The sequence below is a fragment of the Quercus suber genome, unplaced genomic scaffold (genome assembly GCF_002906115.3).
Source record: "Quercus suber isolate HL8 unplaced genomic scaffold, Cork oak 2.0 scaffold_95, whole genome shotgun sequence".
Taxonomy (NCBI): Eukaryota; Viridiplantae; Streptophyta; class Magnoliopsida; order Fagales; family Fagaceae; genus Quercus; species Quercus suber.
Genome location: NW_027069560.1, coordinates 105167 through 177255, shown reverse-complemented (window position 1 = coordinate 177255; position 72089 = coordinate 105167). Strand labels below are relative to the sequence as shown.

Sequence of the window (72089 nt, the reverse complement as noted above, 5' to 3'; positions counted from 1 at the left end):
CGTCAGCTTTGCCTACGACCTCGTTAGGGTCGTCAGCTTTAGGGTCGTCAGCTTTGCCTACGACCTCGTTAGGGTCGTCAGCTTTAAGGTCGTCAGCTTTGCCTACGACCTCGTTAGGGTCGTCAGCTTTAGGGTCGTCAGCTTTGCCTACGACCTCGTTAGGGTCGTCAGCTTTAAGGTCGTCAGCTTTAAGGTCGTCAGCTTTGCCTACGACCTCGTTAGGGTCGTCAGCTTTAAGGTCGTCAGCTTTAAGGTCGTCAGCTTTAAGGTTGTCAGCTTTGCCTACGACCTCGTTAGGGTCGTCAGCTTTAGGGTCGTCAGCTTTATTATCTTCAGCTTACTGCCTTCAGCTTGCCTTTCAGCTTACTACCTTCAGCTAAAGCTGACGACCTTAACGAGGTCGTAGGCAAAGCTGACGACCCTGACGAGGCAGTAGGCGAAGCTGATGACCCTAATGAGGGAGTAGGCAAAGCTGACGGCTCTAAAGCTGACGGCTCCAATGTATTCTTGACTTGATCACCACGCATGAATGATAAAAAGATGACTTGCTTTCCACGTTCAATATTAGAGTCCTATAAGGAAAGGATTCCGTAATCTACGCTCATAAGGATTCCTATAAGGAAAAGACTTCTACTCCAAGGAAGAGAGGTCCACCCTCTACTACTATAAAAACCTCAATACCCTCACAAGCCAAGGTACGCATAATTGACCCCGCTCTAGCACTTTAGAGTTGTGAGAAGTTCTAACTTGACCTTCGGAGGGTATTTGGCCGGTACCATACCGGTACTCCTCTTAAGGCCTTCAGCTTTTGTGTTGTGCAGGTGCTGTTTCGAGTGTGCGAGGACCGTGTGGCTCACTGGTGGTTTTTTTGGCATCATCAATAATATTTTGCTAACTTTTAGAAAAACCTTGCAAAATTATTTTTTAGTAGGAAATGCAAATTGTTCACGCTTGTGTATTTTGTTTTAAAAATGAAATATATTATTTTACTTCTTAACTTAATTTTTGTTATTAGATGGAATCAATTTATTTTATGCGTACGTTTTTTAGATAAGATATGAGTAATTAACTTCCAGAACATTCAATACTTTTTCATTTAAATTTATATTTTAACTAATAAAATGTTTTGTAAGAAAATTTAGGCTTTATGTAGATTGGAAGTAATTTCAAATGGGACCTAAATAGAATGAGGTAGAAGCAGTTTTAGATCAAGTATAATTTTGGATTGACTTAAAAAAAATAAATAGATTGGAAGTATTATACATTCAAAATTTTACAAATGAGATTGAATAACACTTGGCACAAATTGATATTAATATTAAAAATGAGACTGAATAACACTTAGCACAAAATTTTAAATGATAGGGACACTTGATATCAAATTAGTCATCTACTATACTGTTGGCAACTCAGATTTAATATCACGTAGCTCTAACTCTAGCTACATGATAGTAGTCTATTAATAGGCCAAAATGTAAAATTTACCTTCTAAGTTTCACTACTTTTCGTTGAAGTCTTGTAAATATGCATTTTGTCATTTCAGTCATCTAAGTTTTAATCCTCCTCAATTTAGTCTTCTGTTAACGTTCCATCAAGGGCTCCACTGCTCCCGAATCAACAATGCATCCTTTAACCTTTTCCATCAGGTCTACGCTACCCTTCAAAATCTCCAGAATGGAAACATAGCTGCAAAAAAAAGGCAAACAACAATTAATAACGCCAACACCAGATCCTTCAAAACCAATAAAAGCTTAATTTTAAGTTTTAAGAGAGCAATCAACCTACACAAACCAACCGGTATGGCTGAGTGCGTGGAAAACCAAGCAGTGTTCTCTACCATCCTCTTCCTTATCCGAAACCTAGGAATCCTAGGCCAGGATACAAGCTCATTTGCCAATGCCGCAGTTCGATGCTCAATTCTTTGGCCTAAATCAAACCACAGCAGCTTGCTGACATCAATGACGAAAGTGAAGGCATGAAAGCCCCTAGAATTGTACCAACTACCAATCCATGTATTCCTTGGGGTTCTTGGTCTTGGAACCGAGCCAACCCAACAACACCACCGTCATTACTGGCTCTTTGTTGTTCAAGTATGTTCTGACAATTGAAAAAAGCGGGGTTCTTCAGGTGTGGGGATGGAGTGATGGACGACGTGGGTGAGGGTAAATTTCTGGGTTATTTATTTATTTATTTTTTTATTTTAATTAACGTTTTTTTTTAATTTAAGAAATAAATAATTAAATAAAAATTAAATATGATTAATGGCAGACATAGATGAAATGTTAATGGAAGATTGAAATTTGAATTGAGGATGATTGAATCTTAAAAGATTGAAATTACAGAATGCAAACTTATAGGACCAAAATAAAAAGTGACGCACTTTAAAGAGTGAGTTTTGCATTTTAGCTTAAAATTTTTTGTTTAAATTTTTAGCAATTTCGTTTAATTCGTCCTAAAATATAAATAACTAATTGACTTACAGCTATGGCCCCTACTCCTAAGCCCTGAACCTAATAAATACTTAAACTTAAGTGATGCTACCAAATTGAAGCTATTAACTACCTCAAAAAATATTACCAACTTGTCCACAGATCATGAGTACCTCTAGGTCTTCAATAGAATCAATACTATTGGCAATTTTGGATGGGATAAAGGCTCTTAAGTCTCACCCTTGTCCTTCCTCTCTTTCTTTAGAATAATTATTTTTTGGATCAATCTTATTAATGATTTACAAAATACTTAAACTTTAGGTTTAAAAAAAAAAATTGAAGGTTAGGTCCATATGTTTGGGTGATGATAAAACTAAGAGAATGGGAAAAAATATATTTTTGGAAAATAATTTTTTTTTTTAATGCAATTTGGTGAACATAACATAATGCTGAGTATTCTCAATAGCATCAAATTAAATGCACTACTTTCATATCAAATTCTTTGGTTTTTGTATATATTCAAAGTTAGATGTTTATATAATCCTCATACTCAAAGCTTGTTACTTTTTTTTTTTCTTTTTCTTTTTCTAATGGTTCTCAAAGTTGATTTTTCTTTTTTCTTTCTTTTTCATTTTTTTTTTTGTTCTCAAAACTATTTTTTAATCTTTTATATATACATATGTATTGGTTTGGAGTTAGATGCCATATAGTATTTTTTTTTTTTTTTTTTTTTACAATCCACATCATAAGACTTTTATTCAACTAAGGCTATTAAATCAGCCTGAAGTACATCTGCAATCTCTGGTGGTACATCTTCCATCCAGACTTGTAATGAAGAAAAAGAAAGTGCTCGTCTCGCAATGGAGTGAGCTACACTATTACAATGCCTCCTTACATGAGAAAAAGAAATCATGGGGAACTGAGAGGCTAGGTAATGTATATCATTGACAATATAACCAAACTGTGCAAGGCTGTGGGAGTTTGACTTCAAAGCGTTCATGAGGATCAGTGAATCACCCTCCAAAACTCCCTTATTGAGGCCAGTTTCCAATGCCAACTCCAAAGCCCGCCGAGGTGCCAAGGCCTCAACTTCAATGGCAGCCCCCAGCGCACCAACAGTACAAGATTAACTTTGACGGGGCACTTTTCAAGGATGAAAACCAGGCGGGTTTAGGGGTGGTGATTAGAGATAGCAAGGGACAGGTGATGGTCTCCTTGGCCATATAGTATATTATATGAACAACATAATTTTATTTATATAAAAGAAATTTTATGGTAACCTCGAACATTAGGGTAAGCGAAATTGTTACCAAATTTAGTAAACTTGATATAACTTGAAATGTATTAAAAAATAATTACTCTTTTGAACAACAATGGGTGGTTCATTTAATAAAAATGTATTGTGTGTGTGTTTATATATATATATATATATATTAAAAAAAAAAAAAAAAAACTATATGTTTCACAATGCAAACCTCTTATTCCTTACCTTTTATACTAAAGTAGCATGCAACTCATACAAACACATTTAAAATTAAACACAATATTTATTATAAAAATATAAATAATTAGTGAAATTAATTAAAAAAAAAAACATGTAACACATACATATGTATAGATACATTTAAAATTAAACACAATTTTTATCATAAAAATATAAATAATTAGTCATTTTTTTAAAAGTAAACGTAATTAGTCACATATTAAAATTCTTACTTAAATTTAACACTACTTATGATCTTTTTTTTTTTTTTTTTTTAAATTTTAATAAGATAGAATGTGTGGTGATTTTTGTTGTGTAATGATTTTTATTGAGTATATGTGATTGGTTTTTTTATTTTATTTTATTTTTTTATAATTTGATAGTTCATTAATATTATGTTAGGACATATGTGTTTCACTTATTAAGAACATATGTCATTCTTTTATGTAATTGACTAATCCTTTGACAAAACGCACTCAACTTGTAATTGGGTAGTTCTAGGTGTTTTTAATACTTTAAGAAACAAGGTTTCAAGATCAAGTATTAAAGTTATCAAGTTTGTCCAAGAAACAAGCTGAAGAAGTGCACAGTCATTAAATCTCAACATTTTTATCATAAAAATATAAATAATTAGTCAATTTTTTTTAAAGTAAACATAATTAGTCACATATTAAAATTCTTACTTAAATTTAATACTACTTATGATCATTTTTTTTTAATTTTATTAAGATAGAACGTGTGGTGATCTTTGTTGTGTAATGATTTTTATTGAGTATATGTGATTGGTTTTTTATTTTATTTTATTTTATTTTTATAATTTGATAGTTCATTAATATTATGTTAGGATATATGTGTTTCACTTGTTAAGAACATATGTCATTCTTTTATGTAATTGGCTAATCGTTTGACAAAACACACTCAACTTGTAATTGGGTAGTTCTAGGTGTTTTTAATATTTCAAGAAATAAGGTTTCAAGATCAAGTATTGAAGTCATCAAGTCTGTCTAAGAAACAAGCTGAGGAAGTGCACAATCATTAAATCTCGACACCTGTTCGACACCTTCTAACTATCGAGGTTTATAAAATCAGAATTTCTGATCTGATTTCTTGGGATCCGTGGATATGTCTTTAGGCCTTATTTTCTTCTAACCCTAGGCATATAAAAGGATTGTATTAAGAGCCGTCAAAGTGTACACAAGTTGCACAAGTATTGAGCAAACTCTATTTAAGAAAATTATGACCGGAGACAAAGTTATGCCCTAGTTCATCTCTTCTGAAGAAGTTGCTGTGTATGTGTACGTTTGGGTTTTGCGACCAAGTATCTTCTTGATCTTCATCGTGGATGAACTGAAGAATTTTGCAGCCAACAACTCTTTCTAGTTGGTATTTGAAGTCGCGTACTGGGATCCATGCAATTGGTTAGTCACGTACTTGGGAGCTATGCATCAAAAGGGAGAACTGTCACTACAGAATAAGTCCAATTGGATATTGGGGTAAGGGTTCAATTGTAGGTTAGTAAGGTACTTGGCCCTTTGCTTGTAACCGTTTGTTGTGATAATAGTGGAGTTTCCGGAGTGATGACCTGAAAATCACCTAGGTGGGGTTTTTGCCGTCAGGTTTTCCCCATTCATAAACAAATCACCGTGTTATTTATTTTCCGCTGCATAATTAGTTTATTGGTGATTTGTTTATGCTACCACGCGTTTGCATGTTAAATTGATTAATTAATAACTTGGCTAATTAATTAATTAATTTAATCATAAGGGGTCAATACGTTTTTGGCCTATCATATTAGATTCTTTGTATTTTGCACTTATTAACTCACTTGACATAAAAATTTAAAAACTTAAGTGTATAATTATGGTGTAGCCCCCACATAAATTTAGACATATGGCACAAAATTATATTCTAATTTCAAATTCTAATTTAACTTTCTCTAAACTTTACCTATTACTATATATATATATATATATATTAGTCATTAATTTGTGCAATGCACCAGATAGTTAAATAAAATCACATATATTTATTTTGATTGAAGCTACAATGATCAGTATTCCAAATAATATTGTGAAATTTGTGGTGAGACTTTCAATTATCTACTATGTGTATTTCATATAAATATGTGATACTAAGTGAGGGATACCAAAAAAAAAAAAAGAAAAAAAAAAATCTTTGCATCTAGATACTTTTCATGCACAAACAGTTGAGTGAGTGAGAGTATTGTGGATTTTTTTTTGGTATTATAGCAATCCTCCCCAAACTCCTAAATGGAGAAAATTGGCATATAACACCAAATTTTAAATATATTTGTTAGTTAGCATGTTTTTAAACTTATTAGCAAACTAAGATCTTGAGTCTTTAAAACTTGAATTCATTGTAGCAACTCGAGTATTGGAAAGTCGATTTCCATGCGTTGGCAAGTGGAAATCGAGTATTAAAAACTCGAGTTCTTCAAAACAAAACTAAAAGAACAAAATTCACGAACAACTTCAACTCCTCACACGTGAGCTTTAAGGAAGCATCCTTCTAGATCTCACCTTCAAATCATTCACAAGTCTTCACCAGCAAGAGCAAACCCAAACCCAACAAACGCACTAATCAGAACCTACAAAACCAAACACAACAAACACACCGATCGGAACCTGGAAAACCAAACCCAATAAACGCACCACAACCTCATCCTGATCCCAATTGCCACCTGGGTTCAGACCTCATCCCGATCCTGACTGCCGCTTGGTTTTGCCTCTTAGGTTCAGTTCAAGTAGCCGCCTAGAGCCTAGGTTTGTTGCTTCGTGGTATTGTTTTGATTTCACTGGGTTTGTTGCTTTGTGATTTTGTGGGTTTAGTCCAAGCAACCGCCTAGAGCCTAGGTTTGTTGCTTCGTGTTACTGTTTTGATTTCACTAGGTTTGTTGCTTTGTGATTCTGTTTTGTTTTATGGAAATCAAGTTTTAAAGAGTCGAGTTCGCATGGAACTCAAGTTTGTGAGATTCGAGTTGCTACAGTGAAATTGAGTCTAGCAAACTCAAGATGTTGTTTGCTAATTAGTTTGAAAACGATGCTAACTAACGAATGTGTTTGAAAATGGGTGTTATATGCCAATTTTCTCCACTCCTAAACTAACAGTGACTCGGTAAGTGTCTGTTTGGCATGGATTATTTTTACCCATTTATTTTAGGCGAAAAGCACATTTTCGTCCCTACATTTTCACACGATTTCCATTTTGGTCCCTAAATTTTTTTTTTACCGCTTTTAGTCCCTATCCTGGAAAACGCCTATTGTTTTAGTCCCTGCCGTTACATCAGAGACGGAAAATGCTGACGTGGCAAACGGATGGCACTGTTAGCTGACGTGGCCATTAAAATAATAATAAAAAAATGTTATTTGGTATTAAAAAAATTAAAAAATTAAAAAATTAATTTTAACTAAGTAAAAAATTAAAAACAAAAATAAAAACAAAAAATTATTTAGTTAAAATTAATTTTTTAATTTTTTAATTTTTTTAATACCAAATAACATTTTTTTATTATTATTTTAATGGCCACGTCAGCTAACAGTGCCATCCGTTTGCCACGTCAGCATTTTCCGTCTCTGATGTAACGGCAGGGACTAAAACAATAGGCGTTTTCCAAGATAAGGACTAAAAGCGGTAAAAAAAAAATTTAGGGACCAAAATGGAAATCGTGTGAAAATGTAGGGACGAAAATGTGCTTTTCGCCTTTATTTTATTATTCAGCTTATTTTTGCTAATATTCATGGGTCTTACTACACTTTTAAGTACTATTCATAGGTCTCATTGTACTATTTTAGTTAACTTTTATCTTTATTTACAGTACTTTCAGCAAAAAATTTTCAATTTTAGCATAATAAGCGGATCCTAAACGAACATTAAGAAGGAGCAATATTGAAGACTGCATTTTCAGGAATAGGATCTTTGCGGATTGTGGTTTCTTGGAGTCTTTGTGTTTTTAAGAAAAATTTTAAAAACCAAATTATAAACCAAATTTGAAATAATAATGATATGAAAAATTATGGGAGCTTCAAACCTTATGTGACAAACACTCATGAAATCAAAAAATAGTCAACAGGCTTCGGTTTTATAGTATATATATAGGGCGAGTTTGGCATCAGATTTAAGTTTTAATTTTTAATTAGCTTTTATGTATAATTTTTTAAAACCTCACATTTTCTTGCTTTTTCTCACTTTTCCAAATCTTTTCAAGTACAAGTATACTTTAACACACTTTCAGCAAAAAGCTTTCAATAAAAAACTAAATAAATTGTTTCTGTAGGGTCAGTTTTCGTAGCCCAAGCCTAAAAGGTATGGGTTAAAGGCCCAATGGACCCAGGACAATGAATTTGTAGAGAGTGGGCAAAAGAGCTGGGCAGGTTATGAATTAAACAATGGTTGGCTAAGGTACTTAAGATGGTGATAACATGAAATAATGCTTGAACAACTCCATGAGTGAATGTCCGAAGAGATGTTTTATTGAGTGAACAGTAATTACAACGTTCAGAACTACAGTAAAGCTTTTCTTTTTTCTTTCCTCCCTCTTTCCTCCTTTTTTATCAGAGACCCTTCTTTATATAGCACCATTTCCCATCATCTCCATCGTCCACCTGTTCTTCATCTATGTATCTACTTAAGTACATGTCACATCATATGTCTACTTTAGTTCTTTGGGAGTGGTGGTAGCTGAGATTACACTGTTCAGGGGTCTTCTCCACATAAATGCGGCCAAAAAAGCTGTTGCAGTGCATTAAATACGGTGGTAGCAGCTTTTCCTTTAGATATTTCTTCGTTCTAATCATCTCCAGACTTACCCAGAACTTATCATTATCATTGGGATTGCTAGAAAGATCATTCGGACCTTCCATACGTCTGATTGATCAAGGCTATTTGTAACCGAGGAGCAAGACATCTTCGGACCAGTAGTGACCTCTTCGGACGGTACTCCCCCTCTACTTCTGGGCTTCCTGCCTTCAGATGGACTGTCCCAACCAATTATTACTCTTTGGAAATATAATACTCCTCAACATGGTGCCCCGGGCCCATTAAGTAGCTTTGGGTTTTTACCCCCCATAGTTTCTAAATGGACTCATAGATAACTACTTCTAGCTACCTATATTAAAAAAAAAAAAAAAAAAAAAATAAAAATCTCTACTATACTTTTTTGACAAAAGAAAAAAAAAAAAAAAAAAAAAATCTCTACACATGCATAGTGCCTATTAATTAAAATGCTAGTAATTAATGATTATTGTTTATTTATGGAACTATTTATCTACTATTTAGAGGGAAAAAAAATGATGTGTCGAGATTCTAATAAATGGTTAAATATAAAAGGTTTTATAAAGAATCATTATAAAATTTAAACATAATATAAATATATGTGTGTGCATATATATATATATATATATTTGAACAACTCAAGTTTTTAAAAGCTTAAAGTAACATTAGAAGAAGGTGGCAAAAAGTAAAACTCTTTTATTTGGTTAAGTGTAAAACACACCCTTCAAATTTTGGGCTTTTTTTATTATAAAATTTTTCTCCTATTATATCAAAATTTTGAGCTGCTCTCAGGGGGTAATTTTGATTGGCAACCTCTTTGTCCATTTTTTGTTGGTGTGTTTGATAATTGTCATATAAGCTTGTTACCTATACTAATTGGTCCAATGAAATGATGCCATATAAACCATGTAATTAAATAAATCATAAAAAAATTTAAAATTTTTTTAATTTATTTTCCTTTCTTTTCTTTTTAACATTTTCTTGGATAAACATAATGAACAATTGTTCTTTCTCAAAATCTTTTCCACAATCAATTATCAATCAACCAAAGTTTTCTAAAGATTCAGGATCAAAATTTTTTTTTGAATCTCATATCAAAAATTTGACAAAACCAAAACAACAACAAAAATTACAAAACTTAAAAGCTTTTCTCTTCTTTATTTTCAAATTTGGGTTTGGATTGATATATATATATATATATAAAAAAAAGGATTTGGATACAATTAGATTTGTTTTGACTTTTCTCGTGCTTGATGGTGTGAGGGGTATGTCGAGCTTATCGTGGAAGAATCTAAGAGCTTTGGATCAATGCTTGAATCAATTGGCTGTGAGAGTGAGTCTCGGTGGGGAATCTAATGTGAAATCCAACAAGTAGGAGGCGGCAGCGATAGAGGAGGCTGCAGAAGCATGCCCGATTTTCTCCACCACTGGTGGTGGTTGCGCTCACGCCTACATATAACTTTTGTTGTTGTTGTTTTAGTTTTGTCAAATTCTTAATATAAGATTCAAATTTTAATTTTTTGGTTCCAATTCTTTACAACTATTTGGTAGATCAATAATAAAATGTGTAAAAGATTTTGAGAAAAAATAATTGTTCATACAATAATAATGTTAAAAAGAAAAGAATAGAAATTATTTTTTATTAGATTTTAGGATTTAATTTAATTTATTTAATTACATGGTTTACGCAACATCATTTTATTGGACTAATTAGTTAATGTAAAAAGTTTATGTGACCTTTAACGAACATATTAACAAAAAATAAACAGAGAGCTACCAATCAAAATGACCTCCTAATGTTAGGATAGCATATCTTGAAACTTTAAGAGAACAATATCAAAAGACTTCCAAACTTTTTTTTATTTTATTTTATATGTATATAAAAAAGACTTCCAATCCAAACTTTAGAAGAATGTTTTGCACTTTAGTCATTTTTTTATATTATATATACATGAAATATATGTTTTACTCTTACCTTTAAAATCTGCTCCACATTCTTCTCAGAAAGGAAAAAAAAAAAAAAAATTCTGCTATAAGCTTTTGCTTATAACAAAATTCCATCGCTATAGTCTCCATACATAATATATACAATGGAAGAGGATATTCTTGGAAAAATGACACCTTTAAGGGTGCGTTTGTTTCAGTGGAAAATATTTTCTGGGTGTCAAATATTTTTAGGTGAAAATATTTTCGGGAAAGGAAAATATTTTCAAATGTTTGGTTGCATTTCAAAAAATGCTTTGGAAAATATTTTCTAGTGTTTGGTTGTGTTCTGAAAATGCTATTTTTCTACTAGTTTCTCACATTTTCTCCACCATTTTCTCAACTTTCAAACAAATTTCATAATACAAAATTTCAATATATAAACTTAAAACAAACAAAAATCAAAACAAAACCAAACAAAAATCAGAACAAAATATTTGTTAACACTAAAAGCTCGGTCAGACAGAGAGAAGGAGGAAGAGAGAGTGATCGACAATTGAGGGAAAGGGAGAGGTAGATCGAGAAAGAGAGAGATCGGGAATGGGTGGGTCATGTGGATCGGAGCTCATGAAGGAGGGATTGGAGCTCTTGGATGTGGATCGATCTCGCTGGTGCTGGGGTGTTGGTGTGCGATCTCGATGGTGCTTGGATGAACAGAGCACTCACTGTCGCGTGGAGGGGACGAGGACGGCGATTTGACCAGCGCGATTGTGGGCTCTCTCTCTCTCTCTCTCTCTCTCTCTCTCTCTCTCTCTCTCTCTCTCTCTCTCTCTCTCTCTCTCTCTCTCTCTCTCTCTCTCTCTCTCTGTGTTTGCATGTCTGTGAGTCCTTCTTTCTCTCCCTCTTTCTCTTTTTGCACGTCTCTGAAAATGGTTTAAAGTGAAAAAACAACGGAAAATATTTTACGCTTCTTTGCCCTTATTTTATAGTCAACACTGAAAACATTTTCAGTTTGACTAATTTTCAGTAACAACCAAACATCCACTTTTACGAAAAAGTATTTCTGAAAGTGGTTTGAAACCAAAACAAACACACCCTAAATGTATTTATTTTTTCATACAGATTTATTCAGAGTTTAATGACACCTTTATATGTATTTATGTTTCATACAGACTTATTCTGACAGAAAAACTACTTCAATGACACCTTTATATGTATTTATTTTTTCATACAGATTTATTCTGGCAGAAAAACCGCTTCCGCGGTAATTTTCCCACTTCATGTTGATAAGATCGGAATCCAAGGCTTATCCAGTATCCACCACACATGCACCCACACAAGACACAACGCTTAAAAATAAAAGCCAAAGGCATCAGGAAGGTTCAAGCTCAAATAGTCTTGAGCATTTTCTATAAACATATATGGCTCTCTCTCTCTCCAGCTGTTTAACTGAGTATTACTCTTCTCAAAACACCATCCAAGGAGAAGATGCAGATGATGATGATGATGATGGTACATTGAAATTCCTGTGGAAGATCACAAAGCAGGTAATTAATCTTTCTCCAAGAGCTGCTTCTGTAGCATATATGTGGGAGTAGAAATATATGATGCAGAGAAAAAAAAAATGTTTCAATTTTTGTGGTAAAAATTATGGATGCGGGAACCATTTGCAGTTATTAAACCTGTTGTTCTTAATCTTTGTGAAACTGATAACAGCTTGGCATTTTAATCCAAAAACGTTTATGCTATACGCCTATACCAATATCATCTGAAGAAGTTTTACTTTTAGCCGAAGAACCATATATCGTACATCCGTTCCAAGAGAAAACATCGTGCGTATATACATATGGTTCAATTTTTATTTCGTTATAATTAAGAAAATTTTGAGATAATTATATGAAGAGGAGGAGGGCGTTGCAGCATTTTCACCAACAGAGGGCAAACTTCCACACACTCTCTTTCTATGTTTGGAATGGTAGGAGAGGAGAAGCTCCATCCAAATATAGGGTTAACTATTTGCTTGTTTTCTGTCAAAAATCTTATAATTCAATTGATATATTATAGTGTTTTCAATGAAAATATCTATAATTCAAAATATTCCATTGACGAGTCTCCACTGAACTCTCACAAGAGATGGAGAAGGCTCTCTCACTTGAATTGACGAGTGCCCTCCAGTTCTCTTGATCTCAAAAAGGACCTATCAGGAAAATAAGAAGAAGAAGAAGTGTGAAAAGTCCCACTTATATCTATAACATGTTTGGAAGAATTGATCCCAAAAGCATCCCAGCCAGAGTGAAGGAAGGGAGAGAAGATGAGTCCATTACATTCTCATGTTGTTAGGGTTCTTCAAGGGCAAGATAAAAGATGATTAAGAAAAAAGCAAAATTTTTTTTTTCAAAATTTTGATTGATAAGTCAATAATAACAACGGAAAGTTAAGTTTCTCTACTTTTCGATCTATGAAATTTACATGAAATTATATATATATATATATATATTCTTTATATATATATATATATATTCTTTAAACAAATAACCGAGTACAGGTATATTAATCTTTAAGGCTCTCTAAAGCAATATTTATTACCCATACGACTTTATAATCTTCTTACCATATACTTTGATTACCTTGGGAAAAGATTTATTGATATTACGGCCTCACAAAACCAAAAATTTATATCACTTTACTCATCTATAAAATGTCATTGCAACCGCTCTGAGTATTGATTTTATGTGTATAGGAGTCTGTATTTTGTGCCAAACCTGTACAGATTCTTTTCTTCTAATTTCCCTCCAACCAAACTCAGTCTAGGGATTCCAAACATTGAATCTATCCCATGCCTAACGAGAAATCCATCCCACATCTGTACCTAACGTTTGAGACAAACCTGTTATATATAAATTAATTATTTCAATATTATTGCGCGGAAGTAATGTAAGAATTATGCAGGAAGATTCATATATGGAACACTCATTTGAGCAAGATGCTACATGTAACTTCTGTTTCTAGTGGAGGAAGAGGCTATATGATTAAAGAGCCACAACTAGGACCTTCAGCAAGCTGGTCCGGTAGAAGTATAATTAGTGGTTTACTCGTGGCTCTATAGAACACAAGTGGTTTGGTCAAAGATAATTAAAGGCTTCCTCGTGACTCTGATAGAACACAAGTGGTTTGGTCAAAGATAATTAGAGGCTTCTCTTGCGGTTATTGAACATAAGCCGGAATTACATCACCTGTAGACATTTTTTTTATGATCATTACATTGTGATCTATACTTTTTGCTACTCTACTTTCTTTCCAAACAAGATATTGTTTTAAGTGACATGTGAAGCAACAATGCAAAACCGTTTCAATGGTCAGTTAGTAGTTCTTTTGTCAATTTATTCGTAAATCTCTCTCTTTCTCTCTCTCAAAGCCTAGATTAGGTTTAAAACATACATGTTTATGGATGTTGTGATCCAGATTAATAAACTGTTGTACGAAGTTGATAGTAAGTAAAACTATGGGTCACATCCTTTGCAGTTTTACAATAAAATTGTGCTCATATGCAACTTTAATTTGGTTGGTGCCTATAACTTTGCAAAATCTTGGTTTTGACAACTTATGTATTATTTAAATTTGGATCAATTATATTTTAGAGAAGAAGCCTGATTAATTTTGTTGGAAGGTAAAACTGATGGCATTCTTTCTATCACACAACAACATAGCGAAAGGGAGGGGGGGGGGGTGGGTGGTGGAAAAGAAAAAAGAAAAAAAAGGACATAGTACTACATATAGTAGAAAATACGCACATATATATCATGTGTAGGTGTTTGGAAAATGGTGGAACCGATCTTTTTTCTATTGAACAATGTTTTGAAGATATATAATTGCTTTTTTTTTTTTTTTTTTTTGAGAGAATTTCAACCTATGACGTCCGTTCTTGATAAATTTTTATCATTAGAGACCTTACCAATTGAGCTAATTGAAACCCACATATATAATTGCATAATTTAAGCACTAAATAAGAAAAGTTGGCGATAGCGCAATGTTATGATACCTATTTTTTACTTTTAATTTATATGGAAGTTAAGAGACATAAGTTCTAAATATTAGAGTGACAATTTGGATCGAATCCTGGTCACACTAGATGGAGGATGAGCTATCCCCTTTAGATCTTTCAAAGGAGTTTTAGCTAAATTTTTTCGAAAACTCACTTTAAAAATTAATTTAAATTTATTTTAGTTAGTCCATTTTTCAATTTTCAGTAGTTACTCTACTACTAACTAGTATGTGACAACTCATGATTATGTATAGGAATGATAAATTGTAGTGGTACTATCGATGTTAATTTAGGTTATTAAATATATAAGACATTAGTTCAATCAGGACATTTAAAGGTACTACTTTTACATCTTATATATAAAAGGTAGTGTTAACAGGCACTTTACGGTGCCTGTGCTAAAAAACAACTTTATGTCACATTTTTTACCAATTTTATATGATGTAGAGTCAATAGAGTTAATTTTTTTAGTTTCACTTATCACTCAATTTATATTTTCAGTTACCTTATTTACTTATACCAATTTTTTATTAGATAAATTCCACATGTGCCTCAGTCCTTTTCTCATATCGAACTAATAATTTTGGACCTGTTTAGTAACATTGTTTAAATAATAGTTTTCATTATTTAAATAGCAAAACACATATTTTCCCAATACTTTTTCATCCACACTTATTTTTACAATACTTAGGATCTGTTTGGATATAGCTTATTTTGCTAAAAACTGAAAATTGAAAACACTGTAGCAAAATAATTTTTAAATGTGTGAATAGTGTCGTGAGACCCGTGAACAATGTATGAACAGTGCACTTTGTCTCTTGTACAGTAAATCCATGTGCATGAACAGTGCGGTTATTGTTTATACGCGCTGGGGGAAAAAAAAAACACAAAAGTGAGGAAAAAACGTGAATCCAAACACTCCCTTAAACAACGTTACTAAAACAACATTACAATCTCTCCATCTCCAATGATTAAATCCGAAAAAGAAAGTATGTGAATACGATGACTTCCGTTGTTAATCAATTGCCATAACTGTCCCCAACTCAAAATCACCTTATCTGTCACAAACTCACAAGTCACAATCACTCAGGCATCCAAGAAGTACGGAGTCCGACAAGGGGAAAGTTCTAAATGACCTCATCATTTCTTTTTTCTTTTATCTTTAAGAGTTATTTTAGGATAATAATTTTTTTTTTCACAGTTTATCACTCTAATCTAATCACCTCGCCAATCTTTTTTCCTTTTTCTTAACTAACTCTAATGAATGTTTATCACTCTCGCTGATGATACTAAAAATATCACCAGTTAGTCACATGATGCTTGCACACTCGAAACGACACCTGCACAAAGAAAAGAGAAGACCTAACAGAGAGCACCGGTGTGGTGCCGGTTAAATACCCTCCAAAGGTCAAGTTAGAACCTTTTACAACTCTAGAGTGCTAGAGAGGGCGTAATTATGCGTACCTCGATTTATGGGGGTATTGGGGCTTTTATAGTGGTAAAGGACTGACTCTCTCTTCCTTGGACCAGAAGTCCTCTCCTTGTAGGAAACCTCATGAGCGTATATTACAGGATCCTTTCCTTATAGGAGACTAACATTGAGCATGGGATGCAAGTATTTTTCTTATATATTCATGCGCGAAGGTCAAGCAAAGGTTTTATTCGGAGCCGTCAACATCAGGACCGTCATCACATGCTATCCCCGTCAGCTATCAATGCCAACCGATGATGGCGTCGGCCCCCCAATGCTCCCTGAAGAACTACATGCTTCCTCCACATTTATGTCCGTCGACTTCAAGATCTTCAGTCTCCTAATGTAACTCATCCCGTCAGCCCAAGCTGTAGATTCTATCTCATGATCAAGGCTGACGGGTTTAGCCTAGATACTGACTATAATTTTGCTCATCAATTGCCCCCTATTCTATATCTCCGTCAGTTAAAACTGACGGGTTATGGAGTTATGTTTTTTTTTTTTTCGTCGCTAGCTTTCATTTTGGCTAGGAAAATAATTCAGGGGTGACTCCTTGAGCAGTCATTATGAAATGCTCGGACACATGGCATACTTTGGTTGGCTCCGCTTTTGGTCGAGGGCGTCGCTTCGTCTTCTGTGCCTTTTTCTCTTATATATACGACCCACCTCTTCCCTCATTTTTCCCATTTCATCTTTATTGATTCTTGGAGAGAAGATCCATCGCCTTTATTCCGTCAATCTCTCTAACATCGTCACTTGAGTTGCTGTCGTTGCTTTCAAAGATCGTCACCCGCTTTAAGAAACTTGTAAGCCCTTTTTCTTCCCTTGTACAAGTTCCATTTCAATCAATTTTTCTATGGCAAGGTCGTCATCCTAGGTGCTTAGAATAAATTTGTCACTTGTAGGTAGTTAGATGTCAAGTGACGCGTCGAGTGATCAGTCGTCGGTTCGTGATGGAGCGGGCTACGATGAGGTATTTGGTTCATGTGATGAGTCCGGGAGCTTTTCCTGGTCATTAGAGAGAGAGAGTCGTCTACCCGATCTCCTGACGAGGAGGTAGGGAGCCACGATAATGAAGGTCAGGAGGAGGTAGTTGATGAGGGGGGTGATGTTAAGAAGGAGGAAGAGAGGGATACTGACGGAGATGAAGGTGACGAGGAGTCCTGTGAGGGAACTTCAGGAAGTCCTGGAGGTAGCCGTCCCTTCATCCTTCCCGAGGAATGGGCCGTCAATAAATTTTTACCAAAAATGGATGAGAAGGTTTTCAAAGAGTTGCGCACTCGTTTCCAAATCCCAAGCCACATCCTTATCCGTCTCCCCAGAGAGAATGAAAAGTGCTATATGGGAGAATCGCAGACGTTGGTATGTATGATGCCATGTTTGCTACCGGGCTCAAATTGCCCCTAACGGCCTTACACCGTTAGCTGGCTAATTTTTTAGGGTTATCCATTAGCCAGATTGCCCCAAACTCATGGAGGATCTTCATAAGTGCTGAGATACTATGGGGTCGTCTAAGTGGAGGACATCGTCAACTTACTTTAGACGAATTCTTCTATTGCTATAAATCCCAGCACCTTTCTTCTTCCAAGGGGATGTACCATTTTGCCGTCAGGGAGAGGGAGTTAAGGTTAGTGTCTGAGATGCCAGATTCCAATAGAATGTGGAAGAGTAGGTACTTTTTTGTTAAGGGGACAGACTGGGTATGTCATCAGGAAGAATAGGAAACGATTCCCCATGGTTATTTTTGATGAGTCCTTGGAAATCAGTGGGCTGAAAGGTCTTCGGGTGTTGATGATCTTGAAGGGTGAGTCCTGAAAAACCAAAGAAGATCAGAGAAGACCGGTAGAGGCCGGTCTTGAATCCTCCGATGGTAAAGTTAGTGGATTGAAGTAGAAAAGAAAGCACTTCAAAGACTTCATCAATTTTTCTCAAGAATAAAAAAAAGTGTTCATACCTCTGCGTCGAAGGGTCTTTATATAGTGTTAGCCTGATAGTTATTTTTCCTATCGTCGTAGATTTTGGAGGATTTAGAGGTAACTTCCATAACTGTCATGGAAGTTACCTCATCGGGACTTGTGTTTAACAGTTAACAGAAGGCTTGGTTCGCAACAATGTGACTCTTGGCTTTTGGAAGAGTGCCATGACTCTTGGTAAACCCCGTCCGTCCATCATTAAGGACGGATGAGGTTCGTTGCTAGTATGTCCCCCATTGGACGAGTGAATGAAGGACAAGTGGAAAAGGACGGTAAGAAAGGGACGAGCGTAAGAGCCACTCATTCTCTACTTTGTACGTTGTCATGGACAGCCATATGGACGAGAAATCAGCTAAGCACTTTCCTTACACCATCAGTTGCCCCCTCGTCCATGGGTCGTCCAAGAAAATATAGTAATTTAATTCTCTGGACGAACGAGCTTCTTTCAACAATCAGAGATGCCATGTGTTACAACTTAAATGGTGGTTCATTTCGTCGATTCATTTTTTCGAGACGAAGACCACGTGTCATCATCTAGTTGGTTGCGTCATTTCATGTGCTTAGGTTAGCCAACTATAAATAGTGGAATGTCTCCACTACCGTCCACACTTCTGAGATTTTCCTTCCTTGACATTCATCATCTAGAGCCTCGTCTAAGAGTTTCCTCACGTCCATAGTTTCAGTTCGTCCTAGAGCCAGGTATTCCCTCTCTTCTCGTCTTTTAGGTTTTCAAAATTTTCTTTTCAGAAAATGTCAGAAATAACTATCTCCTCGTCTAGCGATAGTACAGAAAAAGCTATAGACGAGTATTACAATGAGAGTAGTGATAACTCTAGTGATACCAGTAGTAGTAGAGGAAACACCACTGACGAGGAGTATGTCTCAGGGGTCCCTGGGCTTCCCTTAAAAGTAGTACAGAAACAACTTAGAAAAACTTTAGGGTCCCAGGTAGGCACCTCATCTTCCATCCCTCCGTCTAGTCCTTTGGACGAGACGGAGATAACTGTATATAGTTGTGCTGTAGATATTCCTTCCAAGACGGACGAGGAAAGATTAAATAACCTTAGGGAATGGTACCAAATTTCAGACGAGTTTAATCCTAGATTACCCGTCCGTGGAGAGTGGTATTGTAATCCCCATTTTGGGATAGGTGTATATGAAGCCTACCTTCTTGGAGGTCTTAGGTTTCCTTTAAATGCTTTTACCAGAGAGCTATTAGTTAGGTTAGGTTTAGGAGTGTGTCAATTCAACCCAAATGCATGGAGATTAATTATCTCTATGCAAATTTTGTGGAGGGAAGTGTTTGGAGGGGATCGTCCTATTACTGTGGACGAGTTCCTCTACTGCTATAAATCCTCAGAGATTCATCAATCTCCTGGCTTTTATCAATTCACAGCCAGAGCTAAATATTGTAGATTGGTGAAATCCTTGGCCTCATCTGACAAAAAATGGAAGACGGGGTTTTCTTCGTCTCTGGATTTTGTGCTGGAAATCCTTTAGACATTGGCTAGGATAGGTTTGGTCGTTTTACCGGGGACTTAGGGAACCTTCGTCCTGAGGGTAAGTCCCTTAACTTTCCCCTCTTCTCTCTCTTTCCTTTTATTTATTATTATCATCATTTAACTTCAATTTATTCCATTACAACCGTTGGACGACCTGCCTTGAGCAAGTTGCACCATTACCGCGTCCACAAGGCTCATCTACACACAGCAGGGATTTCCATTCCTTGGTCAATCTCAGACGACTAGCCAAGTGGGGGTTAGGCCATAATCCATCTGACATAGCACTTGCACACGAGATTACTGTAAGAAAAAGTAAGTTTTAAATTTCAACATTCCTTGTTTCTTTTATTTTCATTTTCCTGTGTGTCGAAGTGAATTCTCTTCGTCTCTTTACAGGAATGGCAACCATGAGAGGCAATAAGGGAAATGAGGTAAGTGCTGAGGGGACTCGTCTTGAGCCTGATCGTCAAGCTCGTCCTGTAACTGGAGATAAGAGGAAGACCATATCCAAAAACTTGGATTTGGAAAACCTCCCTAGCAGACGTGGCAAGAAGGTCAAGCATGGCTCGTCCCAAGTAGTCAAGCCTACTCCATCGTCCCATCAGCCAGCCAAAGTCTTTGATATTGACTCGTCTACTCCTATTGAGTCCACCCCATCCAAAACCACCGTCCAAAACTGTGTCAACCTCGTCTCAACCGTCCCAAAAAGCCCTTCAAATATTATTGAAAAAAAGACCTGGCCTGGGAACGTTTCAAGAACGCTGTTTCGGACGAGGATATAAACATCTGTTACGACATGTCCCTCAAGGACTTGAACACTTTGGTGTCCATGACCTTTTCAAGGTAACATTTATCTTCGTCTTGACCAAATGTTCATTTCCCTTTTTTTTTTTTTTTTTTTTTTTTAACTTTTATTTGTTGTTGACTTTTATAGGGCATGTCCAAGTTTATAGCAGCGTCCAGACAGGCCACAGGGTTGGACAAGACGAGGATCTTGTTAGAGACGAAGATACAGGAGTTGAAAGAAGAAGCTAAACAATGGGTTGAGGTGGCTGTTAAGACGACGGACGAGGTGAAAGATCTGAAAGTTTTGGTTGAGGATTTGAAGGCTAGTCTGCGGAAAAAGATGCTCGTCTTGAAGACTTGCAGAAAAAGAGCGACGAGCACAGCATTCTCCTCTCCAAGGCTAAGGAAGATGCAGTGGCTGAATTTAAAGCATCTAAACAATATACTGATGCTTTGGATACCAACTATGCAGCAGGGTTTGAAGATTTTAGGATGGACGCTGTTGAAAAGTTTCCTGATGTGGACTTCAGCTCCATTGTACTCAATTTGAATGCTGCCACCACTAGCTCTCTCCTTCACCTCGACTCTGAGGACACCAATATAGAGGACGATGCCACGACCCAACCTCAGGACGACCCCAACATATATGCCTCAGCTTAAAAAATATCTTGATAACTTAGGTTTTTTTTTCTTTTTTTTTTTTATAATTTTTTTTATGTAATTCGAGTACATTTAGCTCGTCCATGTTTAAGGATGAGTTTTGATAAAACATTTTAATTTTGTAAGGGTTTTTGGAGGTTTCTCGTCCGCCCTTGAAACAATCAAATGAATGCTGTTTCTCTTATATATACATGGACGAAAGTGTTTATTTTCATATACAGGATTTCTTGTTTTGCTCATCTACATTTCATATATATATATATATATATATATACTTAAACCATTTTTATTGGAATTCCACTTGAGTGTGATTTGTCCATGTGAAATGGTAAGTAAAAGCATTACTCGTCCTTAGAGTTGTCTTTGCATTTTGCTCGTCCTTAGACTTATCTCTGCATTTTGCTCGTCTGTGGACAGTTTTTTAACAGGTGACTTAAACAAGTTCAAAACGCTCATGCTTTTCTTCATCCATGGTATAGTTAGGTATTATGTTTTACCTTGCCCATTTTATGGACGAGCATGCCTTGGACTTGTTTGTAATTTGATCTTAGGAATGGGCTTCATCTCGTCCTTTTCTTTGGACGAGCATGCCTTGATTTCACTTTCTAGGAAACTTTGAGATTACATCTCTGCGTCCAAAGAATTTTCTTGTTTTGAGCTTTTTAGCTTTTTTCAAGTCAATATGAACAAAAAGTGGTATTGAAATCATGGATTCACACAACATTATGTACATTCCACAAATATTGTTCACAACATAGATATTGCTCATAGACAAGGCATGTTCTTAAGAAACTAATGTCTGCCTTTAAAGAAAAACAAACACAAGCCAAACCATAATTTTGTCCTTAGCTCAACATAATAATAAGACAAATATAAATAAACAAGTTTTTTATGTAGATAGACAGCCTCCAAACTCGTCCAAAGTTATGGTCATCTAGGCTGGCATTTTACTGGTAGTACCTCCTCAAGTGCTCAACATTTCAAGGATGCTCCAACTTCCTCCCATCTAAGGCCTCCAAGTAATAGGATCCTTGTCTCTTGCAGTTGACAACTCTGTAGGGGCCTTCCCAATTAGGTCCCAACTTCCCATGAGCTGGGTTCTTTGTGGCTAAGGAGACCTTTTTTAGGACGAGGTCACCTATGTCAAACCGCCTTGGCTTTACCATTGCATCATATTGCCTAGCCATAAGGTTTTTGTATCTTGCCATCCTCTGTTCAGCGTCCATCCTCACCTCGTTTATTAGATCGAGGTTCAAACGGAGTTGCTCCTTGTTATCTTTGTCCTAATAGGCTGCCAACCTATGATTGGCCATGTGCACTTTTGCAAGTATGACTGCTTCAGTCCCATAGGCTAGCTTGAAAGGAGTTTCTCTTGTAGGAGTTCTCACTGTCGTCCTATATACCCACAGAACACCTGGTACTTCATCTGGCCATACTCCCTTTGCTCCCTCAAGCTGAGTCTTGATTATTTTTAACAAAGATCGGTTTGCAACTTCAAATTGTCCATTTGCTTGTGGGTGGGCGGGTGAGGAGTAGTGATTCTGAATCCCAAAGTGTATGCAAAAATCTCTAAAAAGTGCATTGTCAAATTGTCGTCCGTTATCGGATACCAGCACCCTGGGCACGCCAAACCTGCACACAATGTTCTTCCACACAAAGTTCTTGACATTTTGTTGTGTGATATTAGCTAAAGGTTCTGCTTCTACCCACTTGATGAAATAATCGATACCAATCACAAGAAACTTCATTTGCCTTACACCTATTGGAAAAGGACCCAGGATGTCTAGTCCCTATTGCGCGAAAGGCCATGGGGCCGTCATTGGGGTTAGGTACTCTGATGGTTGTCTGGGGACATTACGGAACCGTTGGCTTTGATCGTAGACTTTGACATAGGCATTAGCATCAGCTTGCATGTTTGGCCAGTAATATCTTGCACGGACGACCTTATGGACGAGTGATTTGGCTCCTGAGTAATTGCCACACGCTCCCTCATGAATTTCTCTGAGTATATAGTTCGCTTCATCCGGAGCTAGACATCGGAGATAAGGCTGGGAAAAGCCTCTTTTGTACAGAACCTCGTCCATAAGAATGTACCTAGCTGACCTTACCCTTAGCTTTCTTGCTTCGTCTTTTTCTTCTGGAAGTTGTCCCTCTTTCAAGTATGATACAATGAGAGCCATCCAATTTCCTTTGCTTTGCACCTGTTGCATTTCTGGGATGTCTATACTCGGCATGTACTGAATCTCATCAAACTTGTCGACGACTTCACTCGTCGAAGCTTCTTTCGCTAAAGTATCTGCTTCCATGTTCTCTTCCCTTGGAATTTGAACGAAGTTAGTTTCCTCAAATTTTTTCATAAGTCGCATAATCCTGCTAAGATACTTCCTCATTTGTTCTTCCTTAGCCTTATACACCCCATTCACCTGGCCCATGATTAGCTGAGAATCTCCCAAGATGAGTATTGACTTAGCTTCCACGGACTTGGCTAATTCCAGCCCTTTGAGAAGAGCTTCATACTCAACTTCATTATTGGTTGCTTGGTACTGCAAGCGAACTTTGTGTTTCAGTTTATCCCCTTCTGGAGATTGCAAAACCACACCTATTCCTCCGACGTGCTGCGTAGATGATCCATCTACATGGACGATCCATTTCTGGTTGCCTTCCATCTTACATACATCGTCATAACTTGGAGTGAACTCTGTAATGAAGTCTGCCAGTGCTTGAGCTTTTATAGAATGTCTAGGTTGGTACTTTATGTCGAATTCACTGAGCTCGACAACCCATTGAATCAATTGTCCTGCAGCCTCCAATTTGTTCATTACTTTCTTGAGTGGGTGGTCGGTTATGACGTTGGTGACATGAGCCTGGAAGTATGCCTTATTTTTCTAGAGGCCGTTATTCGTGCAAAAGCCAACTTCTCCATTAGAGGATATCACCCTTCCGCTCCCCTCAGTGCTCTGCTCGTATAATACACTGGCTTTTGTACTTTCCCTTCCTCTCTTATCAATGTCGAACTCACGGCATGCGGGGTTACTGCCAAGTATAAAAAACAGCTCTTCTCCTGTCACGGATGGACTCAACAACGGGGCCGTAACGAGGTACATTTTTAAGTCCTGGAAGACTCTTTGGCACTCATCCGTCCACTCAAATGCTTTCTTTAGAACCTTGAAAAATGGTAAGCACTTGTCAGTAGATTTAGAAACAAACTTGTTAAGGGCAGCAACTCGTCCGGTAAGAGACTAGACTTCTTTGATACTCTGTGGAGGCTTTATATCTAGAATTGCTTTTATTTTTTCCGGGTTTGCCTCAATCCCTCTGTGTGAAACCATGAAACCAAGAAATTTCCCTGACGACACTCCAAAAGCACATTTGCTAGGGTTCAACTTCATGTGATACTGCCTTAGTGTGTCAAACGTCTCCTACAGGTCATCTAGATGCCTTCCCTCGTCCTGAGTTTTCACCAGCATGTCATCCACATAAACTTCGACATTCCGCCCGATCTATGGACGAAACATATGGTTAACTAGTCGTTGGTATGTCACTCGAGCATTTTTCAAACCGAAGGGCATTACTTCATAACAGAATAATCCCTGACTAATGACGAAGGATGTCTTCTTTTAGTTGGCCTCATTCATCCTTATTTGGTTGTATCCTGAAAAAGCATCCATAAAGCTGAGTAATCTGTGGCCTGTGGTAGAATCCACCAGTTGGTCAATGCGCGGCAATGGATAACTATCCTTGGGACAGGCTTTGTTAAGATCAGTAAAATTTACACACATCCTCCATTTGCCGTTCGCCTTTTTGACCATTACCACATTGGCCAACCAATCTGGATAGTATACTTCCCTTATAAATTTTGCCGTCATCAACTTCTGAACCTTGTCTCTAATAGCATCATCTCTCTGGGGCAAACACCCTTTTCTTTTGTCTAACTGGCTTTGAGGAAGGACACATGTTTAGACAGTGAGTGATGACACTAGGATCTATACCCGGCATATCCTCATGAGTCTAAGCAAATACATCAGTGTTTTTCCTTAAAAACTGAATGAGGTCCTCCTTAATTTTTCCTTCTAGATCTGCCTCAATTCTGGTGCACCTTTCCGGGTTTGTCTCGTCTAAAGAAACATCTTCTAACACTTCAGCAGGTTCTGCCACACCTCTCTTTTCTTTAATATTCATGGCCTGGACTTGTTCGTCGATCGCCAACATTGCTAAGTAACACTCTCTTGCTGCTAGTTGGTCTCCATGCACTTGTCCTACTCCTTGCTCTGTTGGAAACTTAACCGATAGGTGATAAGTGGATGTTACAGCCTTCCTACTATTTAAAGTCGGCCTTCCAATTATAGCATTGTAGAAGGATGAACAATCTACCACAAGGAAGTTCACCTCTTTGGTAACTTGCAGCGGGTATGCCCCCACTGTCACTGGTAATGAAATACTACCCACATGTTGTATCTTTATTCCACCAAAACCTGCTAGGGGGGAGCACACTTGTCAGAGCCGATCTCATCCTAACCTCATCTGCTGAAAAGCTGGATAATACAAAATATCAGCGGAGCTTCCGTTATCTATCAACACCCTTCTAGTCTTGTAGTCAGCAATAAGAAGGGTGATGACAATAGCATCGTCATGAGGGTGATGAATTCTCTCAGCATCCTCATCCGTGAAGGTGATCGCTTGCTCGTCTGTAGTCCTCTCGCTCGGTGATCGTCCAGAGAGTTGAACGTTCTGCACTGCTTTCAAGTATGCTTTCTTTGACTTGGACGACTGTCCTGTAGAACTTCCCCCTAGGATGATCCTTATTTCTCCGAGCGGTGGTCGTGATGATTCCTCTACCTTCCCTTTCAATTTCTCGTCCTTGTGGTCTCGTCCAAGGAAATTTCTCAGCTTCCCTTGCCTGATAAGATTCTCAATCTGCTGCTTTAAATCAAAGTATTCGTCTGTATCATGCCCATGATCTCTATGGAAGTGATAATACTTATTCCTATTGCGCTTGTTGGGATCTCCCTTCATCTTCTCTGGCCACTTCAAAGAAGGCTCGTCTTTGGTTTGCATAAGGACTTACTCGAGTGGCGCGTTCAAAGGGGTGTACTGTTGATTCCGCGCTGAAGGACCTGCTTTCTTCTCTCGATCCTTCTTATCTTCTATTCATCCCTTCTTAGGACGAGGGCCTTGTTCCAACTGACGCATTGGGTTGGCTTCAACTCTCTCAACTCTCTTCCTCTTCTTGGCTATGATAGCATCCTCTGCATTCATAAAGTTCTCGACTGAATGAACTAGTTCAGCCATGGTTTGAGGCGCCTGTTCATATAACTTGTGGATAAACAAATCAGAATGAATCCCATTATAGAATGCCGCCAGAAGGAGCTTATCATCCACTTTGTCCACCGCTAAGGCATCCCTGTTGAACCTCGTGATGAAGGACCGCAAACTTTCATTCTCCCCTTGCTCTATAGTTAGCAAGCTAGACGAAGAACGTTTGTGCCTCTGCCCTCCAATAAAATTATTAACGAACAACTTGCTTAACTCTTCGAAGGATGTCATTGTGTTAGGAGGTATTTTGCTTAACCACACTCGTGCAGGTCCTTTGAGGATAGTAGGAAAAGTTCTGCACATTATTTCATCTGGAACTCCTTAAAGGTGCATAGTAGTTTTGAATGTGGCAATATGGTCAAAAGGATCTCGCGTCCCATCATACGAATCTAACGGAGACATCTTGAACTTAGGTGGCAAAGGGTGAGCATTGATGGAAGCCACAAAGGGGGAATCAGTCCTGTGAACTAAGTATTCTACAGGGTTTGTTTTTCTCATATTCTCCCTCATCTCATCCATAACTCTTCTCATTTGATCCATTTCCCTTTCCAAATAAGGTACCCTCCGTGAAGCTGTACCCCTTGATTGGTTTTCAGGTTCAACATTCCTTTCCTTTTCTTGACTTTGGGCCTGTTCTTCGGTGTGCCATTCATGACGTTGCTTCCTTAACTCAAGTTGTCTGACCAACTCCTGGTTTTGGCGAGTTAACTCTGCCATAGCAGTGGCTATGGATTGCATGTGTTGGAATGAAGATGGTTGCATGGTGGATGCTGATTGACGGACCCGATAAGGGTTACTGGAAGCGTTCCTACTTTGTTGAGGGCCTGGACTAGTAGCCCTAGATCTTGTCCGAACTATTTCAACCCTTTATTGGAGAAAGAAATCACAGAACTTAACAAACTAAGTTCAAAGGGCAACAAATATCTTTTCCCACAGACGACGCCTACTGATGAGTCCTTGGAAATCAGTGCGCTGAAAGGTCTTCAGGTGTTGATGATCTCGAAGGGTGAGTCCTGAAAAACCAAAGAAGATCAGAGAAGACCGATGGAGGCCGGTCTTGAATCCTCTGATGGTAAAGTTAGTGGATTGAAGTAAAAAAGAAAGCACTTCAAAGACTTCACCAATTTTTCTCAAGAATCAATAAAAGTGTCCATACCTATGCGTAGAAGGGTCTTTATATAGTGTTAGCCTGACAGTTATTTTTCCTATCGTCATAGAGTTTGGAGAATTCAAAGGTAACTTCCATAACTGTCATGGAAGTTACCTCAACGGGACTTGTGTTCAATAGTTAACAGAAGGCTTGGTTCACAACAACGTAACTCTTGGCTTTTGGAAAAGTGCCATGACTCTTGGTAAACCCCGTCCGTCCATCATTAAGGACGGACGAGGTTCACTGCTAGTACGTCCCCCATTGGACGAGTGAATGAAGGACAAGTGGAAAAGGACGGTAAGAGAGGGATGAGTGTAAGAGCCACTCATTCTCTACTTTGTACATTGTCATGGATCGCCATATGGACGAGAAATCAGCTAAGCACTTTCCTTACACCCTATTAATTTTGATAATACATGGGCCTTCATCAGGGATTTAGGTTTTAACGAACAGCTTTTAACCCCATCAGTTTTTTACATATACTTTATTTATATATTTTTTTATAGCGTCTTAACACCGTCAGCTTATTTCTCTTTTTAGCCAACATTCGCCCTCTTATAACTGACAAGCAAAGAGACTTTATCCGTCGGGTTCTTGAGATTCCTCTGGAAGAGAAAGTGCCGGAATTTAATCACTCTTGATGCTCTTTACGCATACTGTGGGGGTTCAGAACCGACGCCAGAAGCTTTTAAGTTAGAAGAACTTTCTTGCCGTCGTAAGTAGTCTTTTCTGTAGTTCTGTCACTCTCAGCTCTTGTCGTCAGTTTTTCTCATGCATCCTACTTTTGCAGAAATGGAGATAGCAAAGCAACAAATAAGGGCCGTAGCCCCCCGTCAGAAGGAAGAGATGAGGGTAAAGGGGGGGCTGACGTCTTTGTCAGCCCCCAAGACCTTCACCAAGGGTTCACAGAAAAGGAAACTCGACAGGAAGGACAGTCGTCCCCTTAAAAAGGTGGCCGTCACTTAGAGAAATGAACCCCCAGAGAAGTCGCCCCCCAAATCTAGTCATGGAGCTGGGAAGTGGGTGATGACCTCTTCCGGTCTTGTTCTTGAGGGTCCCTGTTGCCTATTGACGCATAAAGACTACGTTGTCCAAGAGGTGGAATCGTTCATAAAGCCGATGGACGTAGATCCTTGTACTTTGTTGGGGACAGAGGACCTGGGAGCATCAGCTTTGTTTGACCTAACATGGGTAGACCATTTCTCCTAGCAAGATCCTTTTTTTTTTTTTTTTTTTGACTGACGGTTATGTCCTTTTTAGGCCTTGGTACGTGTAAAAGCACTTTTGGACCATTGTGTGGCCAAGGAAGGGGTCGTCACCCACATCAACAACCGCAATACCAACTTCCTGAACCAGCAAGCGTAATACAAAGAGGTCGTCCGTCTCTTGAACATGGAGCTGAAAGAGACAAAGCAGAAGCTAGAGGAGGCGGACCGTCAGAGGGATAAATTAGAGCAGGAACAGACGGCCCTACGTGATCAAGTGGAGACTGCTGGGATTGACGCAATCGAGAAATTCAAGGCGTCAGATTCCTTCATTGACTTTTATGGTGCGTACTATGGCACAGGGTTTGACGACTGCCTTAAGCAGGTCACGTCAGTTTTTCCTAAGTTGGATCTCTCTAGGATTTCTATAGATGATGCCCCGCCGGCTACGCTTGCGAATAATACCGTCGTGATTAAGGGTGACGACCTTGAGGATGCCTCCCCTCCTGACGATATTGGCATTGTTTTGGCTCAGACTACTGCGAACCTTCCTGTCACTGCTTCCAACCCTTCCGTGGAGGATTTATGCGCTGAAGACCTTAAAAGTAAAAAATCTTCAAGCGACACTCCTTCTGCCTAGCCATAATTTAATTTTTTGTAACTGCCGTATTTTGTTCTATTTACAAACAATTTTTTAAATGCCCCTTTGTTTCTTGGGCTGTTATTTGTAAGTACTTTATTTTTGTTGGTGATACTTAGCACTCGTTGCTATTGAGCATGCATGTAGGGCTACTTGTCTGTGTGCTTCTTTTTCTTGTTTAGCAGACTAAGTCTATTTCTTGGTTGGGGTCGTCAGCCTAACCAGGAGTTGATTTGATGGAGTTGGTTTGTTATCTTTAAGAATGATTATGGACTTGCTTATTTTTATGCTGTCATCTTAATGAGGCCGTTAGTTTTTCGAATTGAATATTCTAGTCGAGTCGTTGGTTTAGTAATTCCGTCGGCCTTTGGCTTACTCGAATGTTGCATTCTAGTTGTGCCGTCAGCTTGGTGGAGCCGTCAGCTATGTTTTCAAAGGGTTTTTATTGTCTTTCATTAGAGGTGAAGTCACCCATAGGCTTCTTGGATTTTTCTTTTTATATTATTCTTTGGACGAGACCGTCACTTTTTTTAGACTATAATATAGACTTGGTGAGCTCATGTTTTCATAATCTCGTCACCTTAATGAGACCGTCATCTTTGAGGGCTAACGTCATCCCTTTGGGACAATTTGTGGAGCCTGTCAACCTTGATGGCTGAAGCTTTTTATCCCTTTGTGATATTCATAGAGCCCTTCAGCTTTTGGTGACTGTCTATTCTATTAAGTGTTGGGTTCGTCCACTTTATGGACCTACAGACTTGTCTTCTTTATAGAATTTTTAGTTTGTTACTTCTAGGGGTTTTAACAACATTCTATCATCTTGGGACAAGGTTGTCTACCTCATGGACTTACCTTATTTTGGTAATTTATTTGAGATGAGGTCCCTCATGTGAGACTGTCAACTTCGTCCATATTATGGACTTAACCAACTCGCCAATCTTCTATTAGACTGTCAGCCTTATTGCCTCATCCGTTTTGTGGACTTGACCAATACGTCAGTCTTTTATTAGACTGTCAACTATATAGCTTCGTCCACTTTGTGGACTTGCCCAACTTGTCAGTCTTTTATTAGGCTGTCAGCTATATAGATTCGTCCACTATATGGACTTGGGCAACTTGCTAGTCTTTTATTAGACCGTCAACTATATAACTTCGTCCATTCTGTGGACTTGCCCAACTTGTTAGTCTTTCATTAGATCGTCAGCTATATAGATTCATCCACTATGTTATGTGGACTTGGCCAACTCGCTAGTCTTTTATTAGACCGTCAGTTATATAGATTCGTCTACTTTTTGTGAATTTGAACTTATAAGTAGAAACTTTAGTTGTTCTGAATAAACTCCTCTTATTGCCATACATTTATATAAAAAGTAGTTTCGAAAAAGAAAACCTGCCCTTTGGACTTATTGTAGCAGAAACCAAAGTAAAAAAATCTGCCCTTTAGTCTTATGCAAAACCAAAGTAAAAAATCTGCCTTTTAGACTTATTGTAGTAAAAACTAAAGTATATGATAAATCTGAGAAGTATAACTGAAATTTGCTGCGGTAAACTATGAATAAAGGGGGGTGTTGTCCTTCACGTCGTCATCTCTACTGGTAGTATTTTCGCAAGTGTTTAGCATTCCAAGGATGTGGCAACTCCCGTCCGTCTAGCATCTCTAGATGGTAGGTGCCCTTCCTTTGCCACACCGTGACTCGATAAGGTCCTTCCCAATTTGGGCCGAGTTTTCCTTAGGTCGGGTCTCTTGCTGCACCCATAACTTTCCTTAGAACGAGGTCTCTAACCTGGAAGTCTCTGTGTCTTACCTAGGAGTTATAGTGCTTGGCCATGCAGTCCTGGTACCGTGCGAGCCTTTGTTCTGCTGCTACCCTAACTTCGTCCACAAGATCGAATTGTAGACGTATGGCCTCGTTGTTTTTTTTTTCGTCATGGTTATGCACCTTGTAGCTTGTGAGTCTGACTTCAGCTGGAATGACTGCTTCGCTCCTGTATGTTAGTCGAAATGGTGTCTCTCCTATTGGTGTTCCTGCTGTAGTCCTGTAGGCCCAAAGTACGCTTGGCAACTCTTCTGCCCATATACCCTTTGCCCACTTGAGCCGAGTCTTAATAATCTTCAGTAAGGATTGGTTCGTGACTTCGACCTGTCCGTTGGCTTGAGGGTGGGCGGGGGAGGAGTAGTGGTTCCATACCCCTAACTGCGAGCAAAAGTCCCAAAAAGAGTCGTTGTCAAATTGCTTCCCGTTATTCGAGACTAAGACTCTAAGGATGCCAAACCTACATACGATACATCGCCAGACGAAATTCCGTACGTTTTTCTTCGTAATGGTGGCCAAGGCTTCAGCTTCCGCCCACTTCGTAAAGTAGTCGATACCCACTACCAGAAACTTCAGCTATCATATTGCCGTAGGGAATGGCCCCATAATGTCTAGTCCCTATTGAGTGAATAGCCATGGTGCCATCATCGGGGTAAGTTCTTCGGGTGGTTGTCTGATAACATTACTGAACCTTTGGCACTTGTCGCAGCTCTTTACATAAACCTTGGCATCTTTCTACATGGTTGGCTAAAAGTACCCCGTTCTCACTAGTTTATGCACTAATGATCTAGACCCTAAATGGTTTTTGCAGATTCCTTCGTGCACCTCTCTCATGACATAGTCCATTTCCTGAGGACTTAAACATCTCAGGAATGGCCGGGAGAAACCCCTTTTGTACAGGACGTCTCTTATTAAGACGAATCTCGCTGCTTGGACCTTCAGCTTTCTAGTGGCCTCCTTTCCGTCTGGTAATGCGCCATCCTTCAAGTAGGAGACTAACGGTGTGGTCCAATTGCTTTTGAAGCCTATCTCCTGTACATCGATGGAATCTATTAGTGGTGAAAGTTGAACAAAAGAGAGTACATTACCTAGGGTGGTCATATGTTCGGCTGAGGCAGCCTTGGCCAAGCGGTCAGCTTGCTCATTATCTCCCCTCGGGATTTGTACGATTTTGGCCTTCAGCTTTTTTACCCTTTCCCTTGCTTGGTTTAGATATCTTTTCATTCTTTCGCCTCGACACTCTTAGTCCCCGTTTATCTGGTTGGTGACGACTTGAGAGTCGTAATAAATGACCACGTTTGTAGCTCCTGCAGCTTTGGCAAGGTCAAGCCTTGCTATTAAAGCCTCATACTCTGCTTTATTGTTCGTGGTGGGGAAATCAAGGCGGCCCATGCACTCAACCATGTCTCCTTCGGGTGTCAGTAGTACAATGCTGGCTCCCCCAGCCTGCCTGTTAGATGATCCATTTACATGTATGCTCCACTGCAGAGATTCCTCTGCCCCCCTGTCTTCATCATTTGTGAACTCTGCTATAAAATCTGCAACAATCTGTCCTTTAATAGCGATTCATGGGCGATATTGGATATCAAACTCGCTCAATTCTATGGCCCATAGTGCTTACCAGCCAGCAGCTTTTGGGTTGCTTATTGCCCGCCATAAAGGCTTGTCAGTTAAGACGATCACCGTATGGGCTTGAAAATATGACTTGAGTTTGCGTACTGCCGTAATCAGTGCAAAGACGAGTTTCTCCATGGGTGGGTATCTTTCTTCGGCACCATGAAGTGCCCGACTGGCGTAGTAAACGGGCTTTTGCACTTTTTCTTCTTCTCTGATCAGAGCAGCATTGACGGCAACAAGGGAAACGGCTAGATAGAGAAAAAGTTCCTCACCAGCCTGCGAGGGACTTAGTAACGGTGGAGAAGAGAGATAAGCTTTTAACTCCTCAAATGCTTGTTGGCACTCCGTAGTCCATTCAAAGGATTTCTTCAGCGTGCGAAAGAAGGGTAAGCATTTGTCTGTCACCCTTGATACGAATCTATTTAGTGCTGCTACTTTGCCATTAAGGCTTTGCACTTCCTTCACATTTTTTTGGGGTGCTATCTCCATTAGGCCTGGATCTTGTCTGGGTTTACTTTGATGCCTCTCTGCGACACCATGAATCCTAGGAATTTTTCCGCTGTCACTCCGAAGGCGCACATTCCTGGATTAAGCTTCATGTTGTAGGAGCGAAGAGTGTCAAATGTTTCTTTGAGGTCTTCCAAGTGGTCTTCCTTTCTTCGGCTTTTCACCAACATATCGTCGACATAGACTTGGACATTTCTCCTAATCTACTGCGCGAACATCTTGTTCATAAGCCTCTGATATGTTGCGCTTGCATTTTTTAAGACGAATGGCATCACTTTATAACAAAAGATGCCTTGACTAGTAACGAACGAAGTTTTCTCTTGATCGGCTTCGTGCATCTTGATCTGGTTGTAAGCAGAGAAAGCATCCATAAAACTTAATAGCTGGCGTCGAGCTGTAGAGTCTACTAGAACGTCAACCCCTGGGAGGGGGTAGCTATCATTGGGGCATGCTTTGTTCAAGTTGGTGAAGTCCATGCACATCCTCCACTGCCCGCTGGCTTTCTTAACCATTACAACGTTCACTAGCCAGTTGGGGTAGTAAACTTCTCTAACAAAGTTCACCTCCTGTAGTTTGCGGACTTCTTCAACTATGGCTTGATCTCGTTCCGGGGCGAACACCCGCTTCTTTTGTCGAATGAGTGGAAAGGAAGGTGACACATTCAGCCTATGCACCATGACTGAAGGGTCTATTCCTGGCATGTCTTCGTGGCTCCAGGCGAACATGTCCCAATTTTCTTTAAGGAAGGTTATGAGTTCTGAGTGAACCGTCAGGTTCGTGAGAGTACCGATTCTTGTAGTCCTGTCCGGCCGAGAGTTATTAAGGACTATCTTTTCGAGCTTCTCTACGGGTTCTGCCCCTGTCTGGTTCTCTTCTATGCTCATGGTTTGTAAATGATCATCCATTTCCAGCATTGCAATATAGCATTTCCGCGTGGCCACTTAGTCCCCTCGCAATTCCCTTACTCCGTACTTAGTGGAGAATTTGATCATCAGGTGATAAGTCGAGGTTACGGCCTTCCAGGAGTTAAGGATAGGCCGCCCTATGATGGCGTTGTAGGCAGAAGAGCAATCAATCACAAGGAATGTGATGTTCCTAGTGGTTTGTTGAGGATAATCTCCAATGGTAATTGGTAACGTGACCATGCCTAGGAGGTACACTTTTGTTCCGTCGAACTCGATGAGTGAAGCATTGGTTGGAACTAGTCGCTCTCTGCTAATCTGCATCTATTGGAATGCTGGGTAATAGAGAATATCTGCAGAGCTTCCGTTGTCGACCAAGACTCAGTACATGTTGTAGTCTCCTACCTGAAAGCTAACGACCAATGCATCATCATGCGAATGGTGGAGATGTCGAGCATCTTCTTCCGAGAATCCAATAAGAGGATTGTCGACTCGCGGCATCTTCGGGATAACACCTGTGAGTTGGACATTCGAGACCGCTCTGAGATATGTCATACGAGCCTTGTTTAATAGGCCGTTGGCGGCCGTTCCCCCTACGATCATCCTTATGTCTCCCAAGGATTGCCTTGGTCATTCGTTGTCTCGTCAGAGAGCTTGCTCTTGAGGAGGCGGATCTGCTCTTTCCTTGCTGATGAACTTCTGTAACTTCCCTTGTCTGATGAGGGCTTTAATCTACTATTTCAAGTCATAGCACTCAGTTGTGTCATGTCCGTGGTCGCAGTGGAAGCGGCAATATTTGTCTCCAGACTACTTGTTGGGATCCCCCTTCAGCTTTCTGGGAGAGGTCAGAGCCCCTTCGTCCTTGATTTGCATTAGGACTTAATCTATCAGGGTGGTCAACGGGGTGAAGCTTGTAAACCTCCTTCCCGAGGGTTTAGAACGCCTTTAATCCCTTTGGTCTCCAGTCCTTGGCTTCTTTCGCCCTTAGTCTTGTTGTGCATCCTCTTGCCTCTCCCTTTTTCTTGGCTTTTCCTCCCGAGCCTGCAGCGTGTCTTCAACATCCATGTACTTAGTGGCCATATAGAGTACTTTCGACATGGTCTTGGGGTCGTTTTTGTATAGTGAGAACAAGAACTTACCCTTTCGCAACCCATTTATGAAGGCTGCTACAAGTATTTTGTCGTCGGCTTCGTCGATCGATAGCGCTTCCTTATTGAAGCGCGTTATGTAGGATCTCAGCATCTCGTCCTCTCGTTGCTTGATACTCATCGAGCACGTCGTGGACTTCTTATACTTGTGTGCCCCAATAAAGTGTGCAGTGAACTGATCGCTTAGTTCCTTGAAAGTGCTGATAGAGTTCGACATCAGTCAACTGAACCATACCTTTGCAGGGCCCTTCAGCGTTATAGGAAAGGCCCTACACATGATTTCGTCCACTACCCCTTGAAGGTGTATCAAGGTCTTGAAGGTCTCTAGGTGATCTAGAGGGTCCTTCATTCCATCGTAACTGTCTATATGCGGCATGCGAAGTTTATGTGACAGGGAGAAGAAATTGACAGCTGTAGTGAACAGCGAGTTGGTGTGATTTACCAGATCGTCAAAGTCGTTGGATACCTGTCCTTTAAGGGCATTCATCATGACCTCTATTTTGTTCCTTTATTGCCTGTATCTCTATGGCAATATGTGGTTGAGTTGCATCCACGAGGGATGGCATGCTCAAATTTTGACGCTCCGGTCTACTCGGAGCATTACTGCCCTCCGGCCCTTCTTGTTCTCTTCTATCGACACTGGTGCCTTCTTGGTCCTGCTCTTGAGTGTCGTGACCTGCATTTTTCTGGCATAACTGTTCCTCCAGATCGTGGTTCTGCTTAGTAAGGCGCTCTACGGCGGTGGCTAAGGTCTGCACCTGCCTTTCGAGGGCCGCGGGTTTCGTCTCCTTAAACGTTGTTCGTTGTTGCCATCGAGCGAGTCAGCACCATGCAACTTTTTTGTCCGAAAAGCATTTGCTATGGCTTACAAACCAAAAAAATGTTATTTCGTTTTCCACAAAAGGCGCCAACTGATGATGCTGAAAATATCACCAGTGAGTCACAAGATACTTGCACACTTGAAACGACACCTGTACAAAGAAAAGAGAAGACCTAATAGAGAGCATCAGTGTGGTGTCAACCAAATACCCTCCGAAGGTCAAGTTAGAACCTTTTACAACTCTAGAGTGCTAGAGAGGGCGTAATTATGCATACCTCGATTTATGGAGGTATTGGGGTTTTTATAGTGGTAAAGGACTGACTCTCTCTTACTTGGACCAGAGGTCCTCTCCTTGTAGGAAACCTCATGAGCGTATATTATGGGATCCTTTCCTTATAGGAGACTAACATTGAGCATGGGATGCAAGTCTTTTCCTTATATATTCATGCGCGAAGGTCAAGCAAAGGTTTTATTCAGAGCTGTCAACATCAGGACTGTCATCATATGCTATCCCCGTCAGCTATCAGTGCCAACTAATGATGGCGTCGGCCCCCCAATGCTCCCTAAAGAACTACATGCTACCTCCACATTTATGTCCGTCGGCTTCAAGATCTTTAGTCTCTTAATGTAACTCATCCCTTCAGCCCAAGTTGTAGATTCTGTCTCACAATCAAGGCTGATGGGTTTAGCCTATATACTAACTATAATTTTGCTCATCACTAGCGATCCACCATTTCTTGTTTTTCCCTTCTTCTATTCTCTGGGACTTTTTAATGCACTATTTATTGCACCTTTACAACTTCATAAAGTTTTTTGTTTTTTGTTTGGTTAAATCAACTTCATAAAGTTGTTTACATGTTTCTGGCTTCCTTACAAAAAAAATATATTTAAATGATGGAATCATTCAACCAAAAATATTTTAGAAAAAATTTAAGTGTAGTATTTAGATGCTATTCTATAAGTTCTCTTTTTAAAATTTAGTTATATAACTGTACTTAATTAAAAATACATTTTTTTTTTCATAAGAAAAAAGCTACATAACTGAATTTTAAGAGTAGAACTTAAGGTACAACTTCTAAGTTATCATACCTAAAATCGGATGAAATGTTTTACCATCTGTAACATGTCATTACAAGGGCTCTTTAGGCCTTAAACTTAGACTAGAGTGCCCAAACATTGAATCTAGAGTCAATCAAACCCATACCTACGAGAAATCCATCCAATGTTTGTGCTTAATGACGTTTGAGATAAATTTGTTATACATCTAATTATTATTATTATTTTTTTTTTGCGGGAAGATTGGTACCTGGAATACTCACTTGAGCAAGAAAGTACAAATAACTAGTGTTTTAGAGGATGACAATGCTAAAATGGTTAGACAGCCACGACCTAGGACCTTAAGCATGGTTGGTCCGGTTAAAGGATAATTAGTCACTTCCTCTTAGACACTTCGCTTGGGGTATAGATCACAAGTAAAATATCAGAACTTCTATATTGAGCGTAATGCATTAATGAAGTATTTTTGTGGATTCTAGCTAACTCAATTGATAAAATCTCTTGTTGTCGAATAAGAAATTTGAAATTTTAATATTGCCTAAATTAAAAACTAATTATTACTTTGATATGATGATAAAGAGCAATTATCAAGAAGTGAGCGTCATAAATTTAAATTATATTGCATTTATATAAAAAAAAATTATAAAAATTATAAACATTTTCAATGATCTTTAAATTGCGATATGCTGTCTTTTACTCGACTTTATTTCCAAATAAAATATTACTTTTAGTGGCATGTGAAGTAACCAGGCAAACAATTTTTAACAGTATTCGGGAAAGTACTTTTTTTTTTTTTTTTATATATTATAAATTGGAGATTGACAATGATGTGATTTAAACTTCAGACATTTTTAAAACACAAAATTGTGTTAATTGGGCTACAATACAAAGTTTAGAGAAGTACGTTTTCACTGTTTATTAATAAGACTAGCCAAATTACATTTGAAACTCTTTATAATGACTTTTATAATGTAATTTGACTTAATAATTTGTGGCCAATTCAGAAGTAATTTAGTCACTTCCATCATGACTATAGAGCATAAGTAAAATCTCTAAAGTTCCATATTAAAAAAGGCCAATGCATCAAATATAAACATTTCAATAATCTTTGTATTGCGATTATGTTGTTTTCTACTCCATTTTCTATTTAAACAGAACATTGTTTGTACTTTGTAGTAACATATGAAGCAACCGTGTGAAAACTATTTTCATAACAACAAGAGGAAGCGCTAACTACATTTGTACACGACTTTAAAAGGATTATTCAAATTAAAATTAAGACTTTTCATAATCACTTATATAGCTTATTCATCCAAGTCAATAGTTAATGTAGAAATCAGCACACACCTACTCAACATACATTTACCCAATTGAATTTTCATAATTTGAGGTATCGCAATCTTCCCCACTTAAATTCCTAACATCCACGTTAGGTCCCACATTGTGTTGTAGTAGTATTGATCCACATGACTTTACCAAGTTGGTTTCGATACCATTTCTAACAACTTAAGGAAATGCTAGCTACATATGCATTATACCTGAAAGGGACTAGTTAAATTACAATTGAATTAAGGCTCTTGTACTCACTTACATAGCTCAGTTCAACTTTGTAAACAATCAATGCCTACACAACATTCACATTTATCCAATCCAATCCAATACAATCCACATAATCTGAGGTATCACAATTTCAATGGTTGGGGTGGTGCTTCTTTTGTCAAGTTCTCTCTCTCTCTCTCTCTCTCTCTCTCTCTCTCTCTCTCTCTCTCTCTCTCTCTCTCCACATGTCCATACGCATTGCAGAACTCATTGATGCTCTTACTAAGGGTGAGAATCTAGTTCCGATGATTCTTGTAGAGACTTTCCAAGGGTTGGATGCTTTGTCTAAGAAGAAAACCCACTCGTTTCATGGTAGTTTATGGGCGCAAGCACCTGCGGTGAGTGGTTTCCCTGTGGGAATGACTGATCTTTACTAGAGCATGTGTTTGGAGTTTAGGTATGGGGATGGGAAAGTGTTAGACACCCAACCTCACCCAACACGTAGGTTGGCCTCCACTCATTGTATTCCAAATCCTAATCCCATCAAAGAGTCTTCTAATAGGTTATTCTATACACACACATACACTAAGCCTACCCTAACATGCATCTAACACACAACTTGGCATCTCAATCATATCACATTCATGGCACAAAATCCTATCATTCATCTAGCACATATATATCCAAAGGCAGTAAGCATATCACAAGGCAGTAGCATTAACAAGGCATTAACATCAAGCATACCCAAACATCCAAGCATAGCATCATGGCATTAACCAAGCATATTCATCATGTTCATCAACCAAATCAAATGCATGCTCATGTAATTATGCATAACTTACTTCACTGCATCCAATGGTAGTGCTAGGAATTTATCTTTGGGGGGAGGGGGGGTGCAAATATATATATATATATATATGGTGTGTATATGAAATCTAAAATAGTAATATACAATACTTCATAACTCAAAATGTGCTATAAACAACAACTAAATACATGTTAATATAGTAGTATATATTGTATATTTTAATCAAACTAATCAAGTACATTTATAAATTATAATGCCATACGGTATATAATATATTGATTATTATAATAACAAATACTATATTACAAGGAAAATAAAAAAGAAAGTAAATGAAAAGTAAAGTAAAGAAATCAAAACAAAGCAAAAGAAAAATAAACTAACACAAGAGCACTACACATGAGTGAAAGGCCTAGGAAGCTTCAAGCTTGTCTTTTACTCTTTCTTGTCTAGTCTAGTCACACAAAAATTTCACCTTTTATATTGTAAACACAAAACTGCAGCAACAGTGGGAAAAGGAAATAGCTGGAAAAAAAGAAAAAAAGAAAAGAAAAAAGAAGGCAAATGCCAACGTAGATAGACACGGAGAGAAAGAGAGAGAGAGTCACTTGTGAGAGCACTATGAGCTAAATTTTCTACAATTGTGTGGGGGACTTGGCAATATGGCGAATCAACAAAGCTTTTGACCTTTCAATTTTTCTACTGTTGTGGTACAAGTAAGGTCTAAATGTGGTGGGATGAAAATTAGAATTTTTCCCTTTTTATTTGCTGAGGTATTGTTAAAATACCTATATGTTCATTTTAAAGATGCTAAATGTTTAATTATTGTAATTTTTTGACACACACACACACACACACATATTTATGGATTGGGTTCTATTTAAATGAAAGCTAAGTTTATTTTAGACTTTCTTATATTTATATATATATATATATTATCGAGTATAGGGGGCTTGAGAGAGAGAGAGAGAGAGAGAGAGAGAGCACTATGAGCAAAATGTTCTGCAACTGTATGGGGGACTTGGTGGTGCAGCGAATCAACAGAACTTCTAACATTTTAATTTTTCTATTGTTGTGGTACAAGTAAGCCCTACATGTGTTGGGATAAAAATTAGAATTTTTCCCTTTTTATTTGCTGAAGTAATTGTTAAAATATCTATGTGTTCATTTTAAAGATGCTAAGAGCCCGTTTGGTAATGTTATTCTAGTAACGTTGTTTGTATTTTTAAAAAATACATGTGATTGAAAAAATGTGTGAAAATACGTGTAATGTTATTTAAATACTGAAAACCGTTGTTTAAACAACAGTTTACATATATATTTATGGTTGTATTCTATTTAAATGAAAGTTATGTTTTTTTTTTTTAATACTTTCTTAAATATATATGTGTGTGTGTGTGTATGTGTATATATATATATATATATATGTATGTATGTATGTATGTATGTATGTATATTATTGAAAATGGGGGGCCAAAATGATATGGTTCATCTAAAAATTTTCAAATTATATAGGATAATTTCAACAAAAAAAAAAAATTCTTTAATTTTTTTCAAAATTGGGGGATCAGTCCACTGCGATAAATAACATTATAAGAAGGGCTAAATAAAATTTATATATATATATATATATTAGTACATCATTTGACCAAAAAGTTTAAGCTTATACGTTTAAATTTAGTTATGTTATAGTAAGTAGTAACCACGCAATATTGTCATTAATATGTAATATAGAACCTCACTATTTAGTTATTCACAATTTCACACCACTCACACACGTTAATATTCCAAATCTTCTTTTTTATTTTCTTTTTTCACCCGTCTATGATAGCATTCCTCAAGTTAACTTGAATCAAGGATTTATAGATGCTACAATTTCAAGTTTGGTAAATTGAAGTATTGAACTAGTACCCTCTCTCTAAACTTTTATGTTGTTACGTTAAGACCCCTTAAACTTTCATGTTGTTAAGCTAAGATCCTTTTAACTTTTTTTTTTTTGGTGAATTTGGTACTAGAACTTTGACATTATATAAAATAAGCCCCTCATATGACTATTCAATCATGTTTGTGGTTTGTGTTAAACATTAGCACACCTACTATCAAGGATTGGTGCTTCCAGATAAGGCAAGGACTAGTGCTAGCTACCAGCATTTCTACATTTTCAAGTGCATGCATTATGATTCAACTTGATTTGCTCTAAGTAATTGGAGGATGTCTCTGGTCTCTAAACTACATAAGAATTTACAATATTTATGCAATTGTAGAAATGATACTACCCAATCATGCCCGTTATATTTTATCAAAATGTAAAAATGATGCTACCCAATCATGCATGTATGGTTGCTTTTCATTTTAGTTCTTTTACAAGTTTGGACTACGCATGTCTATCTGTCTGTCTTGGAAGCACGTGAGTCAGACACGTGGATCGAGGCCGTGGGTCCAATTCTTCAGCTCAACGCTCGTGACTAGCTCAAACTTGAAAAAAAGCCTAACTTCCTTGCCTTCTCGTTAGGTCATGATGGTCCTAGAGTGGGGTCTTGGTCTTGGATATATATGGTCCTAAATGATTTCAGGTTTTGTTTGGGCTCATTGGCTTATTCGTAGCAATTTTGGGCCCTATAATCGGGCACAAGCCTCACAACTCTGCACTAAGCTTCCTGACAAGGTATATTTTGTACTCGCTCGGTACTCCAGATGAACCCCACACACCGATAAGACCGACATGTTATGAGAAATCTATTGCATGCAATAGATACATTATATATCCTCTCTATTGCATTTATTGGTTTATTTTATAGAGTAAATTTCATTCACAGTTCTTGAGTTTTTAGTTAATACTAATCAAATCTAAGACTTTTCAAAACTAACTAGTTTGGTCCTTAAAACCAATTTAGTCTTTAAAATAGTTAAGAAAAAATAAATAAATGTTTATAGACTAAGTTGAATTTAGGGACCAACTTGACTAGTTTTGAAAAGTTTTGAATTTGGTTGGCATTAATTCAAACCTCAGGGTATATTAGTAGAATTTACCCTATATTATATAATTTTTTTCTCATAAACCCAGCTAATAACCACTTAACGTACCAAATTTATGATTAATCCGAGTTTTCCTCTCTTGACCCATGTCCCGAAGAAAGATTATAGGGTAAGCAAGAAGCCAAGGAGTGCTTTGGACAAACTAAATTGACAAGAAATGAAGCCCAATCCTTTTGCTTCTGACTTCCACTAATGCCCAAGTTTAAGCATTATGTTATATGGACATTGCAACATGCAGAACACAATAATTAATAATTGACAAATTAAACTCATAACTTAATTTTAAGGGATCTATATATAGCTGTCCACCTTTCTCACTCATGATAACGTTGTAGTAGTTTATATATATTTTAGAATCTGAACAAGATATGCACGGCAATATTTTTATTTTTTTCAACTGCTACAGTACGTTCCAGATAATTTTAATTATCATACTCTATTATTTTACCTAAAACAGAAGGAACACGAGATAGGCATTTCTCTGTATATTTTACGTAGTCTTATAGTTATCAAATACAAGACTAAAACATCATATATTTTTGTTGTAAAATATAGGCAAACGTAACAGTATAACACAAGAAATTAAAAGAAGTGATTTTGCTTAGAACTAATTACAAGTTTGGGAGTACAGTTCAAAACTGCATTTGTTAAATGACATAATTATTAATTTTTCATCATTTTGAAATTTTACAAAGCATAAAATGTATATATAAAAAATATATAATTTAATGGTAAATTTGTTAAAATTACTATCTAATAAAAAATATATTAAATAATGTAACATTACTTATATTCATATTAGATATAACTTCAACCTAATTCATTTTAAATGGATTGTTTTTTAAAGTTTTGAAAAAAGAACTATACCAAACATTGCACTAACTTTGAAAAAGGGATTTGTTAAGCATGGCAAAAGACGGTAGATATTTGATACCAGCATTTATTCTCAACCTCACGAATTTAATAAAAATAATTTATTGAAGGTTTATTGGACGTGTGAATTTTTTTTCCTTAATTTGTCTTATTTAGTGTAAGTATAATTCAATCTCAGGTTTCTCATTTTCCTCAACCACACAATTCTCAGATTTCTCATGCAACAACAAAAAAAACTTTTGTACAACACTTACAACAAGTTTACGGCATCATCGGTTTGCTAGACACAGACAAATACACGGGTGAAATTATGGTTTATATGAGACTTTTTATATATATATATATATATAAAACAAACTGAGATTCTGGTCCAAACACGTTTGCCATTCCACACCAATCAGATAGATCATGTCCCAAGAATCAACGGTTTGAAATGCCTTAGTGTAAAGTGGCAAAAACTAAAAACTTTAGGAGTGATAGTAATATTTTATAAATAGGCATACTCTTTATATAGAAAAGTTTGCAATTATTCAGCAAAAAGTGAAAAAGAAAAGGCCGGATGGGTTAATAAAGTGGGTAGGAATTCAAACTCAGCTGGTTCAATCCTAGTTAGTGTCAATGAACTGTTATTCAATGCATAAATTCTATTATCTGGGATGGGAAACCCTGTAATGTTTAGAGGCTCCGATCGATAGTGCAAGTATTTAACTCCAAGCTCCAAGCATTAACTTCGACTAAACAACTTGTACAAACAAATTTTAGTTTCTATTTGTTTATGAATATTTTGGTTCTTCACCTTGTTAGAGCAAGTTTACTAAGGCATTTCTTGGTCTTCACCTTGTTAATAGATCATGTTCATACAAAAGCATTTCTGAAATCCATTTTCTCCACACAAAAAAATACCTCCAAACTTTTGAGTTTGATGCACCTAACCTAATTCATTGGAGATGAGTGGGTATAACATATATTTGGACAACGTAGAATAGAAAATACAATGATCTTGAATAAGTTCTTAAGCAAGACAGATATAGAAAAAGTTAAAAATATTGGTGCACTAGTACAATAATGCCTTTGGTTGTGGGCTTGGGAGGTAAGAAAGCCAAAACCTGCATGCGAGAATCTAGTAATAGAAGAACCCGTGAATAAGGTATGGCCCGCATGGGCTATTCTTTCTCATTCATCAATGTGCCTCTCTGCATGCAGAACAGAGAGTGATAATAGGAAAAATAAAAAATTAGAAGACCAAGTATAAGAGACACACTTTTATGAGATGGCTATCATAACATCATATGTGTACTTCAGTCACTTAAAAAGGTCAAATATATCCATCCTAGCTAGCTGGATTGATCAACATGAGGAAATTGGGTGTTCAAGAAGAGCAATCTCACTTCATCTTCTTTTTCTTTTTCTTTTTCTTTTTCTTTTTTTTTTTTTCTTTTTTTGTCTTATCTCATAACACCAACTACCAACGCTATAAAAGGTGTTAAGCCTTGGTAAATCTTATTGGTGATTGTACCAAACACTTGGAATTGATTCTTGTCTTTGCAAGGGTTGGCTGTTTATGAATATGGAAAAGGATTTCATCCTTACATTGGTCTTTCCTAAATTCTATATAAAAAGGTAAAAATACTAATGGTTATCCTAACATGACAAGGGGTGGGGCTTGAATTCTTCACCTCTCTAGTAAGTCGAAAACTCTCTCAACATTCTCTGACTAGTTATCAATTATCTTTGACATTTAGCAACTCCTTATCTCTCTCTCTCTCTCTCTCTCTCTCTCTCTCTCTCTCTCTCTCTCTCTCTCTCTCTCTCCCATATGTTCAACATGAATTGAAATTCTTAACATATATGAATAAGAAGAATAAGCAACTCCAAGTTAGCCAAATGACCAACTATAACTAATATGGGTTACCTTGTCCAACTAAATTCTTACTCCAACTAAAATTATCATTCCAGGTGAAGTTTAGAAATTTACTACATTGAACATTAGTCTTTCATAAACAATTAAGAGTGAGAAACCACATCAAATGCTATATGGTGCAAAAGGCTTGGTACAATAACGGTGCAATATATGTAATGAGTAGTGTCTATTACGCCCACTCTAGTATACACATAGTACATTTAAAGTAACAAACTCCCTTATAAAATGCAGCTGTGTATTATGTATATACTTAACAACTGTATGTACTAGCAGTCATGCTCATATGTAATATTGGGTTATTTCAATTTTTTTTTTTACTAATTATCTTGGGGCTCTTGTAGCACTATTTAACTGCAATACAGATCACTAAACAATACTTCCATCTTTCTGTGGTCGTGAGGGTTTTGTTAATTTGAGACAATATACCTTGCATTCTTTTCTTTAAAGGTGAATCAATAATGAAGCATAAATCTCATCTTATCCCAAAAGAAAAGAAACATGAATCTCACTCAAAAAGCTCTGCCTGCATATTCAAAAGATTTAGATCAAAAGTACCCACATTGGATTCCAAAAAGATTTATAAGAGTGGCATTAGACAGCAATGTATTTGTACCAGAAGGTCTAAATGCAGATAAGTCCTTTTTCCTACACCCCTAAAACTTATGGACTCGCTTAATTAGTTTATCCATGTTTAGGCCAGGCATATGGCTTTTTAAAGATAGGGAATTTTCTGGTAGCTAGTCTCATATAAATATTTAAAGCAGATGTAGTTGTCCATTCAAGATAATATTTTACATAATATTATTGAAGTTGGCTGATTTTAGGGCTATAGGGAATCAACCCATTTTCTTAATTCTAATACTCATATTCGGGTTTCAAACTTTCCAAATAATTTTAATAGAATATTTTTATGGAGACATTTGCGATAGAGCCTATTAATATATACTGCTAAAAAGATAGGGAATCCCTTATATTCTTAAAAAGACCATTCTAGACATCAACATTGTGTAGCTTCTAGTTAATTTTGGTAAGTGAAGGGGATAAAACGGGCAAATTGTGTTCTGACTCCATGGCTTTAGATTTGGGTTTGGAATAAAGAAAGTCTAGAAAGAGAGAAAAGAAAAGAAGTGACCTTCCAAATTCTCCCCTCGGTGGGGTTTCCTTGAGCACTTTCACTATACACAAGGATGTAAGAGAATAATAACAAAAGAGAGACAGAAAGGGGAGGAAAATCCTCAATGAAATAATGGAAAGCAAGAATTTGATCATGATGCCATGAACAAAATAATAATTTCAAGGAAACTTTGTGAAATAATTTCAAAGAATAATAGAAATTTATAGAGATTCAAATGATAATTTAGAAAAAAAAATCATTTTTCAAAAAAAAAATAATAATAATAATAATAAGAAGAAGAAGAAGGTAGAAGAAGGTAATGGTAATTTTTTTTTAAATTGTATTTATTGCACAAAACTTTCACTTCTACGGGATTTAAGAGGGTTGATTAGAAGGCATTCTTATCTCTATTTTTTTTTCTAGGAAAGGCTAAAAAATGACATTCTAATTGGTCAAATTCATTTCTTAAGGGAATTTGGAGGTGAAGATACACAGGTGGCTAGTTTGAAAATATATCAATAAGCTCATAAAAATTTTATAGTTTAAGCACAGTGTGTAGGTGAGAGTCAATCAATGAATCAATCATGTTAGTGTGGGGTTATATAAAAGGTTGAGAAGCCCTATCTCTAACACTTTGCCTTTACCACCTCCCATGCTTTTTAAGCTTCTCAATCTCCTTAGCCTTCTGGTAAGCAATCCCTCCTTTTAAAATCATTCCATTCAAATCAAGGGCCTTTTAGGATTTGGGTGTTTTATTACAGGAACAAAAGAAAAGACAGAAAGTGCCAACATCAGTCTCAACTCAAAGGAAAAGAAATTTTTTTTTTTTTTTTTTTTTAAATAAAGAGAAAAAATTTGCTGCATCATGTGGGTTTGGATTCTTCCCTAGTCTTTGCAGTATTCCAAGCTTTTTTTTTTTTTTGGCTTTCTAGCCTTTTCCCATCTTGGTTTCTTTTAAAATTTTTATTTTCAATTTTTTCATTTACAATTTGCCACCCCTCCTTCCTTTTTCTGCCATTGTAATCATCACCCTCTGTCCACACTATCATCTACAACACCCTGCTACTGATTTTTTTCTGTTTATCTCTCTCTCTCTCTCTCTCTCTCTCTCTCTGTACACATATGTACAGAAAAGGTAAGGGTTATTGGATTGTGAAGAAGTTTTGAGGAAAACCCATCTTATTGTCTGTTCTTTCCATGTTGTACTGCATGGTGAAAGCTCTTGATGTGTTTTAGAGAGAGAGACTAGAGAGAGATATATCTGAATTGGTTCTGCAGAGTTGCTCAGACAAGCAATCCATGGCCTAAGATAGCGACTTGGAGAATAACCTATCATCATCATCACCATCATCATCTCTTCACGAGATTAATTTTGCTTTTGCAAAACCAATGAATGATGCCTTTCTAAGTCTATGTGTCACTGCCACCTGTTCTTCAACAAGGCCAGCTCTGCAGCTTATTAGTTGTGTCCAAAGCTGGGATTCTTATTTCTGAACTGCCCTTCTTAGTTTGTTCAAAGGTGCAAAGTTGGGTACTTGAAGAAAGTTATAAACTTGGAGAAGATTTTAATACAAAGAGATCAGATATTTGGGGTTTTCTTGTTTTTCTCTGAGGGAGTTTCCAGTCAAAAGCAATGTTTCCTGCAGCTATGTCCAATTCAACTTCTTTGTCTGAAGAAGCCAGTGTTTCTTCTGGTACTAGAGTTCAAGACTTTGGTGGCTTAAATCCAATGGTTTCAACTATTTCTCCACCACAAACACAGAAGATCAAGAAAAAGAGAAGCCTACCTGGAAACCCAGGTAAGATTATGTTTTGGGTCAATCTCTTCAAAATTTTGTCAGATTTGCCTTGTCTTTGTTTTTATGTTCTTCTCAAAAAAAAAAATTTGTTTCTATGTATATATGATGGTGTTTCAGACCCAGATGCTGAAGTGATTGCATTATCCCCAAAGACCTTACTAGCCACCAACAGATTTGTATGTGAGATCTGCAACAAGGGGTTTCAAAGGGATCAAAACCTTCAACTTCACAGGAGAGGCCATAACCTTCCTTGGAAGCTAAAGCAAAGAAACAGCAAAGAGATAAGAAAAAGAGCCTATGTTTGCCCTGAGCCTTCATGCGTTCACCATCATCCTTCAAGGGCTCTTGGTGATCTTACAGGAATTAAGAAACACTATTGTAGGAAACACGGAGAGAAGAAGTGGAAGTGTGAAAAATGCTCAAAGATCTATGCAGTTCAATCAGATTGGAAGGCTCACTCTAAAACCTGTGGGACAAGAGAATATAGATGTGACTGTGGAACCCTCTTCTCCAGGTTCTTCTTTTTATAATCAATTTTCTTGCACTTTTTTTGTTTTGGTCTTTATACACACACATATATACATATACATACACACACATATATGTGCGCGCGCGTCTCAAAGCTCCAAACTTTCCCTAGTTTTGGTGTTTTCTTAGCTATCATTCATCACTTTGGACCAGAAATATGATTCATATAAAAATTGGTCTTTTGTTTAAAGAGGGAAGTCTTTAGGATGGTCTTTGTTTTTGTTTTTGAGTGGGTTTTGTTTTGTGGTTGTTCTTGCACAAGAGTGGTAAGCCCTCTGCATGAATTATATCTGGAGCTTAGATGCAGTGGCAGCTTGCATGAAAGTGGAGACTATTAATACAAGTGTCTGTTGCTGGTTACATTTAAAGTGAAACTGATAGCAATATCTCTGAAATCTGAACCATATAGCTAAGTTCATATATAAACAACAAAAAAGATAAACTGAATAGGAACAATCAATGTAAAATTTTGTTTTATATACTGTTTTGTCTGTGATTCAATAGCAAACTTAATTTTTTTTCTCTTATGCTTAGACTGGACATATATGCATGAGTTCTTTTATTCTTTATTTTTTTTTTTTTTCTGTGGCCTAGGGATTTGTATTTTGAGACCATTTTGTCCGTCCTTATACTTGATAAACATGATATTTCATGACATCCTCAAAAATATATATATTAATTTAAAATGTTCAAATTATTGATTTCCTTCAAGGGTTTACTTTTGCCTCTTTTTCCTGTGTATATCCTCTTGGTACTTTGTAATGGAGTGACTGCAGTCTCAAAAAGAATGAGTGGATCTGCTCCTGTCTAGATAAAAGTTAAAAGAATATGTTAATTACTTTTGGTGTTTCATGGCTGGAAAATCCGTGACATTTTTATTTTATTTTATGAAGCATGCAATTAATTACTAGCTGAACAATGAATCTCTGAACAATTTCATCATTGTGAAAACTGATAAATCTGCAAAAATATCTGATATAGTGATTTGCTTTTCTTTCTTCTTCATTATCAATAGATACGTCGGGCTTCAATTACATATCATTGTTTCATGCATATGCTCTACTTTCAACAATTCCACAATTCCATATTTTTGTTTCATGCATGTGCTCTATCTAGTCTCAAAAGACTTCTGCCATTGTAATTTTTCCGATTCCTGGACATTATCAATGCCCATTTTTGCACGTATAAACATCAACCAATTGCTCTCTCTCTCTCTCTCTCTCAACTTTAACTTTGACCTCAAAGATAATCTCTCCTTTATGCTCTGTAGCTTTTTTGACCTTTGTGTCTCAATGAAATCCGCATGCATGAGTTCTTAGCCTCTCACCGTCTTTTCTCTCTTTTAAGTTTTATCCACAAGATAAACTAAGGAAAAGACATATTTGCATCATCAATCTTAAATGCATGGTGTCATTCTTAAATTCAACAAAACAAGTTACTTGCGAAAAAAATATATATATATTTTTCCCTTAAATCTCAAATTGTGCTTGATGATCACACATAAAATTTTCCAGAAACCAAAAACCGTGGATATATTTGACACTCATTTGGCATTGCTAAACTTTTTCACGTGGAAAGCACAAAACATTTGCACGATAGAGATTCACAACCATCTTCACCCCGCATTTGGTACCCCCACATTGAAAGTACCAAAAGGAATTTATAAGACAAAGTGAAACACGTCAAAAAAAAATTTTCCAATCGGTTAGTACCTAGTAGTACTAGTCCATTTGGATTAGCTTTTTTCCATTAACTTACTAATTTATTTGTGTATATATAGTTTTTTAAAATCTCTCTCTCTCTCTCTCTCTCTCTCTCTCTCTCTCTCTCTCTCCAGTTGTACATACATTAACTTTCAGCAAATAAAAAAATAAGTTTTTCAGCAAAAAATAATAATAATAATCCTTACGCACACTTACTAGCATTCACAAACATAATTATTTTCTTCTTCTTTTTTTGAATTTTTTTTTCTCTCTAATTTTCATATAAAATTAACAGGAAGGACAGCTTCATAACCCATAGAGCATTCTGTGATGCATTGGCTGAAGAGAGTGCAAGACTATCAGTAAACCAATTGGCCACAGGCAACACAAACCCAACAATAGTCCAATCTCTTTTTTCCTTTCAAACCCAACAACACTTCACAAACCCACCACAAACCCACATGTCCCTCCATCCTTGGGACCCACCAGCACCCCAACAAAACCCTAACCCTAATAGTATTAATATTAATAATAATAATCCCTCACAAAACCCACTACTACTTCAACAAATCAAGCCTGAAGAACAACTTGAACCACACCATTTCCACATCCCTCAAACTTACTTCCACAACCACCACCACCACAAGGCTTTGATAAACTCACCCTTCCAAACACTCTCAAACCCTGCCACGTCAGCGCACCTCTCAGCCACTGCACTTCTCCAAAAGGCTGCAACCGTTGGTTTAGCCTCAACAGCCAATGCAGCCCAACAGGGTCAGTCAGTGGGTCACATGATATCTTCAGCTGAGTTTGGAACACCGAGTCACCATCATCATCATCATCATCAAATTCAAATGGACCCAGTAGTGAGTCACATGATATCTTCCTCTTCCAACGACCAGTACAATATCGCTGATCAGTTCACGTCACGAAACCTCGCCACGTGGCACAAGACTGACCGCTTGACCAGGGATTTTCTGGGTCTCACAGATATTGCTGGCAATGGCAATGTTACTACTAATACTACAGCTACAAATACAACAAGTACTGGACATGGACATGGACATGTTAACGTTAGCATTAACGTGAAAAACATGCTATCGTACACGGATGGCGTAGGGTTCCCACACCAACAACAACAACAACATTATAATGAGCGTGACCACACGTCCATGTTGAACATGAAGTCCCAAGGTTTTGGATTGGCTGACCCTTCCTCGGAAACGTGGAGGGACTGTTAGAGAGGTAAAAACATTGAAAGGGAAAGGCTATAATAGTAATTTCACACAAATTACTAGGCTCTTCTGTGAAATGACAGAAGTATCCTTCTACTTCTACTTCTACTTCTAGCTAGAGGAAGTCTATCAAGCATATGTCCAAGTTCTATGCTTTTCATTTGATTATTATATAGCTACTTTTTTTTTTTTATGAACAATTATATAGCTACTTTGTTTTTGTTCCCTTTTGGGTTTTCATTTACTAAATGCTTTGTTGTTTACATTTTTCTTTTTTTATTATAAAGAGTTATGTTACCAGTTTAATTACCTTTTGTCTATAATTTGTTTATGTTAGTTTTAAATGGAAGTAAGCTTTTCTCTCATGAGGAAATTTCCCTGCATGTTGGAAGTTTTATTTGGCTTGTATTTTTCCTTTCATTTTTTTCTCACTAGCTCCCATGTCTTATTCTTCTTTTCTTGTTCTCCTTTTTTCACCTCCTCTTTGATGCAATGATTAATGGTAGATGAGGGTGGCATTCTTGTAATTCAGAAGAAAAAAAGAGATTATCTAATAGCTATAGAACAAATCGGGGGGAAGTTTGAGTTAAAACAATAATGCCTTATCTTCTTATTTTATAGGTTAGATTTTATCGTTTTCATTTGAAACACAACAGGTATATGGAGCTACAAATTTTCCACATTTCTTTTTTCAGAATTGGTGAGGTGAAATGTCATAAATGGCGTTCATAAAAATGATTTGAAATGATGTTGTGAAAAAAAAAAATGTCCTACAACTCTCTCTCCTTCTAAAAAAAGAAAAAAAGAAAAAGTTGCAACCCTACCTCTCTCTCTCTCTCTTTTTCCTGTTCCTCATCGATGAGTTTTAGTGCCTTGTTCATACATATGCCAAAGTCATTTAAAGAAAATACCTACCTAGAGGTATTAGGGTGGCCACCGCCCAATGTTTACTGTTATCATGATATGTATAGCTTTTTAAGGCTCAACTGCAAAATCGAATAGCAAACTTACCCAGTATATATACTTATAAGCCTTAATTAACAATGTAATAGGCCTAGGACAATATTGCCAATTAATCTGAATGAAAGTAGATTGAACCCAATTTCCCATCAATATGAAGTTGAAGAAAGGTGTCATGCATTGTTCCCTTTGATGGAATTCACTCTAATGCTACGCATCCATTCCAAGTCCTGTCAGTTGTCACAATATATATGGAGTTAAAACTTCGATTCATTAGAAGGATAAGCAATGCATGAGACGAGAGGATAGTCGATCAAGGGCTAATTGGTGATAGTTCATGGAAACACATATTACAATGCTATTGAGGATTTTGCATTGATCCTATTCAGTGTAAAGAAGTTGCAGTTTGAGCATATATTTTTGTGTGCAATTAATTAAGATTGTCTCAATCCTCTTTACATGGCACACTTCCTTTTGCAAATTGAAACAAAAACTACAAAAATATTTTTAAAACTTAACTGATTAATCAAAGTCTTATAGCTTAATAATATTTAATAATATTGTTCGGAACTCTTACGAAGAAGGATTTAAATTTGAATCCTCTTCTTCTAAGTAGGTGGTATAATTAACTTATTAGCAGATTCCTATTCCTCTTCGCACTAATTTTTTAAGCTTGATTTTATTTTTCTATTCATTGGATCTAATGATGGAAAATTAAGAAAGTGAGAAAGAATCCGATGTATGTAGCATTTTCCACGTGATGTTAGCCATACACGTATAATAAAACGAGAGACTTGCATGCAACAGAATTACGATTACACCCACAAATTCCAAGAAAATTACCAAGAAGAATGGTACTTCTGCACGATTAAGAAAACTATAATTAATAGGGGTTGGACTATTTGTAGGCCAAGAAAATACTACAGGCAAAGACCAATGAGACTGATGAACAAGTACGAGATGAGGTAAGCATGAGCCCACACTTCATATTCCATCGATTTTACGAATATGCCTTCAACCAACCGAAACCTGACCAACCTTGCTGACATTAGTGCACTTGATTATTGGACCTTCAAGCAATCCAGTCAGATAAACCCCAAGAAAATTCGAGGTGCCTGTGATATGAAAGTTAATTATAATAAGCATGAAAAATCCACTATATTTTTTTATTATATCTTTCTCACTGTATGACTCTAAGATTTTTCTAAATGTTACGTCCAAAAGATCATATAATATAATGCCCATTTAGTCAATTCCAGTTAACTCTCCTATTGTATTCAATTCGAAAGTATAGACTTTTCAGTTCTTTGAGCAAAGTTTGAAACTATATAGACGGTAAATAATAGGTTTAAACTCTCCCATTAATTGGTCTCTCTAGGTAGAAGAACAGAAGCTTTTGGTAAAACCAAAGAAAAAAGAGATGGAAAGTACTAGAATTAATTAAGAATTAATTAAGTGGGCTTTGATTCAGAAAAGGTCAAAAAAGGGATACAAATGAGAGCAATTTCGGTTTCTCAACTAGGCATATGTATATATGGTCAAAAAATTCCCCTAAATGCAACCGTGTTTTAATAAGTCACAACTTTAGGATATGACTGCATGATTAGAAAATAATGACCATTCTCTAGAACACGTAAAAAAAAATGCAAGTTGTTTACATGGGTCCAGTAGAGTTGCCAGAAAAGAATCACCCAAAAAAATAAAAATAAAAATAGAAAAGTTTCACAGATACTGACATGAAACCTGAACAGACCAAACAAGAGGGGTAGACAATGGGTCAAAAAAATGTTTTTGAAGGCGTCATCATAAATTTTTGTTTGTTTACATGAACTATGTTGGAATTTAATAGATGAAGTCCTTCATTTCCAATTTGAATTGGATGACTAGAAGAAATTGCAATTGGGAAATTTCGTGCAACTTTCTTTTTTTTTCTCACGTCAAATACCATTGAATCTTTAAATAATAATAACCTACCAAAAAGATTTAAAAGTATAATCAAATTCCGAGAAATTCTTTTCCCCATTACTTTCTTTTGATAATTCCGAAGAAGTGTAGCCTTTTCTAAAGAGAAGGTAGGAAGGGTGTAAAACCTATCGTAAGCGTGAGTGAAAAGGCAAACTAAGTTGATAGTATATGTCTATTTGGGTGTGATGGTGGTCCGGCACATGTAAGTGGTACTAAAAAAAAGGAAAAAAAAGAGAAGGAAAAGAAAGGAAAAGAAGAGAAAATAATAGAGAAGAAAAATGTCAACGGTCGCGAAAAGATGCTCAATAGAGCTTTGAATTACAGTTCTGATCAGTCTTCTTCTTTCCTTGATGACCCTTTATCAATTTCTGTGCACGTCCCCATTTCGCAGCCTTTGGTTGGCAGCTTAACTAGCAAAAACCATCACATATACCAAGTGATTCTTCATGCTTAGTTCACATGGCCCACCTATGATTAAATCTTAAACCCTTCAATTGGTGAGAAAGCTTAGGAAAACCATGCTCTAAAGATTATAAAACTTGAATCTTAATGCTTTTACAACCAATTAGACGAATTTAGATACATTATCAACGATATTATATGAGGTTTAGGCGTTAATAATTAAACTTGGGGGTCCCATTTAGAGGTTATGGTGATGAACAAACAAATAGTCATTCCTAAAATAATTGGTGTTACATGTAAAAGATCAGCGTAACATATGCTTAAGCAAACGCAGGAATTTTTTTTTTTTTTTTCCTTTTACAAGATTTAAAGGTCTCGACATTCTTAGCCAAATAAAGGAAGAGGCAAAGTTCCTTGCCACTACAACCAAGTATATTCACCAAAAGAGATAGAGAGGCAGAGAAAGGACCTTGGGATTAATGAAAGGAAGGTTGGGTGTTATGGTATATCCAAGCTTTTAGAAAGTATATTTGAGTGGCAGTGTTTAGGTACAATACATGCCATTTGCCTATTAAAAAAGACTGCCTCTTTTTATCTCTCTCTCTCTCTGCTCCACAACCAGACAAAACCAAAAGCTTCTCTTCTAGTCTTCTATTCTCTTCCCCTTTCCTCCTCTCTCTCAAGCACTCTTGCACATGTCATCTTCCATCATCAAGGAATCTCATCTCATCAAACCCTGCTTTTATCTCTCTCTTGCTTCCAATCTTAATAATTACCAAACCTTTCTTTTTCATGCTTTTTCTCTCTTTTTCCCTTCTGCAGAAATCCCCATACAGCATCCTGTCTTCTCCACAAACTTCATCAGAATTACCATAACCCTATAATTGATAACAAATAAGGAAAGTTTTAAGGACATTTTTACAAAGTCATTATTGATAATGTTTTAGTTTAGTTTAGGTTTTTTTTTTTTTTTTTTTTTTTTTTTAATGTTTTAGTTTAGTTTAGTTTTTTTTTTTTTTTTTTTTTTTTTGTAGATTTTTTAGTTTAGTTAGTTAGTTAGTCTGGATATTCATTATCATTCATATTATTCACATCTTGGCAACTTAGTATAATTGTAATTATAGCAATTGATAAGGATACAATATTATTTTCACTACTTTTTTTTTCACCTATTATTGCCTTAATTTGTTGTGATTGAAGTAACATAATTTTTACATAGGTCCAACACTGACAATACTTTTTTTATGAACCAATCATAATATATCATGTCAGTCGTTATAAAAAATGTTATTTTTAGAGACTTATTAAAAAAAAAAAAAAGACAATCAAATGAAATAATGTGATAACCATGAGGCAGATAATTGTGGCCGAGGCCCATGGCGATGTGAAAGGATACCCATTCTAATCAAAATGTCCGCAAGCCCATTTTTTATGGCAAATCTCAGACCTCGGGTCAACTGGAGCGTATTCCAAACGTTGGGATTTTCGGTAACTACAGATTTGTATAAACTATACAGCGATAAAAATAAGTGAATTTTGGTTAGACTTGAAGGCATTAATATATTATACCATTTTTCTTAATGATTTTATGCAACTTGCACTTACACGTGGATCTGTCAGATCAAGTTACTTTCATACTTTGACACTGACCTTATCATTAAATTCATTGACACATTCAGTAAAAGTTTATAATGAACACTAAATGTAAAGAAGAAAAAGAAGTGTCACAGATCTAACTAAAATAATTAGAAGCCTGTTCACCAAGTATACAATTTCGCTGTACAGTCTTAATTAATGTACCATGTTAGATCTTAAATAAAGGAACAATTCAGAGTTGCACTGCAAGTCAAATAACACAGATCAGCCAGCATGTACAAAGTTGAGATACAAAAGAAATTATGGTAACGTGTATATGTAATGGTCCTCTTATGTATGGGACCTACATCCATGAGTCTCATTATATGTGAAAGGGGCATTGCATAGAACTGTTGCATGAAATAGTGATAGTGATATACACAACACTGTTCAAAGTAATTATTCCTGATATACAAAATTGTGGATGGCTGACATGAAAGCACCAACTGGGGCAAAAGTTTCTGCTGTGAACAGGAATGAGTACTCTTCTCCCTAGAGATACTGCAGGGACCAGTTGTTCCATAGTGTCATTAAAACCCTGGTTTAGGTCCGTCCAAGTTTACTCCCACGTATTTATTCAAAACAATATTGAATGCCTGCAACATAAAACAACGAAAACGAAAATTTACCAAGAATGCACTGCAGTTAGGTTTCAAATTTTTGGATAAAAGTTAACCTATTCAAGGGCAAAGTTGAATGACATTCTAGGCAATTTGCACGTTCTGTATTGGTGCTCACTGCTCAACATATGGAACTAGAATTATAGTTATATGTTTGCAGGTAAGCCAATGTCTACCAAGATGATGATATGGTAATTGGGAAAATGTAAAAGAGAAAAAATGAAGAAAGGACACGGTGATAGATGGAGACTTATTTTGGGGAAAAAGACTATGCTGTCAAAGTTTGATTGATCACAAAACTACAAGGAGCATTGGCTGCACAAGAGTAAGTTAAAGTGAAAATGTATATATTCCGAACAGTTAAAATATTATATGCCATGACAGAATCAACCAAATCCACCAGGCAAAATTCTGACTAAAAAAAATTGATATTGAATTCTTCACAAGATACCATACAATGAACTCTTCCTTCTTTTTTTGTCTCTATTCATGGAACTAATGATAGACAAGCATTAGCCAGTACTATTCATGACTAGACGACCTCAATAAAGTAAGGGGCCTCTGTTCCAGGGAAACCAGCTACCAAAACTATAAACATTTTAACCTTCATTTATTCTGTGCACTGGCTAATGCAAGTGAACCCTGACTACCACCAGATTCCCACCACGATACAACTTTGTCATTTGTTGGGACAAGCTACTGTAAGAAACATAGTATGATGTTCATGACGCAAAGGCATTTCATATTTTAAAACAATGAAAAACCACAATGACAACATTATCAAATGGAAGGATCCTAATCCACAAAAGCATTCCATGGCATCTCTGTAAATTAAATTTAATTATGAAAATTTCCCAAAGAGAAGTTCAGGTGAGATCTTCCTCAGTAACTATTCCTTGCAAAAACAGGCCAATCAGGCGAATGAAATCCAATGAATGAATATGATCAATATTGAAGACCGTTTTTTCATTGTTTCATGCAACTCTAAAAGGCATATCATAGCAATTCGTAATGATGGCTGATCTGCAAGTTTTTTCTTTTCAAAACACACTATTCAAACCGAAGATTATTATTTTTTTGATAGATAAGTAAAATTTTATTGATCAAATCAAAGAGATTATTTATAGTCTTGACATGGAAGAAGAGCCACATTATTTTTTTCCTTTTATTTTCGACTAGTAATTACACATGCACTGGGTGGGTCTTGAATCCTCAATCCCTTCTACCACCTTGCAGTTACAAGGGAGGGAGTGACATATGAACTAGAGCTCATTGGTGAAGATGAGCCACACTATAGCCTATTTCTTCACTCAACCCCCACCCAACACAGCAAAAATGGATGTTGCGTACATCCACAGACAACCTCCCAGCAATGCAGTACATATACATTTTGCAGATGAGTAGATGATACTAGAAGATATGACAAACATTGAGTTCCAAAAAAAAACACATTTGACGAGAGCACAGCATTACCTGGAGTGCAAATGACTCTTTTCCATTCAGAATTGCATCCATTGCACTAAATTGATCATCAAATGCACCATAGAAAACCTGGTAGAACTTGTTCCTGACACATAGTGATGAATGACAAAATTAAAAACCAAAAAGCAAATGCATTATTCTTTCACAAAATTTATGTAAAGAATGATTGTGAAATTAGCAAGTACCTATCTTCCTCAGTGATCTGTTGATCCATCTCATCAAATTTCCGAGTAAGGACTTCTGCCCCCACTGGTGAAAGCAAATGAAGGATCAAACCCTCCAAAGTTCTTGGGAAATTGTACTGAAAGAAAAAAGGGTAATTAGTTTTACATGCTTGAATATAAGTTGACTAAAATTTAATCAATAAATAATCCTCAAATGGCCGAACATACAACAGGCTAATTAGGATATACAAAACAATTGGAAACAAAGACGAAGTACAAGACATGACACCCGAGCCACATGCACCCCCCCCCCCTCCCCAACTGGGGCTTCTTTTACCTCGTGAAAAGAAAACAAAGGAAGATATTCCTGTGACAAGACCACCTTTGGCAAGGTGGTAAAAATTCCTTCTAAAGTTTGATCATGCAAGTACTAATCAATGTGAGGCAAAGGGGTTGGAGCTCATAATAATTCATTAGCTAATAGAAAATGGATAGGTAAAAAATAAAATTTAAAGAATTTCAAATTATTTCCAGAAATGAATAAGAATAAAGTATAAAGATATCAGTAATTGGAGACCCTTCAAATCTCGTAATTCCTTTTACTTTCTTATCACTTCAATCAACACTTTGTTTGCCACATAGAGTATTAAAGGGAAAAGAGATCACACTCACCACATTCCTTCTTTTAATATCAGTCAAGCAAAAACTTACATAAAAGATGCCATTTAGATTAAACAAAACCTTACCACCTCATAATATGTATTGAATAAAATTATTTACCATACCCTTTATGTACCAAGCAAGTATTAACACAAGACTCAGTAACCTTTTTGAAGTGTAAGCTTCATTGGAGCATACAAACTCACCGCCATAGCTAAAAATACACGTTGCAGGGTACTTGGTTGAAGGCTCCAAAGAATTTTAGCAACTGGATCATCTTCCAAGTGAAATAAATTTGCTGGCACAATTTTCTTGCATTCACCTTTCACTCTAGCAGCAGAATCATCTATCAAAGTCGATTGCAGTAGTTGACTGTGATCAGAAATGTTAATATAGTCATGAACCAGAGAAACAATTTCATGAAGCACCTGGAGAGCAATGGGTTCCAGGTCCTGCAACAGATTCTTCTGCTGCACTTCTTTTTCTTTTGAATCTGCTTCCTCACAAGCCTGATCCAAATCATTGCCACGATGATCTGGTTATCAAATATCAAATTATGATGTAAGAAAAAGTATATAGCCACTGGCTTGGAAATGAGCAGCAAATTCCCTTCTTTTTAATCCGATATATAAAAATAATAATTAAAAAAAAAAAATAGAACAAATAATCCTGATATATGACAGAGATTTCACGGGCTTATAAGAAAATGACCTGCTTTTCCATTACTAGGCAGCTCATATATATGCCTCTTCATGTCCCCCATTATAGTAGAAGAGGTCTTATGTAGCACTTGGTCCTGCCCTAATTGTACATTAGCAAATATAACAGCACTCACTAATAAACTTCTTATTATATATTGAAAAACTAAAAAATAAAGGAAGGCCTTAAATATGACTCCACCACAGAATTAAGACTGACACAGACGAATGAAATCAAAGATTTCATCAGTATATCACATTTAACTAGCTATGAGTCTGTCTGAAATTCATATTAAATTAGTTCCATAATCAACTTTTACAAATTTGTAGAAAATTTTGTAAGAGACCTGAGATCCTAAACTTCTGCAGGATAAGAAAAAAATGTTATAGAAATTAAGCATTAAAGGCCAAAAATAATAGGGGAAAAGAAAAAGAAGATTTCAGTAAAAGTTTTAGAAAAATTATGCAGACATATGAAATCATCTTTAATTTCATGACTGCTGGTAATTCTGAAGCTCTAGGACATTTCAATGAGTATCTTTCCCAAAATACTTTCCATACCCATGGAAGTAAGAATGAAAAAGACAACTCAAACAATAGAAAATACATTAAAAAATGGAAATCATAAATATAAAAAGGATTGTTTCTGTCACTCCCCACCCCCCACCCCATAAAACAGCTGTTAGCCAACATTATCTGGCATCAAATGACATATGTAAGAGAGATACATACCATTTCTTTATCCGTCAATCTTTTATATAAAATGTTGATTCGATGAGTGAATGACACATGAAATTGACACAGAATTAATGTTAGCTTTTCACATTAGCTAGCTTAACCAACATATTTTAAAGAATCTATACAAGTACCTTTTCAATATTCTGCGCAAATAATATGCATCCATGTGCTCTTCCATGGAAGACATCATGTTGGATCGCCACCAAAAGTTAATAGCAATGGTCAAATCATCACTGTCTACTTGGTGGAACCTGTAACAAACAGAAAAAAACAATCACCTAACCTGAAGATACATATAGAAGAAGGTTAAGTCCACAAAGAAAAATTATTAAATAATGAGTAAACACTGTAATGATATGACACTCATTACTTTAAAATAATAATAATAGAAAGAAATAAGTCAACTACGCTAATAATGTCACAAACACTGCCATCCATCCAGATAACAACCAGCTAAGCTTTATTTATTGTTGGTGTTGTTATATTACTAGTAAAATGGTAATAAAAATTACTGTGAGTGATTTAAGAATGCCACATAAATAATGATAGCAGAGGGAACTAAAGGCACAGAGATAGGTACTGTCAAGGAAAAAATTCTATCATGTGCAATGAAAACCATTGAGAGCAATAGTTGAGAGTGCACCATCACATGTGGAATGATTGAGGATCATAAATTTGTAAGGTTAAGGTAAAGAAAACAAAGTCATGCATTTTAACAGATGAAGTAGCCCACAATACAATGGAATGACAGGAGAATATGCACAACCGACTGAAGTAAAGAAGTTAAGCATGAATCAGATTTTGTTATGCAGTACTACCAAAGGATGCATTAACAGGTATCCTAGTCAAAATCAAATTTTTAGTTTTCAACAACCATGCATATATTGCACGTTAAAATTTTCACAGAAAATGAATAACCATATTGTCTCTAGTTCCATTTCAGAGATCAAACATGAGTCTAGACAAGAAGCAAAGAAAATAACTAGCACACAGCTAATAAGTTGGAGTTGAAGGCTAAGCTTCGTATGATAAGAATGTAATCATAAGTAGACAAAGTAATCATCACCAAAAAGAAGCACATCACAATAAAGAGGGGATAGAGAGATGGTGAGACCATACACTACTAAACTTGAAGAGAGGGACATATCATAAAACTAGAAAATGGTCAACAATATATATATTTGTAAAGAAGGGATCTAACAGATGCAACATTGGTATAAATAGACAGAATTAGACATTACCAGCCTTCAGGAATGAAAACTGCATCACCTGCATGAAGAACAACCTTCTGCGAGTGCTCCATTGCACATTTTGCTCTTGGATAAGTTGAAAAATCAGGGTTTTCTAAAGCAACAGAACTGCCAAATGCACAAAAGATTTTTTTTTAAATGCAGGCCACACAAAAATTGAAATCTGAAAATTATTTATGTCATTGAGCAAAAATTAGAAGTATCAGCATTTCATAAATCTTATGGGTAGAGAAGAAGCAAATAATTAATTTCGTGTTGCCAGTATTGAAAGTAGCATACCTATGGTTTGAGGCCTCACCATATATTGGCAATGGGTATAACATTGGAGTAGCAGAAGGAGGCCATAAGACAACTGCATAGCACGTAAGCTCTTATGTTGAGTGCCCATACAAAAGAAAACTATTTTATGCAAACCCCCCGTCCCCACCAACAAAAAAAGACTTTAGTTGAGTTATTTAATATTCAAGGCTGAAGGTGTTGGGTGCACGTTATACACCAATGTTATTGATAGACCAAAATCTCAGTATCTCAGCTCATGATGTCATCCCCTGAAAACTAGCCATGAAATGCCAACCATCTCGGTGAAACAAATCAGCAGTCAACATTTTGTGGACATAATGATTCATAAGGTATATATAAATGTTACTTCCACTTAATTGATTGTATCCTCAAATACATTTAGGCCAATGCGAACTTGCGCTTTGCAAAAAGAAATGCCTAACATGGTTTTACAACTGAAAAGGAAATAACAGTTTTAAAAGTTGCAAGACCCCAACCCCCCCTTTCATTCCCCCCCCCTCCCCCCCTCTTGTCATTTGATAAGGTAATTAGGTCATCCAGTCTTGGCATGCATATGGGCCATCCATCGCATAGTAAAGCAAAATAATGACTTCACCTTGTTTGCAGCCAGCAACTACACACAAAAGGTTATGGTGTGGATCATAGTGAGTACTTGATCTCGCTTTAGCATTGTTCATCCACAAGTTGATAGATGCTAGTGCTTTCCTCTCCAAAAATGCAGGCTGCAGAAGTAACCAAGCTTGATTAGAAAAATAAAATCTATGAAAGAACACTTTTGCAGAGAGCAATGGACTAGACAACGGTAGATAGTGAAAAGAAATATACTTACCGTTTCAATATCTTCCCTCAAAGTTTCCAACTGAACCTTCTCTTCATTATCAGCATTCATAATTGGTGTCTAAATAATAAAATACTCAAGGTTGTTAAACCATAACTCTCCCAAAGGCAAAGTGCAACCTAAAAACCGAAAATTGATACATCCAAATCAAAATAAATACAAATTTATGAATTATACAAAAACCCATGAAGTTGGAACCTGTGCTAAATAGATTTGTTCAGGAGCATCTTCTGCATGCTCTGCATCACGCCCAACTAGGCCATGACTTTCCAATTCAGAATTGGCACAACCAAAATCTCTGTTTTGCATTCGTTGCTTACAATAACCAATGAAGGTAGAAAATGGTAATGGAACCTATAAAAAGAAAGGGAATTAAAGTAATTGGGTTTATTGACTTCCATGAGAGAGAGCAATTCAAAGTTCCAAAATGTTTTAAAAAAATTACCCTCTCATGACTTCTAAGGTCACCATAAAAGACAGGCGCTGATTTTGAGAGCATGGCCTCCACAATAGCAGACCCTACTCGTTCCTAAATTTCCATTAAGTTAAAGAAATCAAAAATTCATCTAAGGACTTTATAAAAAGAAAATTAATAACTGCAAAAGCAATAGGTAGAACAATCTTTGTAGCTATGCTACTCAAGCATACAAATAAAATTTAAGCGTATGTGTATTAAGGCTTATTCTTTGAGGCCAAAATCAAATATATTAGTCACAGTGTCAAGAAGATCATGCATCATGCACACACACATTTGAACAAGAATTTTAGGCTAAAACACACTTTTGATTCCTAGAATTTATTCCAAATTTCATTTTCATTCCTCAGTGCCATGTCAGCACTTTGTCACATGTCGTAATTGAGTTCTTTAAAAAATTTGAAACATATCCCATTACAAAAATTGCATACATGGCAAACAAAGTGCTGACATGGCGCATTAAAAAAATTGATGTGGCATGAAATAAATTTACCATAAAAAAGAAGAAGGGGAAAAATTAATACCTTTTTAAATATTTTAGGGTCGTAATTGCAACTTTTTAAATTTTAAAGTACAACAAACTTGAGCCAAATTTTGAGAACTGAAAAGCATATCTCAGCCATAATTTCAAGGAAAATGCCAAAGCTCCTAACAACTTCACTACATAAAGTACCAATGAGCTCTAGATCAATTGGCATTTCCTCCCCTAATAAGTGCTAGGTGAAGAGTGAAATCGTAGGTTTAAGACCCATCAGATGCGTATGTAAGTTACCAATCAATTTTTACAAATGGCATTAACTCCACATCTAATTTCATCCACCATAACAATATCATTTGCAAAAGACATACCCCCAAGGTACTTTCTGTTGAATTGATTTAGCGAGCTCATTCATCTAACACCACTAGTGCAAAGATATTTGGACAAAATAACGCGACAATAAATAAATTTCTATGCTATTCTTTTGTCCTGTGTTTAATGAAAGTAAAATTTATTGGTAACTGTAGGTGTAGCATCACTCTAATTTCAATTATTGTATTGATCAAATTTCAAGGGATATTTGATCCTACTCAAAGATAGTTATTGTTACTACACAATTTGGCATGAAATTTCTTAATGCAATTCCAGTTCTCAAAGAGCACCTAAGCAAAACTGGAATTTCTTTTACAGAGTTTGAAAAGAAAACCTGCAAATAGTCAAGGCCACCATTGGATGGATTCCACTTGGAAAAAGCTTTCCAGTCCTTAACGCATCTAGTAAACACCTGTAAATGAATAATAAGAGAAAAAAGTAGAAAGTTTTGAGAAACATTTTTTTTTCCCGAGAAACAAACAGAAAATAGAGAGAGAGAGAGAGAGAATTTTACAGCGGGAACGTTTGTGGATTGGATCAGAGACTCGAACTCTAACAACGAAGGAATTTGCTCGAATCTTTGGATTCGAAGGGACTCGTCCATGTTTTCTCCGGTGCTATCTAGCTGTACGGACATTGCTCCGATTCGTTTTGTTTTTTGTTTTGAGAGAGAGAGAGAGAGAGAAATCAAGCGTTTTGGGCTGGTCCTATAAGTTGAAGCCCGAAAGTTCTAGGTCCACATTAAGGGTTTGGGCCTTTTGGGCTGGACCGCAATGGACCGAACTGGCTCACACAGTCAGGTCACCCAATTTGTTTAGTGAGATCAGGATAAGAAAGACTTGATGAATAAAAAAAATATTTTTTTGGAGAAAGATTAGGAGGGATATTGTGATCAATGATTTTGCGTCATGTCCATATGGTTCTTGCTTCATTATTTAGTATGTACCCAAAATTAATTTTTACTTCAATTATCCAAAATTAATATTAAAAATCAGCCCCAAGTTACTGTTTGGTATACCATATTTATAAAAGCATTAACCCCTATATTAATATTTAAATTTTGAGGTACCTGGCCAGCTCTTAGGCCTTTTAATCTTTCAAACAAGTCATTGTATCCTTGAAAGATTTGATTTATAATACTTCAAATATTTTAAGCACCTTAACCTACTATGTTCTTATTTAATTTTGATAATTCTATCGTTACAAGTTACAACAAGTGGGGAAGGGGGTTCAACTCTTTGTTCGCTTTGTATTTTGTATTTTTCATTTTTCAAATGTATATTATTGTATTATGTAACATACTTAAAACCTACCTTAAAATTTGATTTTATAATATTCACTCTTAACTCTTGAACTAAGAAGTATGCATACTTTATTTGGAATGTTATATCCATGTCGTACTTATATCGGACACTTAACATGCCTGGGACACTTCTACATGTGTGTCACAAACGTGTCATTTAAAAAAAATGCAAGACACGGCTGAGACGTACACAATAACAAGAGGAAACAAATACCCTTCCACAAAATAAAGAGAACATGAATGAATAATAATAGTGCATTTGAAAATTAATAAATATCTTTATTCTTGGTTCATCTTTTAATTTTTAAACATCATTTAATAGTCATGAATTTGCTCTATTATCCATTAATAGTTATGATATTTATTTTAATCTTTTATGCTTTATTCTTGGTTCGTAGTAATAAACACCATCTTCATCATCATCATCATCTTCCATGGCGATCATGGGTGGAGGAGCCAAGTTGAAATTGCCACCGCCAACTTCAATATCAACATTAATCATCAGCACCTCCAGCAGAGTGATTTCCCGCTCTGCAACTAAGAATGGGGGAGCCGAGTTAGACGTACTCTTCATTGGGATTCCTAGAGTAATTCTTAATTAGTTACTCTCAAAGCACGGTGAACAATGCTCCCTCTTCTCACATTTATGGTAGGATTCACTCATTAAATTCATAGTGGAGTCCATCATGAATGTAAGAGAATAGAGCACAATTTCACTTCACTCCGGGAGTACCTAAGTGTTTTCCAAATATTTGTACCCCATGACATCAACATTGAAAATAGTTTGAAAACAATGTAATATAAACAGGGAATTAAAAAAAACAAAACTAGCATCACATCTTTAGGGGCTGCTTTTCCATATGTATTAGGCACTGGTGTGCAAAGGCATTGCATTATTTCTAATCTGTCACTTGTGCAAAATTCATAGTAAAACTTTAAATGAACTATGATCTAATATTTTCAATAAGAAAAAAACAGTCTTAGATGTCAATATACAATGCTTTCAGTGAGACTAATTGTAGTCATAATTTTCTACTTTCTTTCAATTCACTTTAACAACATTAAGAGGAAAAGAAAAACTTTTATATCTGTAAAACAAAACAAATATAAGAAAGATACTTATTGCTCACAAAAGATAAATCTAATTAATCAAAGGTTAAGTAGAAATTGTCCTACACAACTAAAGCCTTAAAGGCATACAAATTGATCCATAATTGGATTAAACAATAGAAGACAACATAAATGAACTAACTAAAAACACAATTAGTTTCTAATAAAAAAATCAACAACTAAGGCAACCTATAGCGACACATTAGACACAAATTACTCATCCCTAACCACAGAACAATACAATCTTGATGATAGATATAAGAGCATGCACTACATCAAAAAATGTCTATTACATCAAATATTAATACAACAAAATATGTATATAGTAGTTTTAGATAAAATATCGCATCTACAAGTTAAAATGGTTGCAATAATAACTTAAAAGTGTTAAACTATTGCATCAATAATAATAAATTGCAATAACTTATAATTTTCAGCTGCAATAAAAGTTATAATATATTAGGAAAAATTGTTGCAATAACTTAAAATGAAATAATTGTTGCAATAAATTGATATAAATTGTTTTTACAATTTATTGCAATGAAAATTTCGAATTAATAGCTTATTGCAACTAAGTTACCATTGTAATAATTTGATATTAATTCTTTTACAATCTATTGCAATGACAAACACGTAATTGCAACGAATATTTCGTTACAATAATTTGATATCAATTATTTCATAGTCAACCGCAGTGACAAAATGAATTAATTATCTTTTACAATGAAGATATCATTGCAGTAATTTAATCCGACTTATTTTGTTCAATTATTTGCAATCTATTACAATAAGTTTCATGAAGTAATAACCTATACTTACAAGATATTCAAAATAGTAAATTATTTATTGCAACAGTATATATATATATATATATATATATCATTGCATTAAAGTTATTATTAAATTTAAAAAAAAAAAAAAAAAAGTGAGGAGGTAAAGAAAGGAACAGTAATTCAATTACCTTATTTGAAAGTTTTTTAAAGAATGAGAAGGAGGGTTGAAGGGGTTTTAACTACGTCTAACCCCTCATTTTTAATTCCTCAAATTAGAGAGATTTAAAGGAAGAATAGAATAGATAAATTATTGACCAAATGAATTTTTCAATTTACCCTTTTTAAATTAACAAAATTACAAACCGATTATATAAATAAGTTTTGTTTGCTGAGAAAATTTAAGATGAATGAAAAAAAAAAGTATTTGATTTTGATCAAAAAATTTTACAACGTTGAAGCAAATATGGAGCAAACTGCCTTGGAAGTCATTGAAATTGAGCAACGACTCGTCAGCCGAGTCAACTCACTACTCCAACTCGCCACGTGCAACATCGTAATTGCAGTCCAACAGCGGAGGAGGAGGAAAGCGCACGGCAGTGTTTCCAACGAGCGTGGTGGCTAGAATCTAGCTATTGGTTCTGTTCAAGGACATACCGAACTCCAAGAAGATGAACCTGTTTGTTAGCAAAGTGAGTCTCTATTGCGTCACCTTTGATTTCACTGACTTGTTGAAGAACTCAGTCGAAAAGGATGTCAAAAGGTGAACCCTGATCGAGCTCGTCGACTTCGTAGCCTCGGCTTCGGGCTTATCTGGTTCGTGTTCGATCCGATTCACCGAAACGGCAATCCTTGCTCTATGTAGAATGTGCGCAGCGAATCTTTTCCAAGTTTTTACAAAAATATGCTAAAGTTTATAGATTTACTTCAACTTTGGCTTACTATGTGCGTTTTGTTCAGGAAATTAACATGTTAATTATTGAATTTCAAATACAGTAGGCTAATTTGGTTGATGATTTTTCGTACTATGTTAGTACTTTTCAAAAAAAAAAATTCATAATTTGCAATTTCTTTTTCTTTTTTTTTTAATTAACAATGTTGCAAGTCCATTTTCAAATAAGGGTAAATTTGTATATTTAAATCGTTTCCTCTCCTCTTGATCCTAATTTTTAAAATATCCAAATAAGATGAAGTGTTAATTACTCTCTTTCCCCTTACTAATTTTAAAAACATCCAAATAAGGTAAAGGATAACCATTCCCCTCTACTCTCCTCTCATCTACTCCTCTCCCTCTCTAAACTTCCAAACAGGCCATTATGAGAGGATGAAAAATTGGGAGGATAGAAAAGTTTTGGCTTTCCCTCATGTGTGTTTGGTTTGAGGAGTGAAAACGTGAGAGGGTGGAAAACTTTTTTGTTTGGTTGTAGAGAAAAGTGGGAGGATGGAAAATGTAGTTTATATGAATTAACTATTATGTCCTAGTTATAACAAAATACCAAAGGGTCTAATAAGTGTGAAAAAATGAGGGTGTTCGTGTAATTTACTATCCACATCATCTTTTCTCCTTAGTTTTTCTCGCAAATTGGGAGGACAAAATTTTATGTGCCCAGAGGGAAAATTTTTCACACCATTTTCTTTCCCTCTTGTTTTCTCTCATGAACCAAATAAGGGAAAATTTCATTTTTCATCCTTATTTTTTTCTCATTTTTTTTCATCCTCCCTGTTTTCACCCTAACCAAAAGGGGCCTAAAGGGCCTGTTTAGATTGAGAGGAGGGAAAGGGAGTAAAGAAGAGTAGACCATAAATCCAAACAAACTATAAATCTCTTATTCAACGATAATAAATTTTACTAGTTGAGCTAATTGAAACTCACGACCATCAAACATACCTAGTTGTATAATAGTCTTATCAAATTTTCTCTTTCTCTTAATATGTATTATACTATCACACAACACTCCTAATACACTTTTTCACTTCATCCACTATGCTTCTATCCTATGATTCACATCATCTTAAATCTCTTAATTTTTATGAATTATTGATCAAATATATCGAAAACTTTCACTTCATAGTATCTCGTAACTATAAAGTCTTACCGTCCTTTGGTTTGTGTATCTATTTTTATTAAATTTATATTCTGCATACTATGTTTTAGTCCTGCTTAACCAAAAGTTTTTAGATTTTAGAATGTCTCGCCAACTTTCTAACTTGTCATTAACTCCATTTATAACTTCATTCACTATAATTATATAATCTACAAAAAGTATACTTCAAGTTAGGACTGATATTGGGTCAGGTCTCGGGTTGAACCTTTTTTTTTTCTTTTTCTTTTTTTTTTACGATAATGCCGAAAGTTATTACAGATCAGTACCACATCTCAATTTCTTTGCCTATCACAGTTACACCAAGAAACAAAGACATAAATAGATAGAAAGTTATTATAGATCTTCACAATAACCCAATAGGAGAGATTCAATTTTTAACCATCTAATAAGTCATTATCATACAAAAAACACAAATTTATCAACTGTGTCCTTGAAAAATTGAGCTGATCTTTGTTGGGTAAGTGACCCTTAACTGATCAAATTGTTAAAAAACTTTCCTTTGATGTGACCATATTGGTCCAACGAGTCAAAAAAAAAATTTTGAGGATAAAAAGAACCAAGCACAATTCCATAACAAAACCATCATTCACATCTTCAAATAAAACCCAATCATCCAATATTGTCAAAAAAAAAATAATAATAAAACAACCTGAATTCATTAACCCAAATCATCCAATATTGTTTTAAAAAATCAATAAAAAAAACCTGGATTCTAATGATAAAATAACCTGAATTCATCAACCTAGTTTCTATCTGTTAACTATCAAAATGAAGGTCTTGAGGAGGATTTAAGACCTTTTCATAGGTTTGAAGAAGCAAAAGAAAAATTCAAATCATTACAAAGTATATAAGTTATGGCTCCATCCACAAGCATAAAAACCCAAATCATTACAAAGTATATAAGTTTTTGCAAATCATTATAATAATCATGCAAATAAAACCCAAATCATTATAATAATCCAACAAATCAGGCAAGAATCACCCTTTGCCCTTCTCCTAAAAACAATAATCAGCATGTCACGACCTTCTGCTTAGGACCCAATCACCCAACCTCTTTTACCTTCAAGATTAAAATCAAAACTACAACACCAAATAAAGAAAAAGCTAAGTTCTCATGAACAAGCAGGATAGAGACATATAACTAAAATAATAACAAAACTAGATGGCATATCTATAGCCTTATAAATGTTTGCTTATTTAAACAATATATACCCCATAAATCTATAGAAATGATTTAACATGATAATATAGAGAAGGGGCAGGAACTAAAAGTGGGAAACATGCTAAATCTCAACATAAGATGACTATACAAAACATAGGCAAGTGTGAGGACTATACCATTGAGGCCATATAACTTAAGATACACACCTAGTTTAATTAAAGTAAAGCAAAACTAACCGATATATGTAGACAGATCAGTCAAGATTAGTAACAGTGCTTGATAGTGAAGGTGATGTTGCTGAAGGTGAAACTAACTTCGCTTCCCAAAAAGTTTTAAAACATTTTAGAACAACAATATATATTAAATTTCATTTAATGCACTAACAAGATGTATTAAATACGCAAGATATATTAAATTTCTGTTAAAGTACAAGTTAATAAATTTTAAGAACTTTACATTTTCCATAATCTTCAAAGAGCTCAACATCATCCATGGCTTGTCGAAGTGAAATTTGCACTGAAGATTGAAGCCAATTTTGAGTACATATGAGAGATTGTACCATCTCAGGGGCAAGTGAATTACGAAATGAGTCTAGTATACGTCCTCCCATATTAATGCCGACTCAGAAGTCACAGTTGAAACAAGTACAGCCAACACATCTTGTGCGAGTCAAGATAGTATTCTATACTTATTAGTATTATACTTTCATAAAGCTAGAATATTAAAGGTTTTGTCATTTTCCCTTTCACTATTCTCCATCAAGTATTTTGCAACCTCATATACACACCCAACATATTGTTTTCCTTGCCTAAAAGCC

The 72089-nt window shown here is 36.2% G+C and overlaps 3 protein-coding genes across 3 annotated transcripts; 1 reads left to right on the top strand and 2 right to left on the bottom strand.

Moving 5' to 3' along the window:
- Positions 1–35192: 35192 nt before the first annotated feature.
- Positions 35193–35573, bottom strand: LOC136068006 (uncharacterized). The gene has a single exon (XM_065774597.1). It carries the CDS (start codon positions 35571–35573, stop codon positions 35193–35195), a length of 381 nt encoding a protein of 126 aa, XP_065630669.1.
- Positions 35574–47113: 11540 nt separating this feature from the next.
- LOC112024535 (protein indeterminate-domain 12) lies at positions 47114–52094 on the top strand. Its single transcript, XM_024057158.2, has 3 exons — positions 47114–48319; positions 48437–48833; positions 50846–52094. The coding sequence occupies exons 1-3, from the start codon at positions 48154–48156 to the stop codon at positions 51789–51791; spliced, it is 1509 nt and encodes a 502-aa protein (XP_023912926.1). The 5' UTR covers positions 47114–48153; the 3' UTR covers positions 51792–52094.
- A 4783-nt stretch (positions 52095–56877) lies between these two features.
- Positions 56878–65484, bottom strand: LOC111999374 (lysine-specific demethylase JMJ31). The gene is made up of 15 exons (XM_065774618.1): positions 65337–65484; positions 65157–65234; positions 63943–64026; positions 63696–63851; positions 63489–63557; positions 63255–63381; positions 62639–62711; positions 62351–62467; positions 61241–61360; positions 61104–61122; positions 60385–60469; positions 59880–60208; positions 59035–59150; positions 58841–58934; positions 56878–57343 (listed from the first exon to the last, which is right to left on the bottom strand). Exons 1-15 carry the CDS (start codon positions 65457–65459, stop codon positions 57278–57280), a joined length of 1656 nt encoding a protein of 551 aa, XP_065630690.1. The 5' UTR covers positions 65460–65484; the 3' UTR covers positions 56878–57277.
- Between the last annotated feature and the right edge of the window lie 6605 nt (positions 65485–72089).

What these genes read in the sequence shown, in the direction of transcription:
- LOC112024535 (XM_024057158.2), top strand. Translation starts at nt 48,154, where the DNA reads ATGTTTCCTGCAGCTATGTCCAATTCAACTTCTTTGTCTGAAGAAGCC. An exon ending in AAGCCTACCTGGAAACCCAG is followed by an intron (nt 48,320 to 48,436) that starts GTAAGATTATGT and finishes ATGGTGTTTCAG; the next exon opens with ACCCAGATGCTGAAGTGATT. An exon ending in TGTGGAACCCTCTTCTCCAG is followed by an intron (nt 48,834 to 50,845) that starts GTTCTTCTTTTT and finishes TAAAATTAACAG; the next exon opens with GAAGGACAGCTTCATAACCC.
- LOC111999374 (XM_065774618.1), bottom strand. Translation starts at nt 65,459, where the DNA reads ATGTCCGTACAGCTAGATAGCACCGGAGAAAACATGGACGAGTCCCTT. An exon ending in AATCCACAAACGTTCCCGCT is followed by an intron (nt 65,235 to 65,336) that starts GTAAAATTCTCT and finishes ATTCATTTACAG; the next exon opens with GTGTTTACTAGATGCGTTAA. An exon ending in ACCTTAGAAGTCATGAGAGG is followed by an intron (nt 63,852 to 63,942) that starts GTAATTTTTTTA and finishes TTCTTTTTATAG; the next exon opens with GTTCCATTACCATTTTCTAC.
- LOC136068006 (XM_065774597.1), bottom strand. Translation starts at nt 35,573, where the DNA reads ATGTCGAACTCTATCAGCACTTTCAAGGAACTAAGCGATCAGTTCACT.